General features: G+C 41.9%; 6 protein-coding genes across 6 annotated transcripts; 4 read left to right on the top strand and 2 right to left on the bottom strand.

The window, feature by feature from the left end:
* The first annotated feature begins 10,741 nt into the window (after window positions 1-10,741).
* On the top strand, window positions 10,742-12,448 carry LOC112170754. The gene is made up of 2 exons (XM_024308060.1): window positions 10,742-11,807; window positions 12,033-12,448. The coding sequence occupies exons 1-2, from the start codon at window positions 10,742-10,744 to the stop codon at window positions 12,446-12,448; spliced, it is 1,482 nt and encodes a 493-aa protein (XP_024163828.1).
* A 9-nt stretch (window positions 12,449-12,457) lies between these two features.
* On the top strand, window positions 12,458-13,093 carry LOC112170753. The gene has a single exon (XM_024308059.1). The coding sequence runs from the start codon at window positions 12,458-12,460 to the stop codon at window positions 13,091-13,093; it is 636 nt and encodes a 211-aa protein (XP_024163827.1).
* Window positions 13,094-20,987: 7,894 nt separating this feature from the next.
* LOC112170752 (dnaJ homolog subfamily C member 7-like) lies at window positions 20,988-23,400 on the top strand. The gene is given in 2 exon segments (XM_024308058.2): window positions 20,988-22,250; window positions 22,252-23,400. Coding segments are annotated over 2 exon segments (2,412 nt in total).
* A 4,308-nt stretch (window positions 23,401-27,708) lies between these two features.
* On the bottom strand, window positions 27,709-33,236 carry LOC112173815 (zinc finger protein-like 1). The gene is made up of 9 exons (XM_024311496.2): window positions 33,007-33,236; window positions 32,672-32,752; window positions 32,015-32,135; window positions 31,795-31,889; window positions 31,093-31,164; window positions 29,741-29,977; window positions 29,466-29,574; window positions 28,304-28,490; window positions 27,709-28,161 (listed from the first exon to the last, which is right to left on the bottom strand). Exons 1-9 carry the CDS (start codon window positions 33,028-33,030, stop codon window positions 28,074-28,076), a joined length of 1,014 nt encoding a protein of 337 aa, XP_024167264.1. The 5' UTR covers window positions 33,031-33,236; the 3' UTR covers window positions 27,709-28,073.
* A 27,191-nt stretch (window positions 33,237-60,427) lies between these two features.
* Window positions 60,428-63,953, top strand: LOC112172200 (mitotic checkpoint protein BUB3.2). Its single transcript, XM_024309447.2, has 9 exons — window positions 60,428-60,750; window positions 60,834-60,964; window positions 61,054-61,136; window positions 61,425-61,691; window positions 61,917-61,992; window positions 62,561-62,641; window positions 63,205-63,283; window positions 63,380-63,480; window positions 63,576-63,953. Exons 1-9 carry the CDS (start codon window positions 60,631-60,633, stop codon window positions 63,661-63,663), a joined length of 1,026 nt encoding a protein of 341 aa, XP_024165215.1. The 5' UTR covers window positions 60,428-60,630; the 3' UTR covers window positions 63,664-63,953.
* Window positions 63,954-64,110: 157 nt separating this feature from the next.
* On the bottom strand, window positions 64,111-67,060 carry LOC112172199 (ATP-dependent Clp protease proteolytic subunit-related protein 1, chloroplastic). Its single transcript, XM_024309446.2, has 9 exons — window positions 66,671-67,060; window positions 66,267-66,382; window positions 65,918-66,121; window positions 65,693-65,797; window positions 65,496-65,558; window positions 65,079-65,190; window positions 64,830-64,891; window positions 64,570-64,752; window positions 64,111-64,484 (listed from the first exon to the last, which is right to left on the bottom strand). The coding sequence occupies exons 1-9, from the start codon at window positions 66,831-66,833 to the stop codon at window positions 64,401-64,403; spliced, it is 1,092 nt and encodes a 363-aa protein (XP_024165214.1). The 5' UTR covers window positions 66,834-67,060; the 3' UTR covers window positions 64,111-64,400.
* Window positions 67,061-70,903: the final 3,843 nt, after the last annotated feature.

Here is a 70,903-nt window from a genome sequence, read left to right as displayed (position 1 = left end):
TAGTGGGTGGTCCTTTCTTAGCACCCTTTCCAGGTTTTCTTCCAAATTTTCTTTCAGCTCCATGACCTTCAAGATGAATGGAATTTTGTACTTGTTGCTTAAGCCTCCTTCCTCTTGAACAAGCATACTGGAAAATTCATTGACATTCCACTTATCTTTAATAGTGTTATAGTTAATCTGAAATGCTTCATACTGAGGAGGCAAGGAGTTCAAAATAAATTGAACAAGAAAGAACTCATCCACATTCATTCCCAAGGCCTTTAACTTTGCTACCAAATTAGTCATTTCAAGAACATGCTCATGCATGCTTCTCCTACCATCAAATTTCTTGGTGGTAAGTTCAGCCATTAATGTCCTTGCAAGAGACTTGTCAGCACTCTTGAAACGATCCTCAATGTTCTTCAAGAATTCCTTAGCAATTTCAGCTTTCGAAAGTGTAGTCTTTATGTTGTTTGCTATAGTCATTCGCACCAGCATAATGCTCAGTCTATTCGACTTTTCCCAGGCCTTATGGAAAGCCTTTTCTTCATCTATACTTTCATTAGTTCGAGTAGTAGGTTTCTCAGTTTGGAGTGCCAAATCCAGATCCAGAACACCTAAGTGAAACTGAACTTGTTCACACCATTCCGAGAAATTCAATCCATTGAGCACTCGAATAGACGAAGCATGCGAATGAAGCGAAACATGAGCTGCAACACAATAATACAAGGGCTCACAACATTAATTCTTTGAGTCACTAAACACATATAAACAGTAAGTATATCAACACAATACTCCTTTGGGTAGTTATCATGTAGATAATTAACTAAAAATGATGCATTTATCGTCATTTGAGCAATGAGTATATTCCCAATCAGACAAGCTTGTAATCTATGGATCTCCAAAACTAATCTAACAGGATATATATCAAAAAAACTCCATTCTATTCATTAATCATATGAATGGTTAATCTACCTTTGGGCGATTCTTAAATTCTTATGAATAATGAAAATCAATATGCTTATGAGTAAACCTTAAAACTTTACAAGGCAATTTTTCATTCATATGCATCAATATCATAAGCAATTGATAATCATCTAATTTGATATTCATGAGACCTTACTAGTTTGACCACTTTGGTGACTAACAAACTGCCATACTATGAATTCAAAAGTTAGATGAAATAAACAATCAAAATTGACATTCATAAAACTAGCAAAACCAAACTACTAGCGTTATGCCATTATTTCATTTGTGCTTACAGTACCATATTTATTCTTTTATTCCATTATGATCATATATCATAATACATAAGATGCAAGTCTTATAAAAAAAAAAACAAAAAAACAAACAGCTACAGATGAACAACATATGACCAAACCAAATTAATCATATAACTAGCGAAACGTTCATATAAATATATTTTGTTGTAAATAAAATTCATATGCATATATAAATGCGGCACGAAATATACAACAAAAAAATTTATATTCCATTAACGGAGAATCATGAAAGCTCTATTACTGAGCTCTGATACCACATGTAAGAGTTTAAATACATAAAACCAAGATCTAGAACTTACATGATCTCATAACATTAACCGTAAGGCAGAAAACGTAAACTACGTACATACCTTGTTCCATTGGAGCAATATGTAGTATACCAAGACATAGCGGTTCGACAAAGTCGTCAATCCAAATGAAATGGTTTCTCTCTCAGCCCTTGCACCTCAAACTCTCATACGTGTTTTGAGTACTTTATGTGTGTACATAAGATGGAATTGTGCACTGGTTATATAGGGTGAGAGAGGACCAATTTCCATCAATGACTTAAGTGATTTCCACCCATCATGGAAATAGATATAGGAAATTCCCTCTGATTGAGCAATTAGGATCCATCAATTAGTCTATCAAATCATATATGGAATATACACCATAAACACCAATTACTTCACATGATCCACAATTAAAGGAGTAAATTCTTACAATTGGAAGACCAATCATCCGGGCACACCCTATGCAAAGCCAAAGAAGCTGCATAGTCTGCAGCAACATTAGCTTTACTACTGGTCCAAAGCCAGTTTACACAGTTGAAGAGAGAACCTCAAGCTCGAATCCTTAACCCAAGGTGCGAAGCAGTCTAATCAACCACCAAAGAGGATTTTAAAAAGTAGAAATCAAAGCCAAATAGTCTGATTCCAGCTGAAAAGAAGAAAGAGACATGGAAGAGGCTAGGCTGAGAACAAGCTCAAGAGCTGAGGGTTCAACAACTTGAGAAGAGGAAGCATAATCACTTTTTGACAGAACTCCAATGAAGGAACCATTTGAGTCATGAGAATGGCTGCTACACCACATCGAAGATAAGACGAGTCCCAAGCCGCATCGGTATTTATCTTGAAAGATCAAGGAGGAGGAGCTTTCTAGTGGGTTACTTGAGAAGAAGTTGAATGATGTTACAGATTGCGATGAGGAGACAAATTGGGAGGAATCATTAGGTACTCCGTAGATGCAGCAAAGGCTCGAGAAGCAACAGAAATAGGGTCCAGAGGGACGTGTTTAAAAACACAATTGCATCTAGCCTTCCATATGTACCAGAATAAGAAGGCAACATGAGAGCTAAGGTGAGCATCTGCATTGACAGTCTAATAATCAAGAATTGTCAGCAATCAACGATCAAAAGTCGTAAATGTCTGCACACTAACTCGATAAGACAGAGGACGAGCAAACCAAGATTGTAGAACCCAGGGGCACAGAAGCAAAGCATGTTCTGTGCGTTCTGGATGAGAGTTATAGATAGGACACAGATGAGAAGTAGCCAAATGTCTTCGATGACGATTAAAGTTTGTAGCAAGAGTATTGGAAACAGCTCACCAGAGAAAGAATTTAACTCGGGCAGGGGCGGAGCCAGAGATTATAAATCAGGGGGGCCAATATAAGAAGGATAAAAAAACATAAGAAGGATAAAAAAATAAAGGGAAAAAATGCCTAACTTCAATTATTTGTGATACATGTCATTTTTGTTGTTTATGTGCCTTCAAACATTGGCATTTTAAGTTGTTGAATATGGCTTTTTGGGACATATGCCTAACTTCATCACTTTTGTAGCAATGGACATGCCTTCTTGAATGAAATTTTGTGTTGTTGTGGACAAATTTTTAGCTTCTGTGTTGTTTCATTTCTTTGCCATTTTTGGACTATCAGATTATTGAGCAGACTAAAGTTCAGGTACCAAGATTGTATGAATTTTGGTCAGTCAAAGGATGGTTTAGTCGTTCCATCCAAATTTGGAGCGAAAAATCAAAGGGCCCACAAAACAGGTATGAGCAGACTCAGTGGTAGGAACACAAAAACGGATAGAAATACCCCTAAAAAATTGCCACGTGGCTAACGGCGTAACGGCGAAATGGGCTCCAGATACTTATATTGGGTCGGGGAGTGAACCTCAAGTACTAATCTGACATTTTTTTAAGTTCAGGTACCAAAGTTACTAATGAAACGAACGTCAGGTATGGTTCGCATTATTTTTCCTAAATATAAAAAATAAACTCAATGATGAAACATAGTCTATGATATAATAAAAATTTTAAATTGAATTTTACATCAAAATGGGACTCATCGCTCTTTCATATCACGAAAGTCATCAATAATCGAGTCTGTACTAAACTTTTCAACGATTTCCTTTACAATATACATAATAAAAGAGTCAGTAAGAAAATCGTATCAGAGTTCATAGTACCTGTATTGAATTTTGATGCGAATATTCATGGAGGAATCAAACTCTAATCTCTTAATGTAGATGCAGACTCGCAGTTGAATTTTTTTCCCCCTCTCTTGGTCATAAATTCATAACAGGTTGAAACCCTTTTGTATAAGGGCAATGATATAGGGCCTCAATGAGGTCTAAGATTTGTGGTCTCAATCCTAGGTGTCAAGCCATGTCACCTATACACCTCACTAATTTGTCAAATCATGTCATGTCATTCTTGAATAAAAAGACTATCTTATCATTTCAAAATCTAATGGCTCTAAATTATTTTAGCTTTCTTCTAGAAAAGATACATTATTTTTTTTTCTTTTTCTTTTTTTATTATATATATATAATTCGTCTAAAAAAAAATTATATTTATATATTTTTGTGAATATATATATATATATATATATTTATCTATAATTCGTCAAAATATATATATATATATATATGTTGTTGAATATATAACGGTTCTAAATTATTTTGACTTTTTTCTAAAAAAAAATATTGTTTGGTTTTTTTTCCTCTCTTTCTTTTTCATTATTTTGGATTTTTTTTTTCATTATACATATTCAAAAAAAAGTATGGGTGTATATATATATATATTAATATCGTAATTATAATCCATGAAATCTGGTAAATTGAAGTAATATTTAAATCTTTTAATAAATAAATTTAATAAAATTAATGGAAGATTAGTTACCTTACATTAACAAGTTAATTTGAAAAGTCAAAAATTAAATTGGATTCACAAAAATGGAAAGACAATGTATTTAAATCGTAATTTTAACTCATAAAATCTGGTGATTGAAAACCTAGATATTTTTTTTTTTTTTTAGTAGAAGGAGGTCAGCCATTTTATTCAATAGGAAAAAGCAATATTACACAGTGACCCGCCCCTGTGGGGCCGTCAAAAAGAGACACCGCTAAACGCAATACCACTCCACCTATTGAGTGAAGCTTAGGGGGGAGTAAACTAATACAATACTGACAATAAAATTTTTCCACAGTATCTATCAGTAGACTTGCTGACAACCTCAGACTAATAATTCCTGCAGTTCCTCGCGGGTATTGATCCCAATAAAAATAAAAAGTTAGGCATCGAGACGAGAATCGACCCGGATCCCAAATTTTTATAAGAAATCCACCAGGATCCCAAATTCGGATCCAGAACAAAAAAAAGCCCACAAGCTGCAATCTTAGTCAAACCATTAGGGCCCAAGTCCAAGTCAGAAAAATAGGCCAAAGCCCTAGCCCAATTAGGGTTGTCCCTTCCAGCCAAAGCCAAATTGCATGTGATTCTGCCGCCGCCACACCAAACTGCCACCACGCCTCCGGTCTCCCTGCACCGTAGCACCAGATATCTCCTGACCCCCGTACCACCAGAGGACCCACGTAGAGAACGGACGCTGGCATCCATCGTGCCATCAACCTGTGGGCAACGTGGATGTGAATCAATCCATCCATCCAAACCAGCGTCGACGTCTCGAAAGTCGGACCACCTAACCAAGGGACGCCGAGTAGCCAGAAAATGACCTCAATGGGGGTGCTGCCATCCGTGGAGAGAAAACCCAAAAAGAGATTGACCCGACCGGATAGCACAGTCTGATCCCCTCCGCCATGATCGAATCAAAATTGCCTCCGCCTCTAGCAACGCACCTTGATCTTTGAGCCTTGCCCGCCTTGGCCTAAGTGAGCCACCACCATTAAAAGGTAGAAAATCCGGTAGGACACAAGCCACCACGCCTACCAGCCATAATGGCACAGACAGAAGCTGCGACATAGAAGACACGGTGGTAGCCTGTCTTGATTTAGGAGCCCCCAAAGAAGACGTCGTAGATGCACTCCATATAAGACGGAGAGAGGTGCAGATAGGCCAAACCCGAGGGCGGCGCTCTCCCAACCCTAGCAGAGATCTGCTAGGTCGAGACATACTTCTAAATATGTAAACTATGAAAAAAAAACGTAGATATCTAAATTGATTGGGAAGTTGATCTGAAAAGAAATTGCTTAATATGGAATACAATATATTGCACATGAGGAAATTAATTTTTGAAAGTATACTTGTTTTGTTGATCCCAAATTTTTCAATAGACAATAATGATTTTTAAATGTGAATGATAGCTTCTATTTTAGAGCAAATATTTCATTAGAAAAAAGTTCACAGTGAACTCTACTTGTTCATTATTAGCTACTTAGTACTTTTTTGTTCGTATAAGACATGTTAGTACTTAGCTGACTTTCAATTTCAACGTGAATGATATATGGCTTCAATTTTAGTGTGAATATGTTATTAGGAAAAGAGTCCCCGTTGAACTTTACTATTGGCTACTTAGTACTTACTTGTTCGTGCAAGACACACTAACTTATTTTAAGTTTCAATGGATGATGGCTTCTATTTTAGTGTGAATATGTCATTCGGGAAAGGTCTCCAGTAAACTTTACTGGCTCATTATTAGCTACTTAGTACTTATTATTCATGTAAGACATGCTAGCTAACTTTAAATTTCAGTATGGATGATGACTTCTATTTTAGTGTAATTATGTCATTAGGAAAAGGTCCCCAGTGAACTTTACTAGCTCATTATTGGCTACTTAGTACTTATTTGTTACTATAAGACAATTTGGATGATGCCTTCTATTTTAGTGTAATTATGCCATTAGAAAAAGATCCTCAGTAAACTTGACCAGCTCATCGATCATTGGCTACTTAATACTTACTTGTTCGTGCAAAACATGTTAGCTCTTTCAGTTTCAGTAGATGATGGCTTCTATTTAAGTGTGAATATGCCATTAGGTAAAGGTCTCTTGTGAACTCTACTAGCTCATCCTTGGCTACTTAATACTTACTTGTTCGTGCAAGACATGTTAGTTCTTTCAGTTTCAGTAGATGATGGCTTCTATTTAAGTGTGAATATGCCCTTAGGTAAAGGTCTCCAGTGAACTCTACTGGCTCGTCATTGGATACTTAGTACTTATTTGTTACTGTAAGACATGTTAGCTGACTTTAAATTTCAGTGTGGATGATGATTTCTATTTCAGTGTAAATATGTCATTAGGGAAAAGTCCCCAGTAAACTTTACTGGCTCATTATTAGCTACTTATTACTTATTTGTTCGTGTAAGACATGTTAGCTGACTTTAATGTTAATGTGATGATGACTTCTATTTTACACCTTCCTTAATTGCACTTTTTATTTGATTATTGCTGTGTTATACACCTATTGTTCATTGAATTTCTACATCATATTAATAACATTATGATTGTTTTTTCATGTAAAAATAAACGAACAGTTGTATTAATGAAGTCTCACTTGACCTTTAAGGAACACTTCCTAATGTTGAGTTTGGATGCGACAATATTAAATTATCGAGAAATTTTAAAATATGATGGAATCTAGAATATTATCAATTCAATTTATTAATGATATTTTCTTACCTCTTCATTTACCATATTTCATAGATTTTAATTACGATTTCAATACATTTCCTTTCCATTTTTGTAGATCCAATTTAATTTTTGACTTTTCTAATTAACTTGTTAGTGTAAGGTAAACTAATCTTCCATTAATTTTATTAAATTCATTTATTAAAAGAGTTGAATATTACTTCAATTTACCAAATTTGATGGGTTATAATTAAGATATTAATATATTTTCTTTCCATTTTTGTGGAATCAATTTTAAATTTGACTTTTTTTTTAATCAATTTTTTTTAAAAAAAATTGTGAGTTAGAATTATGACATTAATATATATATATATATATATATATATATTTATACCATATTAATTCTATATCGAATATACATATATAAATTTCTGTACGAATTATATATATACATATATAATATAATTATATATATATATATGTTTGTGAATATATATATATATATATTTATACACACAAACACATATTTGTATATAATTTTTTTTTTTGACGAATTATATATATATATATATATTCACAAACATATATATATAACGAAAAAAGGAAAAAGAAAAAAATAATAATAATATATTTTATTTTTAGATGAAAATCAAAATAATTTAGAGCCATTAGATTTTGGAAGGATAAGATAGTCTTTTTACTCAAGAATTACATGGCATGATTTGACAAATAGGTGATGTGTGTAGGTGACATGACATGACACCTAAGATTGAGGCCACAAATCTTAGGCCTCATTGAGGCCACAAATCATTTTCCTTTGTATGATTGTAGTATGACTCAATGACTATAGCCCAACCGTTACTATCTTTGTAATTACTTTATGCAATATTTTATAATTATCTTTATATTCTAACCAATCAAATAAGGTAGGTGGGACCAATTCATATACTAATACATGTTGATTAGTTGATATATAGCAATCACGTGGGAGCGCCAATATATAGTAATCACGTGGGGGTGCCAACATTAGTATACTCACAATTAGAAACTCAATTCATCTAAATCACAAACATCAATTACATATGCAGCCAAAAACTTGGGGTGAACCATGGCCACTTAAGGCCCTTGAGTAGCTCCATCCCTAAACTCGGGGCGGGGCACGAACCTTCCATAACCAGAATCAGATCTTCTTATCAATAGAGTGAGATTGGTGGGGATGAGCTGTGAGCGAGGAAGAAGATTGCAAACTAAGAAAGTGATAGCCCGATTTCACTGTATAGTCACCCGTAGTAGAATCCGACCAGATGAGGTGGTCACTCTATTGAGAAGAACCAAAAGGAGTGGCTTGGATGGCAGTAATATTAGCAGCATGAGGAAGTAGAGGAATGATGGAGGCCAAATTCCAGGTTTGAGAGTCTCTATTTATGAGCGTGGAGACTGTTGTAAATGGGGCAGAAACCGGGCATATGGCGATGAAGGTTAAAGGATAGGTACCTTGGGATCCAGTTGTTGCACCAGAGGTCTAGGGTTTGATTGTTACTCATTCAATATTGTTTTCAATAATAAAGCACAGCAACTTTGGAACAGAGTATACTATATATTTAATGTTTATTGGAGTTCTCTACCTCGCGTCCGTTTACAGAAGATCTATAAATAGTTAGCAAACCAAGGAGATTCTAACTTGCCTAGTTGGGTGTGCTCCCCAACCTAGGTTCGAACCCCGAAGCTGTCAAAGTGGCCAGGCACTGTGCTGCAATGCACAGTTGGAGCATTTCACATGCGCTGAAAGGATTTATCTTGGGCCTAGGAAGCCTTTGGGTTCCCCTTGACAAAGTCAAAAAAAAAAAAAAAAAAAATCACCATACATGGCAACTTTAAGGTTTTGTTATATTTCTAGATTGTCCTTCTATGCTAGCATTGTTATTCCAAGCAATTGCCTTGCTCACTTGTCTCTTCAAAAAGAGCCCACAAGCCTTTGTTTGTGTTTGGGGATTCACTATTTGATGCTGGAAACAACAACTACATCAACACTACCAAGACTGCTCAGGCCATATGGAGAAACTTATTTCGGGTATCCCACCGGGTGATACACCGATGGGCGTCAAATTCTAGACTTCATCGGTAACATATGCCGTAACTAAAATGTGCTGTTTTTCTTAACATAGTCTATTATTGTAAGGTGACAACCAGTTAAATTGATTACTGCAGATGACAAATTAATTTGCCATTAATTGATTCTACCATATCTACAACCCCGTTTAATTACTATGTTTATGGAGTGAACTCTGCACCTGGGGGAGCTGGTGCTCTAAATGAAACACATCAAGGCTTGGTTTGTGATTCTAAACATTTGGTAGGAGTCTTATTATTTAGGGAAAATGATCATTTACCCAATTTCTGAGACATTTTACCCCATTTACCCAAACACTCTAAGAGATTGCCCACTTAATCATCAGTTTTCATTTTTAAACCCCAATTACCCAACTTTTTCAACACGTGGTTGTTTTATTCAATTTTCTGGACGCTTTTGCCCTTCTATAACTAAAACGTTTTGAAATCGTAACAGAAACGTGATTTAGGGAGCGAAGCTCTCCGATTTTAGTGAGAAAGGTTCGGCTGTATCTGTAGAGAGAGTAGCCCCCTGGGTTTTGAGTGTGGAGCTCTATCATTTTAGAGAGAGAGAGAGAGAGAGGAGCTGTGCGATTTACATAGACAGGAGAGAGAAGCTGCCTGGTTCCAGTTTTTGAAGCTCTTCGGCGAGTTCGGTGTGTGAAGCTTTACGGCGAGTTCGCTCTTGCGATTTATATTTAGAGCTTGTGGTAGAAGTTTTGAGATTCATAGAGAGAGAAATTCTGCTGTGATTTTCACATGGATCATGATCCAGATGCTCTTTGTGTTCCTCCACTGCGGTTTGCTTTTGTTTCTTTACCTCTATCTATTCCGTTTGGCTTTTAGCTCTGTTTAATATGTTTGATTTTAGGAATTTTTTTGTACGAATTGTTGTCTTATTTTCGAACTGATTTTTCTGAATCAAAGCTTCCAGGTGTTTGTTTTGGTTATGAATTGTTTTTGTAATTTTGATTTTGAACTTCCAGCTGTTTTTGAGTGCATTGTGTTAGTTTTGAGTTTCTGTATTAATTTCGTGTTTCTTTTGGTGAATTCATGTTTGGATTTTGCGGTTGAGCTGTTTCCGAAGTGTTGCGGTAGTTCTGATTATATTCTTGGTAGGCAGTAATATTTCTAGTGGGGGCCAATAATGTTGTTCAACGATATTTTAGTATCTATAATTGTTGCTTACTGATGCTTTATTTGAATGCATTGCAATTTATTACGTCTTACAAATTTTTTATGGCTGTTTTGACTATATTACTGGGGACCAATAATCAGTATACTGGGGGGCAGTAATGTTTTATGTGTTATTAAGTAGTTGTAATTGTTGTTTTTTCCTATCCTTTTCATCATTTTAAAAGTTGTTTGGTACTGCTTCTACTTCATTTTGGTAGGTTTGATTACATTATGGGGGGGGGGGGGGGGGGGGGGGGGGGCAGTATTCAGTTTATTGGGTAGCAGTAATATGTGTTTTAGGTTTAATAATAGATTCGTTTGCCTGTGTTTTCTTCGTAGGTCTATGGCTTATCCTCTGGTTGCTAGGTGCCTTTACTCTGGCAAAGGTTATATGATTCCTTTGAATCAATGCATGAGCTACTCTGAGTTGTATGAAGACATTTTCCGCACATTCCAGTTTTCCCCAACTGATATTGTTGAGCTTCAGTATTCAGTTCCAGGTTGTGAAGTCTGTTTTCTGCGTAATGATCGTGATTTCCAGATGCTGTTTTGCTCTGCCAGAATACATAGGTTAGAGTGTGTCGATATTTCAGTTTTAAAGACTGGGGGAGGTTGTAGGAGAAACTGTTCGGTGGATAGTTGTTCGGAAGTTATTGATGAAGGTGATTATTTGGGTGATGCATTCAGGACTGAAGTTCACAAGACGTATTTGTCTGATGAGTGGAGTTCTTATATTCATAATGTCGGGGATAAGTTTCATGGCGCTGCTGAGCTCCGTGAAAAGCTCAGGAAGTATGCAATTGCACTTGGTTTCAAGTTTGTATTCCTGAGAAATGATTTGGACCGTATTCATGCAGTCTGTGCAAATGTTGGAACTGAAGGTTGTGATTGGCATCTTCGTGCTTTTTCATCATCTTCCAATGGTTGCCTTTATATCACAGAGTTGAATAATACTCACACTTGCAAGGGTGTAGTTAGGACTCAAAAACACAAGCTTTTGGGATCCAAGGTTGTCAAGACTTGCATTGCTGCAGATGTTAGCTTTAATCTTTCATTGAAGCCACGGGAGATTATGAGCAAGTTCAAATCAACATATGGGTTTGATATTTCATACAAGGTTGCCTTGAAAGCAAAGCATCGGGCCAAGGAAGCGATTTATGGTTCCGATGCAGACACGTTCAGCAAGTTATCTTGGTATAAGGAAGCTGTTTTGCAGAGTAACCCCGGCTCTTCTTTTGTGTTGGAGGTTGAACCATCATCAAATCGTTTTCAGAGGCTTTTCGTAGCTTACGGAGGTTGTGTAGAAGGCTTCCAATTCTGTTTGCCAGTGTTGTATGTTGATGGAACGTTTGGTAAAAGCATTTACAAGGGGCAGATTCTGTCTGCAACTGGAAGGAATGGGAATCAAGGTAACTGTATTGTTTATTGCCCCCCCATAAATTTATTCTTGGCCCCTAGTAATATTGGCTTTTGTTAGTTTCATCTATGTGCTTAATGTTGCTTGTTTTAGTTTCTTTAATTGTGATAGATATCATTTTTACATTGCTGTGCGACGTTGTGATAGTTTCCTGCCGTGCAATAACAACATTATTGGCCCCCAGTAGACTGATTTTACTATGATCTGGTTTATGCAGGTTTCTATCCTCTAGCCATATGTTTTTGTGATTCTGAGACAGATGCAAACTGGACATTCTTTTTCAAGCATTTGAAGAGTCTGCTTGAACCTCAAGGAAGAGTTATCACATTTATTAGTGATCGGGGTGTTGGATTGTTGAGCGCTTTTGATAAGGTATTTGCTGGTAATCCTCATCTGTTTTGTTACAAGCACTTGGTGGCGAACCTTGCCAGTAAATATAGGGGTAAAGGTAATTCAAAATTGATAGAAGATGTAAAGCAGAAGTTTTTTAAGGTTGCATATTCATCTACACAGAAGGAATACCGTTTCAATTTGCGGTTGCTTAGAGCAGTTGGAGGTGCCGATATTATTGACCCTTTTCTTTCTGAATTGCCTGTGGAAAATTGGTGCCATGCATTTTATACTAGCTGCTGATATGGAATTATGGCTAATGGGATTGCTGAATCATTTAACTCTTGGATTGCAATTGAGCGTTTGATGCCAGTCTATTGTATGCTGGACCAGACAAGAATTAAACAAATGGAGATGGCGGGTAAAAGGAGGGAAGAGGCAGAACGTTGGACCACAGAACTAACTCCCAAAATGGAGGAAAGGTTGAAGGTGCAGATGGAGAAATCTCGTTGTTTCAGTGTCCATTATTCAAGTCCTAGAGTTTATGAGGTTCGATCTGACTTTTCATATGTAGTCAACCTTTCCGATCATGCATGTTCATGTGTTAAATGGCAGATCAATTGTTTTCCTTGTCCTCACGGTCTTGCTGCATTACAAGCTGCTTCTGAAAATGTATATGATTATATTGATAAGTACTTTCATGTTGATATGTTCAAAAAGAGCTACAGTTTTCCTATCCATCCGATAACCAATGTTGATATGTCTTCTTCGGATTCTGCTTCTGAATGTATATTACCTCCCCTTGTGAAGAGGCCCCCCGGGAGGCCTAGGGTGAAGCGGTTCAAGTCGGTTGGAGAGGTTGAAAAGAAGCGTATTCGTTGTGGCCGTTGTGGCAAAATGGGCACTCATAACAAGTTGAGCTGCACTGAACCTCTCGTTCAGCAGTAATATATGTTTCTATAGAGAGTTTTTAGGTTTTGACTTTGTCTACTGGGGGCAGTAATTGGTTTATTGGGGGCCAGTAATTGTTTATATTCAGGCTCAAATAAACATTTTTCTTTGCACGTGGCAGATTCTGACTGTTGGGATTATTAAAATTTCAATTACATAGCACAAGTTCAATTTTCCAACAGGTTTAATGCTTACTGGGTGGCAATACTGGGGGGCAGTAATTGGTTTATTGGGGGCCAGTAATTGTTTATATTCAGGCTCAAATAAACATTTTTCTTTGCACGTGGCAGATTCTGACTGTTGGGATTATTAAAATTTCAATTACATAGCACAAGTTCAATTTTCCAACAGGTTTAATGCTTACTGGGTGGCAATACTGGGGGCAGTAATTGGTTTATTGGGGGCCAGTAATTGTTTATATTCAGGCTCAAATAAACATTTTTCTTTGCACGTGGCAGATTCTGACTGTTGGGATGATTAAAATTTCAATTACATAGCACAAGTTCAATTTTCGAACAGGTTTAATGCTTACTGGGTGGCAATACTGGGGGCAGTAATTGGTTTATTGGGGGCCAGTAATTGATTATATTCAGGCTCAAATAAACATTTTTCTTTGCACGTGGCAGATTCTGACTGTTGGGATGATTAAAATTTCAATTACATAGCACAAGTTCAATTTTCCAACAGGTTTAATGCTTACTGGGTGGCAATACTGGGGGGCAGTAATTGGTTTATTGGGGGCCAGTAATTGATTATATTCAGGCTCAAATAAACATTTTTCTTTTCACATGTAATATTCTAACTGTTGGGATGATTAAAATTTCATTTACATAGCACAAGTTCAATTTTCCAACAGGGTTAATGCTTATTGGGTGGCAATACTGGGGGGCAGTAATTGGTTTATTGGGACATATGAGGTAGTAACATGTCTATTTTAGAGCATTTGTGTAAAGCGCCTGCTTCTAATTGAAGTCAGCTTCAGAATACTATATCATCCAATAACGCAGTTCATTTCACCATAGTTTGAAGATTAGGCTATTACGACAACTTTACAATCCCTACTCTTCGGATATGAAAACTACATGTCTAAATATGTTATATCTAATCTCATGCCTCACTTTCTTCCCAATACTAGTTGCATGAACCTCTCAAGCAGTCTTTTCCTCGTGTTGTCCCCGCCTTCCTTGGTTGGTTCTACGCCATTTACAATGCTCTCCATGTAATGTAGCATAAAGGGCCCGCAATCACCACTGTAAAGAAATAAACAAGTATTATGTTTAGGAATGTAGGCAGCAACGACAAATGTTACACAAGTATTATCACAAATATTTTGTTTCAATGTACTTACGATGACGGATTCTGTTGCGGGCAGTCAAAGTCTTCATAGAGTTCATAGTCTGTCTCTGCAACGTTATTCTGTAAGATCCAGTTCCTGGTTTGTTTTTCATCCTTGGTCATTGCTTCCTCAACAATAATCAGGTTTTCCTTATCGTCTTCGCCTTTGCATTTTTCTCGAGTGACATTTGGATCTTGGCTTTCTCCCGGCATTCTCATCTTAGTTAAGTTCACAGCATGTATGAATTTCTGTATGTGCTTTACCTGTTTTTAGCAGATATAGAATTTTAGTTCCACAAAAGCATGCCAACAGTATTGAAAGATGAAACTGAATTTGTGTAATTACTACATACCACTCTTGCTGCATTCAGGTGGTACTTCTCCTCATTGTTGAATTCATCTACTGGCGGCCTCAATGAATTCATATGACTGAAGCTCCTTTTTTCATTGTCAATTACCAGTAAGGTGTAGTGCATGCTTGTGATGTGGTGAATTGGTAATAGCACCTTTTTGAATCGGAAGACTGACCACAGTGGTTCATAAATCATTGTCTCGACCCCACACTCAAAAGGTCAAGTGTCCTCGTCTTGTTCTTTCGTCTGTTCATACTTTATAGCATAGTACTGTGAAAAGAACGTAACCAAGTTAATTCAAGTTAACAATAAAAGTTATCATTGATTCTGGTTCAAGTTTTGCTTGTTCAGTGGAGGTAGTAGACACATTACTGGGGGGCAATAATATGCCTACTGGCCCCCAATAGGCCGACATAGAACAGTTTATTTTTCATTCAAAATGAAATAAACAAACAGAACATCTGCAAAACACAAAATTATATATATTCATTGCCAGAAATTGGGCCATAAACTAACTACTGCCCCCCAGTAGATTGATTGTTGCACCCCAGTAAACACATAGAGTACTCCATATTTCAGCATGTTACTCAATGTTGCTTTCCAATAAACACATAACTCAATACATTTGGTTTAGGCTACTTACCGATGCGTCTACTGCGAGGAATCCCACTTGCGCATTTTGCTTTTCAGCATCAGACTTCAGCAAGTCAATATAAACGGTGATCACCTGCAACATTGGGTACGTGGAAATTCCATCAAAACTGTATAAGTAATAAGCGAAAGGAAAATTGCAGTAATTGATTAGATTACTGGGGGGCAGTAATCATTATACTGGGGAGCAGTAGATCATTGAATGGAGCCACTCATTGAAAGACTAACGTCAGTTTCAATGTCCCCCTCTTGGATTATTACTCTTAGGTCGTGCTTGGTGATCCGGTGTAGAAGATCACTGCTGATCCAAAACTCGGCCCTATTGAAACAGAAACATTTGATTCCAACACAGATTTTATCAGTATGTAAAACGGAAATTAAATTGTTACACCAATTTTAAACCACGATGTGTACTTACGTGTCCTTCTGAACAACGTTGAAGAAGTCTCGATAGTATCTTGCCACTGCTGGGTCCAGTGTCTTCCATGTTTGCTTATCACATTTGACTCCCTTAAGCTTTATCTTGTTGTGAAATTTTCCATGGGCTTGTGGCATGATTCCTGCTTTCTTAGGTGCAGCTCGCTTTGAAATTTTTGCCTCTCCCGGAGTGTCGTACTCCCACTCCTCCTCTCTAGCCTTCTTGGCAGCCCAGCGGTATGTTTTCACGTTTTTCACTATAGAATGTATCTGCGGAGTTTTCTTCTGTTGTTCCTTATCTGCATGGGTCCCTTCCATCTTTTTTTCCTTCACAATTAATTCCATCACTTCTTTCTCAGCAATATTCCTTATAATGTTGTCAAGTTGTACATCTTCCTCTTCATTCCCATGTTCTTGTTGCCCCAGAAGAAAGCGGCTTACATTTTCCTCTTCACGCACTTCCTGTGCAATAGGAAACGCTGACGTCACCGTGTCCGTCGACTTTCCCGCACTGGCTGCATAATGAGTTTCCTCTCCGATACTTGGTCCAAAGTTTGGATTTTCATCCTCAACTTCATCTTGGGGGACCACACTCGTCTTGAAAGGAACTATCTCAAGTTGGGTTACAGGTGGGGGGACCTCTCCTTTCTCCCTTTCAAGCAGTATGTACAACGCCCTGATGAGGTTATTTTTGGCCCGCTTTTCAATTTCCAACTCCCTAATTCTCTCGTCAGCAACCTTCAGCTTTCCCCATAAATCCTTGTTCTGTGCAGTCAGGTCCTCATTTGCTTTGGCAAGCCTTGCTAACTTTACCTCCATTTCTTTTGTTGGCTTTGTCTCACCAATTGCTTCCTTCATCTCCCTAATTAGTTCCTTGATATTCCCCGTCAGCCTTTCTATTTGTTGCTCTTCCGCTTGGCTTGCCAGGGGTACCTGCCAACAAAATATAACCAAAACCATCAAGGTATTGGTCCCCAATAATGTGTTCACTGGGGGCCAGTAATACTATTATTGCCCCCCAGTAGACTACAATAAAAGTACATATCTACATGTAAACAAGTCAATGATTTAAAATTCAACCAACAAACACCAGTTATTCACTTCATAGGCTTTGTTTAAGTTATCTATTACTGGCCTATTACTGGGTTAACACATTACTGGATCCCAGTAATGTATCTATTACCCCACAATTAGTAGCAGCAGACAAGCTCAGTTGTGCCACTCACCCAGTTGTCAAAGCTTGGTGTGTCCTGCACCTCATCACCCAGCTCGAGGTCTTCCAGTCTAATTTTTGCAGGCCATGGTCCAGCTTTTATCAGATCCTGTTACATTTAACAAGTAAGTAATGTGTGGTAAACATTGAAAATAAGGTATATATATATATTGTTTTTGTAATTTGCTTACCACGACTAAGTTCTCGTTCATGTACATCTGCTCCAAGATAAAAATTTCCTTTATTGACCATCGGATGAATCGTGGTGTCTCATTCTGCTTTCCAGGAATCCAGGTCTTTGCCTTGGTCTTCTCAAGGAACCAGTAATAGATGAGAAGAAGGCATCCATTCAAAACAGATGGACTGTTCCTCCTATACTTTTGTAACCCTTCCATCAAGAAGTTCAGAATTAATCTTGGCCAGTTGTACATGTTTATGGTCTCAATCCGTTCACAAATCGTGACCATATCCCATGTGATCTGAGCACCGGTTCGGGTGAAGAAGAATGTGCTGAATAGATATGTCATCATTAGCACGGCTATCTTCCTGGCATCTTTCTCTTCTGCTGGCTTTGTCAACTCATCTATCAGTGTCGACTCCACCCTTGTTCTGAGGACAGCTTGCGTCTTTAAAGGGCTGCCAAATATTAGAGAGTCTTCCATCTCTTCCCTTACCACCCTCCTGTTCACATTGAACACTTCTCCTTCAGCCGGGAGGTGAAATAAAGCCGTGACATCCTCCTCCGTTATTTCCATAACAATATCCCCAAACTTCCACTTGTTTTCGGTGCGGTCGAAGTGCCTTAGGAGTATCTCCAGGTCCGCTTCATGTTTGTGCAGCTGGATCTCGGTTATCTTGTCCTGCCAGAAAGGTTGCATCATTTCACCAAAGTCGGTACCCATCAAAATCTCTTTCGTTTGGTCTGGTATTCTACCTTTGTGTGCGTTGACCATCCTCCAGAATGCACTGAGCGTGCACTTCTGTTGCTTCCACTCAATCTTTGCCTTCTGTGTCTCTTTTTTCTCCTCTTTTTTCACTGCCCCTTTCGTTTGCTTCTTGGCTTTCTTCTTTGGTTTTTCTTCTTCTGTATCTACTTCCTCTTGAAGTTTTTTTCTTTTTGGTTGCTGTCTTGTTTTGATTACAAACCTTTTCGTTGTCTGTTCACCTTCTGATTCTGATTCATCTTCAGACGATCGTCCTGAATCTTCATTTACTTCTTCTTCAGCAGATTCTTCGTCAGAAATCTGTGCTGCCTGTTGTCGTTTCCTCTTTATGATTTCGTGAAACTTTTTTTGCAGTGGTTGGTTAAACGTGGTCTCAGTACAGTTATCGGAACTCTGTGAACTCCGGTCATCTTCTTCTGAGTCACTCATCAATGTGAATTTTGGTCTACCCATTCTGCACCGAAAACAAAACCACAATGATCAATCCAAAATAGCTATTAGACGGGTTCTGACTCCATATGAAGACATTATTGAGGGGCAGTAATGTGTCTACTGCCCGCCACTAAGCCATCCCAACTAGGACCAGTTTTTTGGATTCACAGTGTATTGCACTATATCACAAAGAAAACTAAAAATGATCATTTCATAATCAACAAGAGATGATGACTGTCTCTTAAGACAAACATTATTGGGTGGCACTAATTTGTCTACTGCCCCCCAGTAGACCATCAATATATACACCGCTTGCTATGTTTCACGGACTATACAAGTTATTCACACTCTAAATGACAGATAATGACTAAAATTAAACACAGAATGAGGGTCAATAATATGTCTACTGCCCCCCACTAGACTGCCACAACCCTCACAATTTGCATCAAACATTACACCGCATCCTATGTTTCAAAGTTTATAGCAGTTATTCACACTCAAAACAACACTTAATGTCCTAAATCACGCATTATGATTGATCAATAAACTGTCCATTGCCCCCCACTAGACTGACACAAACCTCACAATTTGCTTCAAACATTACACCGCATCCTATGTTTCACGGTTTATAGCAGTTATTCACACTCAAAACAACACTTAATGTCCTAAATCACGCATTATGATTGTCAATAAACTGTCTACTGCCCCCCACTAGACTGACACAAACAACATAACTTGATTCAATAATCGACTACTGCAATTTCACACTAAATTTACTTTGGAATAGCATATTTAATTCCGCCAATGAATGAATCAGTGATCATTGGCCCCCCAGTACGAAGTCTACTGGGGGGCACTAATGTTACAACTTTAATGTCAACTCCACAATAGGCTTTTGATCAAACCTCATTTTATCTAAAATAAATGTTTAGAATCGACAAACAACTTTCGTATCAGATTTTCTCAATTATGAACCAGAAACCCTATATTTCACCAATTTCACAGATATGCAAAGTCGTTCAAGAAATTTCACAGATATGTCACCAAAATGTAACTTCAAACTACTTTAAACGAAAGATTTTGTAATAGGTTCCTCAGAAAACATGAAAAAAAATGGAAAACGGAGTCGGAATTGAGTTTTTACCTGTTTCGATATCTTCCAACCCGGAAAAACTAGAAACAGAACTGCCGGACCTTGAAGCGTCGTCGCCGTAGAACGATGAGAATACAGGTGAGAGAGAGAGAGAGAGAGAGAGAGAGAGAGGGAGTGAGGCAGAGAGAGAGAGAATCGGGTATGGAGGGAGGAACAGATTTGAAACGGTTTGACGTTTGATGGAGATGGGTAACTGACGAGTCGTGCGGTGTTAGTGTAGTGGCACTACAGTAATAATGTTTTTTTCCGGAGCCTATATGAGTCCTGACAATGTCGAATTGGGTAAGTGGGCACAAATAGATGAAGGTGGAGTGGTTGGGCAAATATTGGGCTAAAAATGTGTAACTGGTCACAACCCCTATTATTTAACCTAAGGTATTTGTATGGTTGCTTCATCTAAGTTGCATTACTCTTATGGCATACTTGTACTTATGTACCTTTTTTTTTTTTTATCCCATACCTTAACTATACTTATTGTACGAAGTCATGGGTTCGAGTCACCATAGGGGTAAGAGTGAAACCCTTTGATCCACTTTTTAAAAATTAAAAAAAAAAAAAAAAAAAAAGAGTCATATTAATTTTTCTTTCATTTTCATCCTAGATGATAGACCTTCAAACTCAGCTTAGTTATTTCAAACATGTAGAAAAGCAATTGAGGCACAAACTAGGCTATGCACAAGCCAAGACATTGCTTTCTAGTGCTGTCTACCTTTTCAGTATCGGAAGCAATGATTACTTCGCCCCTCTGCAATTTAACATCAGCAAGGAATTCTCATACTCGGAAGAAGAATTCATAGGGATGGTGATTGGCAACATAACACATGTGGTCAAAGTAATTTTCCATAACCCCCAATTCTCTGTTCTTTAAATATATTTGTTCTCTCTCTCTCTCTTTTTTTTTTTATTATTTCCAAGGTGGTTACGTTATCATTTTATGTATTTTAAATTGGCAGGAAATATACAAGAAGGAAGGAAATTTGGGTTACTAAGCTTGGGACCAATTGGTTGTCATCCAGCTTTGTTAGTATTTCAGCCAGGAAAAACACAGAAATGGCACAAATACACATACACAATGAGGCAATTTTGAAAGTCCTCCATGCGCTAGAGATCACTGAAAGGATTCAGATATTCGTACTTTGACGTCTATACTTCCATGAGTGAAAGATTGAGTAACCCAACAAAATAAGGTATTCAGATATTTGTTTTTCGAGTGGGATCGAAAGATAATGGAAGAATTTTTCTCATTTTCCTTTTCCTAGTCGGTTTAGTGCTCCTTCATTGTATAAATATCTCCACGATACCCCAAGCGAAATTCTAAATAGAACCAAATTAAAACCCTAGCAATTCCAAAACTCCCTACGCCACACCTCAAAACTCTAACCCTTGGCCGGAGATGTCTTCCCCTTCCGCCTTCAATTTTAAGGTTGGGGCCGGCGCAAACAATCCCTCACGATCACGGAGTAAGCAGAACGCGAGTTCGACAGAGGCCAAGCCGTTTTGCTCGGTAAGTGATGGTATTAGCAATATGGAAATTGATAATGATATGTGCTTTGTGTTTGGTTCTAGTCGTTTTAATTCCAATTCAAATTTCAATTCAGGAGGGCATAATTACTTAAGTGGAAATATGGACAAAGCCAAAGTGATTTCTGAAGTTTGCATGAAGGTGAAAGTAGAGAGCGAAACGGAATCTGAGCAAGTGGAAACCAATGCTTGCAACGTAGCTAATTCAAAGTGTCAGGGTGAAAATGTAAGCTCTGTTTTTAGTAGTAATAGAATTGCAACTGAGAGACCTTGTGGAGATAATTGTGAAAGTAGTGAACGTGTTGTTTTTGGAAGCGAGAATAAAAACTTGTGTACATCAGGTTTTGAAGATATGAAGGGGAAAACTTTTCGATTTTCTGTGGAAGGTAGTTCAGTAAGGAAAAAGCCTCAACGACAACGTAGAGAGAAAAGTAGAACCAAAAATAGGATGAAAGTTGGTCATGATGTATTTGTTATAACTCAGAGTTGCTCTACTCCGTCAGTTAAGGAAGTGGATGTCCCTTCTACTTATGCTAGTCATGAAACCTGTGAAGCCTGTGCGGAGTTCCGAATAAGGGGAAACGAAGCTCATTGCAATGATGATTTTTTAAAAGAGTATTACACACTGGGAATAGTATCTATACGTGCAAGTGAAAGATCAGAATGCTGCCATAAGCGTCTTTCGCTATGCTATAGAGATCGTGCAGCAGCAAGGGTGTCTCTGGGAAGGATAAGGGAAGCTTTAGCGGACGCTTTGATGGCTATTCAACTGTACCCTAGGTTTCCTGAAGATCAAGTTAGGGCTGCAAATTGCCATCTTCTTCTCGGGGAAGTTGAACATGCACTGAAGTACTTCAATGAGTGCTTGGAATCAAAAAATGATGTGTGTTTGGACCGGAGAGTTGTAATAGATTGTGTTGATGGCATAAAAAAGGCTCAGAAAGTGGCTGGGTGTACAAATCGTTCTGCCACGCTTCTGGAACGGAGAACTACCGATGCTGCTCTTAGTGCCTTGGGAATAATTTCTGAGGCTTTGTCGGTTAGTATATACTCGGAAAAGTTACTTGAAATGAAAGCAGACACACTGTATTTGTTAAGGAGGTATGAAGAGGCAATTCAAGTGTGTGAACAAATTAAGTTTCCATTCCGCGGAAATTAATTGTTTTCGTGTAGAAAGTATGGACGGTTCTGGATGTAATTACCCATTTGCTAGGTTGTGGAGGTGGGTTTTCATTTCCAAATCTTACTTTCAGCTGGGAAGGTTTGGGGCAGCTCTTAGTTTCGTGGAGCAAGTGAGATTTATACAAGACAGGTATGGAAGTAGGAATATGGAATCATCAATTTCAGCAGCTGTCACCATACGTGAACTGTTAAGCCACAAGACCACAGGTAATGAAGCATTTAAAGCAGGAAGATATACAGAAGCCGCAGAGCAATATACTATTGCTTTATCAAGAAATATTGGATCTCGCCCATTTGCTGCAATTTGTTTGTGCAACCGTGCTGCAGCTCACCAAGCTTTGGGTCAAATTATGGATGCCATTGCAGATTGCAGTCTTGCAATAGCTCTTGATGAAAATTATGGTAAGGCAGTTTCTAGAAGAGCTGCCTTACATGTGATGATACGGGACTATGTACAGGCAGCTAGCGATATCCAAAGACTTGTATCTATACTGGAAAAGCAAGCTGATGAAAAGGCCAAAGAGTCTACCTCAGAAGGCTCTTCCAATGCCTGTGCAAAAAAATTACAGCAGGCTCGTCGACGTTTGCCATCAATGAAAGAAAAAGCTAAGAAAGGAATCCCCATGGATTTTAACCTCATTTTGGGGATTAAACCATCTGACACAAGTTCTAATATCAAGAAGGCATACCGCATGGCAGCTCTCAAACATCATCCTGACAAGGCTGGCCAGTTCTTGGGAAGAAATGGGAGTCAAGATGAAGGGCGACTGTGGAAGGAAATCTCTGCCGAGGTTCAGAAAGATGCTGATAGGCTGTTTAAAATGATTGGAGAGGCATATGAAGTACTATCAGACCCAAGCAAGCGCTCAAAATATGATCTCGAGGAGGTTATGAGAAAAGCAGCAAATGAAAGAAAGGAACAAAGCAGTCGAAGAAAACCTTCAGATTTCCAGAGTCCTAATAAAACCAGCAGTTGTAGAGAACCTTCATACTTTAATGAGTGTCCAAGCAGACCCAGCAGTTATAGAAGATCTGGTTTTTATAGGTCCCCCTTTGAGAGAACATGTCCGGATGAAAGGGAAAGTTGGAAGTCATATGGCTGAATGGCTCTTCATCTACTCGATGCATGGCCATGGTAATTTACAAGAAACAAATGAGAATGTTTCTTTCTTTGCTCCATCTCAGCAACACATGTCCATAACATGTTTTTTCTTTTTCTTTTGGTGATCAATATCATAGCAATGTTCGAATATGTAATACTACCTTGATTCACCTCTGATCTTCGGCAAATGCTTATTTGTATTCATGTACTAAGAGGTGCCTTTTGCCTTGTTTTTTCTTTGGTCGAATGTGTCTTCTATTTGTCATGTCTAGAAAGCTGAGTCCGTTCCTTCTGATTACCCATGAGGGCATGAGGCACTGCAGCAACATTTCAAAGCTGATACTCTGATAGACCAACCATGCATCCTTATTGACATCGTATGCGTTATCATAACAATCCCATCCCTTGTTTGTGTTTCATATGAGCTAGAGTCTAGCTCATATGAAACAATTATGACGTATACACTCAAAAGTTAGCTCATCAGCTCATGTATGAATGGGTTTGAATTTCTACTTTGGTGGAAATTTAGGTAAGATTTACTGAAAATTTAGGTATGGATTGAAATATCGATAAATAATCATCGACAAACATTATGTCATGTCCTTAAGATCATAATATTGCTTGGTAAAGTCTAGAAGCTTTTAAAATACAGCTGAAATATGATAAAATCAAATTACGAAGATTTCGACTCTGAAGAATTTATACCTTTATAACTTTAACAAACCACACATTGGTATTAATTCGTAATTACGCAGGAAATCTCAAAAATTAGATGTACTTCATTCTCCTTGGGTCTAGGCTTTGTGTCCTTATTTGTATAAATCTGATACAAGATGCCCTTCTGTTTTTTTTTTTAAATTTGGTCTGTTATTTGTATGTAATTTTCTATTATAACTTTACTACTCTCAAAATTTGCTTTAAAAAAAAAAAAAACAAAAACAAAAAAAAAAACAAACTATTTGCAATACACGAAACTGCTCCAACTTTGAGGGTTGAAAAGATCGATAGTACTAAACCCTGAAGTCTTTAATCTTTTTCTTTTCTTTTTTTTGACAAGAAAACCCTAAAGTCTAAATTCCTTGTTTGATTATGTTACTAGCCGGCTTGGGTTTCCTAGATTATTCTATGTATATATGTCCCACATGTAGAACAATAAAAGGCACCCTAGAGATTATTTTCTGTAATACAGTTAACAATTTCGTTTTGGCTTAGAGTTGCTTTCGAATTCCTCCAAATTGCGACTTGGAGATCTAATACGTTAAATTGAGTTTAGAGAATCTTAAAACCTAGCTATAAACAAGACGACCCTGGAGGAAAGGAGATCTGATGATGATCCCGAGGGTCCTCAAGAGATCGAGGCCTTACAGCAGCAGCAACACAAAGCTTCTGGACCTCCCCAGAGACATCCTTGTCGATATAGTTCTGAGACTGCCCCTGAAATCAGTTTCTTCCATCCGATGTGCCTCTAAGAGGTTGAACAACATAGTCGACAAAATTTTTGTTGCACAGTACACTCGGCGTCTACACAATGCTCTTCCTACTGGTGAAGTACCTCAACTTATGCTTCTTGCTAGATCACACGAGGGAATCAAAACAGTAACGAAGACCTTCCACCCACTTCAATACCACGGTGGCAACGCCTTGAATATGAAAGAACATGGAAATGGCTCGGAGATCATAGTAAGCCAGGAGTGTACCTACGAGGTACATTGTGTTTTCGGCAACTTGATTTGCTTTAAAGATGTCAGTTATGGAGGTCCGAGCTTCTTGTTGAATCCTCTAATGGGAGAAGTCCTAAGGCTCCCGGCTAGTAAGGTGCCAATCCCAGCCTCTATTAGATGTCGCCGCGAGCTTTTTGACTGGCTTGTTATGGGATTTGCTGATACTACCGGCACGCACAAGATTCTACGTGTTTGCGGTAATTCACAGTACAAGAACCTTGTGGCTCAAGTACTTGTATTGGGCACAGATTCATGGCGAGAGATACGTGCAGTTCCTCCTTGTAATTTGAGCCACAAAAATGCGTCTGCATGTGGAGACATGCATTGGATGGTTGACAAACAATCGAGAACTAGAGGAAGGGAAGAAAGTAATATAATTTCCTTCGACTTCAAGAAAGAGGAGTTTTATTGGACTTCTCATCCCAAATTAAGAAGTGAGTACTTTTCCGACTTGAATTTGGTTAATCTGAAAGGATGCTTAGCGATTGTGGATGCTTGGTTACATAGCCATAGCGTGTTCATGGAGATATGGGTGTTGAAAAATTATGAAGTGAAAGAGTGGGTGCGAGAGTACTGCACAGAAATCAAGTTTGAGTTTCCTTATTTTATGGGTAGTTATGGTGAATGGGAACATGGTATATTTTTCAAAGATGCAATTAGCAGGGGGTTTCAGAACAGAGCTAGTGCAATGTTTTTGGATCTAAGAGGTAGTAGTGTTCAAGTGGAACTGGTGAAGTGTCCTATAACATTAATGCAGAACTGGACTATCATCAGTTATACTGGGAGCCTAGTTTCCCTAAAACATTACGGCAATTTGATTGAAGCAGAAGCATGTGATGAGTACCGGAAGCAGCTTGGTTTCTCAGAAAAATTATGGCTAATTGATTAGAGCAGAAGTGGAACTGTGGAAGAAACTGCCCTAATAGCTAGTTATCTTTTTGGGGTACGTTCATTTGCGACTGTACGTAGTGATCCATCCAGGTAATTAACACATTTTATACCTACTATGTATTGATTTTAAGAACTGTAGTGATCCATCCAGTACCCTACATACAACGGATGTTGTAGTGAAGAATTTCTCGTGAATACAAGTATAGCTAGTGAGGTGTTAAGAACATATATAAGAATTGTTTCTGATGTGGACAAACAAATGATTTTAACTTGTTGATTAATTACGGTCTGCATCCCTCTTATAATTCTAGTACAAAATTGACTATAGTCTATGTTGTATCCAAGTTCCCAGTCCAGTAGTGTTTAACGTTTTCGAATAGCCAGAACTAGCTGTCAAGCAACTGCGGATTTCTGTATCTCTAAATATGGAAGTAGCCAGGGAGGAGGGAGGAGGAAACATCTTGGTAGCCAGGGAGGAGGAAGCATTTTGACATGACCTCCCAGCACGGATCAGTCTCTGTGCTTTTGAGAATACCATGTGATATTGATCCCAAAAAAAATATGCAAGTAGTAGTTAAACTATTATTCAGATTTCAATTCTTTTCCCATCATATTTTTATGGTTTGTACATGCGCTGTTTATATTCCTCTCCAATATTGTATATGCAAGATGTCTCGCAAGGTCAGCGTACTGTATACTAGGATTAACTTAATTTAATACGGAAAGACGTCTTTTGGATATGTTAGGAAGTTTTCTGATTTTCCTTTTTCTTTTTTATCAGAGGTGCTAGTTCAGAAGTTTCCTTCAATATTTCTTTGAAAGAAAAAGCTCAATCTTACCAGTAAAGATTCCCTAATCTCGCTTAAGTTCAATGTTTTGTCACTTGTGCTTCACCGTCTGTTCTGTATATTCAAAAATGTAGGCCGGAATTCCAAATGAATGATCTTTCCCAACGCATGTTACATCTGTGAAGGAAAGTTTTTGATTATTGAGAATTAGTCGCTGATGAAGGTTCATTTGTAGAAATAGCCGATTAATTCTCCTTGCCAAAATCCCTTACCAATGAAAGCTAAGAGGATGAAGGTAAGACATTCTCATGTGAGTGTGTGACAAAGCTGATCCGGTTACTTCAGAAGAATTGAACAGAACCTACACTTATATGATTTTTTTTTCCTTTTCTTTTCAATGTAAGATCACTAACATAGGCATAACTAGGGTTTACATCCATTGCAGCTAAAAGGTATCAAAAAGTGGGTTTCATGGATGTATGGAGTTTATACGACTATCATTGCTACATTCACTGATAATGTATAAGATAGGTCATAGGTAGACATACTGTACATGATTCCACAACTTGACATTGATGCACTAGATAGACATATCCAAATTGTCAGTAAATCAGTTTCATTATTGTGTTTGTAAATTCGGTTATGGTATCCAAAAAGGCGATTCACCTCACAAATAAGCATATCCCCAAATTGTCAGTAAATCAGTTTCATTATTGTGTTTGTAAATTCGGTTATGGTATCCAAAAAGGCGATTCACCTCACAAATAAGCATATCCAAATTGTTGGTGAATCAGTCTCATTTTTGTGCATGTAAGTTCAGTTATGTACGAATCCACGAAGCAATTCCATATAACACCCTCAGTTGCACATGATATAGACATTCAAACAAAAGAAAGTCACTGCATTCCAGGCAGCTTCTTCTAGCAGGTTTACTTGATCAAATAGAATGAATAGATTACAAAATAACCCCAGTTCAAACAACTCAACCTGATTCTCCAATTCAACTTCATATAGATGCAGAGAACTATGGAAAAGGAGAGAAAGGGGTCAATGAAGATATCTTTATAACATTCCACTGTGATCAACACTGAAATGTAAATTTCTACTCTGCTGTCCATTTGTATGTTTCACTAACAACATGAAGCAGGTCCAGACAAAAAAGAAAAAGAAAAAGGAACATTTACCAGCAGAAGCACAAGAACAAGGGCAAGAAGGTCTAAATTAAGAGGGTGATACACCATCGCCTGAATTCCACCATACATCATATACGATGATTACTGCTGCTCGCCATCAGGAGTCTCCTCGCCAAGACCCCGTTGCACTAATCTATAATACAAAATACCCATAGTTGCCATGCATGCCCTGCAAAAAATTGTAATACATTGCATTAGCAAATATCAATTTATTGTAGATGCTGTAATTCAGACAACGCCTAGGTTAAGAATGAAGCATAATGCAGACAAAGATATCAACTAGATAGGAACAGAGGATTCATTGACATTACATGATTGCTATAACAAGAAGTATTTTTCTTGGATCCATTCTCGATGATTTTTGATGTCTGGTACGACCTTCCGGTGCATCTGTTGCAATTGATCCATCTTTCCGCTGGGGTGCGGTCACTGGTAGAATTGGCAATGAACTTCCCCAGAATGGAAGCAATGCTCTAAGAAACTTGTGTCGGAATGGGCCTACAATTAAATTCCCATGAGTTTTATTCGTGAATGAAAACTTAACACAAGCTCTAAGAGATGAAACCAGAGCAGGCACCGACTACAACCAGATAAAAGGGCAGCAAAACAGGGGTCAAACAAAAATCTCTCTCTTATTTTTTCTCTTTATAACGGGAGACGGCTATATTCTTTAGCTAAAGAAAGAAAAGGAGGGGAAAAGGTATTTTTCAATACCATCATTTCATCAAGGCTAAGTAACCCATACTTCCCTCAAATTTGACTCAAGTTGCAGAAGAATAGGAGGTAAGATAACACCAAGTATCATTCTTCACTAGGCTAAGTTAGTGATAAGTTTTTATTATTCTACAGTTACCATTAAGTCATTTCAATATCTTTCAATTATAAAAAAAAAAATATATATATATATATATATATATATATATATATGTGTGTGGTTCATTCATCTGCCAATAACACAAGCACTCCTACATTCGACTGAGCTCATAGAAGCAATTTTAATACCGTTTGGCGTACATGACCAATAAGATAAATTTGATACGTGTTTATATTGCCACAAAACCACATTGCATATGCTTTATGACTTCCATCTGATATCATATATGCCGATAATGTGCCACATGACTAAAACATGCCAAATCAACAAATTTGAGAAAAAAAAAATGTAAATACAGTTGACGAAAGGACCTAATTGCTTCAGACAACAAAATTCAAAGGAATATTGAATTTAACGAGTTGGAAAACAAGAAGAAGAAAAAAAGATTGATTACTGTCAACTTGAATGAACGAAAGTGTATTTCTTTCCCACTTAGACATAACTTTAACAGCTCTAATCAATTCAAAACAGGGATAGATTTTCTCATTAAACCACTGCCTAACAGAAATTTAATCAACGGAATCATAATAAAGATGACTTAGCAATTGACAAGGATTTATCAAATAACAAAAACACAAAGAGAAGAGCTTTCTACTTACCCCTCCGTGAATACTTTTTACGATTCCCATCTTCATCATCTGCATAATATGAGATTTCAGAATTTTGCCGCTCAACCTGGAATGCACCCTTTCGTGTTGTAGCACCAGGCTAGAGTCATTGCAACAGAAAAGAAAAAAAAATGAAATAATGAGACCATAAAAAAACACCAAAAGGAAATATTTCAAGGCATACAAGGCAGTCTAACTGGGCATATATATATGAGTTCTCATTAAATATATAATCAATTCAATAGATAACAGAAAACTCTTCTTACACCAACTGGACTTGTGCTTTTTATAAAATTGCCTGCTGAAGTAGGACCTTCTATCTCCACTATGTCTGTCACTTGAAGTATAGCAGACCCTGCTCCAGTTTCATCTTTTGCTAATGAAGATGAGGTTGCAATATTCCCCTGCCCTGCATCTGAGGAAAATGCAGGTGGCGGACTACGGGACTCTGTCGATGACAATGAAACTGGATGATTTCCAAACAAGTTCTTTTCCAAGCCAGTCTGCATGACAGTAGGCTACATCTATTCAAATCCAACTGTAATTAAAGAGAGAGAAGCAAAAGGAGACAATCCATACTGATGTAAGGAATCCCTCCAACTTATCAAAATGAACAAATGTACATATAACTTAATAATCAGCTTCTAATGAAGTGCAAGGAAGCAGATTTACATAGATAGGAAACAGAAGAGCACAAAATAAGAATCGGTATTGCAGTCATGAATATTATATTTTGCTAGGCTCTTCTATGGAATAAACAAAACCATAAATGCGGTTGCATTCACAAACAGGCAAACCGCTTCCTAGCCATGAAACTAGTGATATAATATTCATTGGGTATTAAAATACCTAATGATTTACAAGCCTGCGGTTCGGGTAACCCTCCAGCCCCATTTTCGAAGTGTTCTTGCAGAACCTCTGGGTACTTATCCTTTAAGAAAGGCTCGAGAGACCTACTTGCCACGTGGCAAGAGAAGAGGCCAGAATTTTTGGTTTTAAAAGAAACTCTAATGATTTGGAGCTGCTTGTTATAGGATCCAATAAAAATTCAACAAATCACTAAAACATGGGGATAAACTAAAATCATGCAACCCAAGTCTCACAGATAAAAGGAAATTGAAAAACTAGTAAAGGCAAAGTCGTGCCAAAATTCAAATTCCCCAGCATATGGAATGCAAAACAGCAAGTTTCAGTCAACAGCAGATTGAATTATCCATTCAATCCAACACAAAAAAGTACAAAGGATAATCATTTGTTCCCCAAAATTTCAAGAGATCAAAATTGGCTACTACTAAGAAAGAGCATTAAAATATTAAATGTAAAGTCCAGTGACTCTGTAGCTTCAAACAATATGAGACTTCAACGAATGCCAACTTGCTTGACCTTTTTGCTTTCACAATAGTTCTTCAATATGGTCAAAATGATAATTGTTTGCAATTACTTGTGTTAGATTTCAGAGAGAGAAATAGCTACCATTAACACCGAGATAAAATTACACTGACATGGAAGTTCTACAATGCAACATACACCAACCAAGTGAAGCAACATTAAGCAATTGTAATCAAATTGACGTTAAATTACTTCCTATGATTATCGAAGAGTCAAGACTGAGCCTTGCCTGCATGATAGCTTCCTTCAACTTTGAATGAAAGCGGGATGCTGAATCTTTCACATTCTTGGGAGGCCATATCTGCACTACAAAGAACCATGTGAAAACAAACTACACCTTTGAAGGTTCAAACCAGCACATAATTATAGATACACATACAAAAATATTCTAACTTTAGTAGATCAACACCCCAAGAAGATGGCTGATTATAAAACTAATTATAGTAACCACAGATAGAGATGTAAGTTAAGCCACACCAAACTCAACTTACAAATATACCGTAGTAATATTATGCCATATTTGAAGTCTACAATCTGGTCAAGAGAGATAAAAGGGGTTTGAAGCTAAATACATTTTGGTAAGAACAGCCCCAAAATAATTTCACCTCTAACTTCTAAGATGCAATTCCATCTTGATGCATGGTTTCTGTGACTCATAATTATTTCTATCAGTTTCTATAACTTTAAGTTACTTCTACAATGCAATTCTATCTTTCCATGTCCATAATCAGGTCTTTGTATACATTTTGGTAGTCTACACTCCAGAGAACCCTAACAGCAATCAAGAGAAAATGAAGAACAGTAGATATTGTAGAAAGACTAGTTCTTCCCAACGTAAAAAGTTAAAATAAAATTACAAAAACAAAAATATAATTTCACAATCCAACAATACAAGTAAGCATAAATTCATGGATTTCCAAGAAAATCGTACCGAAGTCGAACATCCAGGACAAACATATCCAGCTGGGGCAGTATGCGAAGGCAAACTCTTGATATGTGACACCAGGCAACTTGTATGTATAACATCTACATTGAACAAAATAAAGTTCAACAAGTTACGAACCTTTCGAATGGGAAAAAAAAAATAGGGGAAAAAAAACACTTAAAATAAAAAATGCAAGTGGTGGCATCTACATATGCAAAGCACGTACGTAAGCAACCAAGCCGTGTCGTTTGAGAGCCAGTCCCCTCATCGAGCACAACGTGACATTGACAGCATTTAGGAGGCCAATCGTACTCTCCGTCTATCACCCATTCTGAGTATGTACGAATCTACAAGAAATGAGAGATAAACAGTGGTCATGCCTTGAAAGAGCCAAAGATCAATCTGAATGCATCTATACTTGTGACAACCCCCATCCCGGTAGCACTTCAGCCAAGGCCAGGGGGTCCTTTATTTCATATCTAGTTCTACTTTCCCAGGCCTAAAACGATATCAAAGAACCTTTAACTGGATAAACAAAGTCCAATGATTTCATATTCTCTACATATGTATGAACCTATACATTTCAAATCTTCATGTTAACTCTTGCTTTGCATATACATTTATGTTCAACTCTTTCTCTCTTCTAAGCACAAACCCCTGTATCTGATCAAACGTAAACCCTGAGCACATGCACATGATTATAACTAAACTTATGATCAACATTCTGATTCGGCCAAGACTATGTTCATAAAAAACGTCGAGAACACCCTCACTGTGAATATAATTGAATCTAGAACCCAAACTGAACATCTACAAAACCAGGCAGCAAAAATTGACATCACAATGTGACCACATATATCAACATCCAATAAAAAAAACTCACCACACATATTTGATGCTCTGGAGCACAAATGCATTCTCCACAAACCGGAACCTTGTGCACGAAACAATACAGCTTGGTAGCCTGAAACATCAAAAATTCCCAATTGAATTCAAATCACAAGCTTTTCATATTGAATCGGAGCTTTAATCTTCAACAATTATCTAAACCACAAGTCAAAATGCCGATACCGGCACCAATTCACAAACTTTTCCGAGATCCAATCGCATCAATCCGATCCGATCTAAATCTTAAGCTACGAAATGACGCAAATTGAATGAAGAAACTGAAATTGATGGTGAGGGAGGAGAGAAGAGAAGAGAGAGAGCTTAGCTTACCTTCTTGCATTTGCAGACCACCATTGCATGAACGGAGTCGGTAGTGGCCGGAGTTTACCGTATCGGAAAAGCTTTCAGTGATTACTTCCGACTCTGTTTTTGTTGTTGCCAGCTCTAACAAAACCCCCGCATCAGATTTGCAAAATTTGGCTCAACTCATAAGAGATCCGTTTTTTATTTTTCCTTTTTTCTTTCTGTTTTTCCTTTCCCCTATTGTAACTTTCTTTTTTTCGTTTTTTATAGGTTTTTATGGTATTTGTATTGCCTTAGCCATATGATATTATGGCATAACTCTCCCAATAGCAACTCGCCAAATGTACGACTCTAAGAAAGTAAGAGTGTAAATAATTTTTTTTTTTTTAAAGTTAAAGTGGAAATGACTTGAAAATTTAACATAGTTTAATCGTAACTCAACTCTGAACCCCTCTTATCATTTGAGTTAACTCCGATGGCAGTGTTTCGATATTTTCATGTTTAAAATATGAGATATTTGTAATATTGGATATCACTTATTTACGTGCCAAATTTTTAATAGCTGGTCTACTGGCCAGACTATCCTACTTAAAACCTTGCCTCTTAAAAAGACAATCTACATCTATTCAAATTTTCACTAAGAATTAGTGATCAACTCATATGACAACTATTACATATTTGACAATTAGTTCAATCATAGCTACTGAGACGTATAAAGAAAATGAGCAAAATTCTAATGTTTGAGTTAATTATTGTGTATTCTAAGATTATCACGTGTCCGTCAAATATAGTGTCGATACATGCATGTAGTGGTCAAAACAAAAGAAAGAAAAATGAATCAATTATTATCTTATTAAAATCACATGAACCAATTAGATTGTCCCAAACCGTCTGTTTGAACCCAAAATGAGCAATTTGGCCTGACAAGGTGTGTCTTGGAGAAATTGAGCCAATGTCAGTGGCTCAAGCTATATATTGTCGACAAGTTCGAAATATATTATTTAGAGGCTAAATAAAGCCTACCTGCAGAATTATGGAAGATTATGCAAGCTGCAAGAAAAGGCACGCCCATGCGAATATTCATACTCCATTCAATTAAGGAATATGGCATGCACGTGGAGAAGCATTCAACTACATTTCATGGTGACCAACAAGGAAAACCTATCATGATTCCATTAGTGCTTAATTGAAAAACCTATCATGATTCCATAAGTGCTTAACCCACCATGATTCCATTAGTGCTTAATTAGAAAACCTATCATGATTCCATTAGTGCTTAAGTGCTTAACCCATCATGATTCGTTTAAGGCCAACCACTATGGCCTGACAGCCTATATAAAGAGGCTACGACGAAGTAATAACACAGACACAATTCATCAATTCATCTTTATGATCATCCAAGCCTTTCCAGAGCAACCCCTCTCCTTCTCTTACCGGTGACCACACTCTAGTCCCAGAATCCTCAGGAGCCGACTGTCAGTGCCACCAAACCCTCTGTCAATGTGCTTCGGTCCTAGTCTCCTCTAGAGCAGACTGTAGTACCGCGACCACAACGATTACGGAACCAGCCAAGCAAGGGTAACGCCCTCGCAAACCAGCCAAGCCAAAGTCACGCTTTAGCAAGTTCTCCCCACTTCCCAGTGATTTTCGCTCTGCTCGATCTACAACGTCGAGTATCGATTGTGTGATTTTGAAGAAGCTTAGCAAAAGTCCTCACCACGAGGCATAAAAAATTCCGCAACGAAATTGGTGTTCTCCTCGTTCACAATCGCTCAAAAGAAGTCAGGTCAAGGGACACCCCCAACGACAGCACCCGAACAGTGCTGGCACGCCCGCGCAGAAAATAGACTGTTGAACAGCTGCAACAAAACTGGAGCCAAACATTTTGGCACACCCGGTGGGACCTACTGCATAGCGTTTCTTCGAAATCGCAGCCATTGGGAAGTCAAGCGCAAACCCTTATCAAAAGGTTTACGTTAACTGCCCGAAACACAAGATCTCCAGTTACAGACTGCACTCGCGTGCAGATTGTAGTGGTCTTTCTGAAGAACTGGTAATCCAGAGATTTTTCCTCAATCCTCCATCGACCGAGATGACAACCGAGCAAGGAGGAAATCGACAGCCTACTACTAAAGGCGAGAAAGTTCTCGCCGCCCAGCCTAATGAGGCTAGCGATGCGTCTAGCATCACCCAGGTAGCCGCGAGCGCGGTTACAACTATTGACTTTGTGCCTATTCCCGTTCCAGAGAATGCGACCATAGAAGAGCGGCTTAATATCCTTCAACAGAATTCTGCCGCATACCATGAGAAGATGGAGAAAGCCCTTGCGAAGGACCGCCAACGGCTTGATGAGTTCACGATCTCGGTCAAGAGGCTTGAGCTAAGGGCACAACAAACACAAGGACAATTGGATGGCATGAACCAAAAAATGCAGAAGAACCACGAAGAGTTGTTGGCCGCAAGCAAACACATCGCCACAGACGTCGCGGCTATCAAAAATGAGGGATCCAATCTCGCGACCCAGGTTGCCATGTAGAGAGTTGACTTAGACCAGGCTAAAGAGGTTCTGACTAAAGCTCTGGGAGATCCTAATGCCATGCTTGGTTCGCTTGGCCAACCCACAGGGTCAGGCAAGTACATACCGCCGAATGGTAGAGAAAAAGCTAGCGGCGGCAGTACGGCCACATCTGCTCTAACTACAACTGCTGCATCAGTCAGAGGTAAAGAGACTACTCTGGTAACGGGTGGAAAGAACAACCCCGCGTTATCAGTCATGTAAGGAACCAGGACTTTGAAAATCAATGAGGGGGCCCTTGTTGACCATAGCCCGTCTCCCCAATACGACAGTAACGGAGTTGAATACGTGCACCAGGACCAGCCTTCAGCGAGCCAATAGGTTGGAAGTCCAGCAATGATCACCGCGGCCTAAAAGGGTCAGCCAACAGCGGGTTTTACGTCGCAGACGTCGACCCAACACAAAATGATCCATGGAGGCGGCGTATCTTTGGTTAATCAGGCTTCACAGGCGCCACCGCTGATCCGGCCAGTTGATGATATAGTGGTTCACCCACCTCCTCCTAATCCAAGATATGTAAGAAGAGAGGAGATAAAAGCAATGATCAGGGCCGCAAACTAGAGGCCTAACCTGGAGGAGGCCTACCAGGGGCCCTTCCCACCGCATATTACACAGACACCTTATCTTAGGGGATATAAGAACATTACGTTCTCTACTTTCTCGGGAGAGGAAGTCGAAAGTGTCGCGCCCATTTGGTCAGGTTTTGAGTACAGTGTGGCCAGTACCAGGACGATGACAATCTGAAGTGTAACATCTTCGCTACTTCTTTGTTGGGGTCTGCCTTCACCTAGTTCACTAAGCTGCAACCGGGATCAGTTGCGAGTTGGCCCGCGATGGAGAAGTTGTTGAAGGAAACCTTCGGGACTATCGAGCCGGAAGTAGATCTGGCTTCACTCACTTAGATGGCTCAGCAACCAACTGAATCCATTGTCACATACCTTCAGCGCTTTCAGATCAAGAAAGGAAAGTTGAACGTGATTCTGCCGGAGAAAGAACTGGTGAAGTTGGCAATCAAAGGCTTAGAGCCCCGCCAACGCAAAAAACAGCATGGAAGCATGTTCAATTCTATGGGGGAACTGATCACAAAAGTAGGAAGTTTTGAGCACTTGCTCAGGGAGATGGACGCTATGAAAAACGCCTCGAAGGGGACATACATCCCAGGGAAACGCCGAATAGTGGCTGCGCTCAGCCATCAATCCAGTTCTTTTGATCCTTACTACAAGAGTGAGGAATCTAGCACAGCAGAGGCTGACGAGTCTGAAGAAGACGAGATAGCTACGATGGAACTCACCGGGAAAAAGGCTTCAACGCTAAAGCAACTGAAGTTGTGCAAAGAGCCTGTGAAGCTCAAGTCGGTGGTACGTTTTCACCAAACCAGAGTTCGCGAACGCGAACAAAGCACATGAAATCTTGGATGAAATGATCGCCGCGAAGATGGTGAAAACCGACTTTGGCCCATTTCCCAAACCAGACCAGCTAAGGGGGAAGAAATACTGTAAACTCCATAATATATGGAATCATAATACAGCCGATTGTGTTAAGCTGAAGGATCAGATCCAAATCTGGTTAAATAACGGTAGTTTGCAAGTAGAGGCGCCGACAACAGCAGCAGCGTTGGTGGACCTAGATCCCTTCCCAAATACCAGCATCAACATGGTGGACGTAGCATGGGGTGCAAAAGATCGGCAGAATCAAAGTCTAGACCACGCGGCTAAGGATTTGAAAAGGGCTGGAGATAAAGTCGCGAAGCGGGAATCCAAGACTCGTTTACCCATCGTCCTATGCTCGCGGTGCAAGGAAGAATGTGACACTCAAGCGCTGCCTGAGGAAACAACCCAGACTGTCCGCTTTGGATCTCTGCCGCCAATAAGGTTAGTATCATCTTCTAGAAACTTCCAACCATGCAGCCCAAGAGTGCATAGTGGTTCAGAAACTCCTTCTCCAAGGGACTCAAACTTATTCAAAAAGTTGAAAGTCGCAAGGGAAGAAGGGCAGGCGGATAAGCGGCAAGGGATTTTAACCAGACCTTACATTCCGCCGGTGTCGACATCATCCATCAGAGAAGGGAGATGGTATACACAGAAGAAGGGCAAGGCGGTGGAGATGAGCTCTTCAAGGAAGAGAAAACTCCAACGGAGATTTGGAGAAACAAAGCGAACCTTGGAAGCGCTAGATCAAGGACTGATCAAACCATCGCAATTACTAAAATCTCCATAAGAGTATCAGAGATAACTGGAGGCACTGGTCTCCAAGAGATTCGTTTCCCCGTGAGTTCAGAAACAGCAGCCTAAAGTATCGCTCGAAGAGCGAAAGCCATGTGCCCCTAAGAGCAACGTTCAGGAGAAGTCCCTAGTTCCCGCTAGGCGAGAACCGCTGCCAGCTCGTAAAGTCAATGTTTGGGGAAGAATATCTCGTGAAGGAAGAAATAGCGAGCCTTCAATCTTTGACAGGCTGGGGGGCAAAGACAATCAATCTGCAGCAATGGCATGAGACACTTTATGAGACTCTTTGGGCCTACCGCACATCTAAGCGGAATCCCACCGTGACAACACCTTATGCTTTGATGTTTGGCCACGATGCAGTCCTGCCTTTGGAAGTCAACGTCCAATCATTACGAGTTCAAGAGCAACATCATCTCATTGGAGAAGACTACGTTCAGGCTATGTGGCAGGAACATGAAGGCTTTAGCGAAAAGCGCTTGGAGGCTTTAGATAGTTTGGTCATGGAAAAGCAACGAGTCGCTCGCGCTTATGACAAGCGAACGCGGGGAAAGAGTTACAGCCAAGGAGAGTTGGTTTGGAAAGCAGTTCTCCAGCTTCGAGAAAAGTTAGATGGTCGTGGAAAATGGACTCCAAGATGGGAAGGCCCGTACATCATCTATAAAATCTTAGCGAAGGCGCTTTTCATCTCAAGGACCTGGATGGAGATATCCATCATAACCCTATCAATGGCAGATACTTGAAGAAATACTTTCCCAATACCTGGAACTCGAAGGAGTCGTAGACAGTTTCTTCGCATAAGACATGGGGGCAATTCTAGTGTTCCTACACTCGCGAAGCCCATTCATGAAGGCCTGTTTTCAGGCCCATAATCGTTTCTTCGCTACGCCTAGCAACACTACACTATACTAAGCCGAGTCAGCGGCTTCGGAAATTTTTTTGAGCTTTGTCTCTTCTCTCGCAGAGAAAACACCTTCGCGGAAAATAGGGTCGAGGTGTGGATTTTCTCAAAACCTTCGCCGCGAGACTCTTTTTGACGCGAAGCATATTTTAAAGTTCATATTATTTTCAAAGCTCCTGAATATACAACTATGGGGACCTATATTTGGGGCCTTGCGAGACACAATTATTGGCTCCTCACGGATATTTGAATATCAGGATAAGAAAATACTATTGTATTCATAAAGTGATTTTGCGGCCAAAAGCAGTACATTCATTACAAAGCCAAAAGTGGCTAAAATACAAAACAGGAATCTTCGGATATCTTCTTAATCTTTCTTCAAATGGAAGCAGTTGAGGAACTAAACATCGGTTTGAGCCACGCCATTATCCCAAGGAGGGGCAGACTTCAGGGAAGGAAAAAGACGAGGAACGGAGCCCCCGCGCCCCTTTCAAAAAGAAGCGGCAGAGGAACCCAACATAGGCTTGGCCAACGCCATTATCCATGAGAAGGGGAGACTCCAGTGAAAGAAAATGGAGCCTCCAAGCCCCCTCAATTGGAAGCAACTATGGAATCCAATGTCGGGTTGAGCCGCGCCATTATCTCCGAGAGGGGCAGAGAGTAAAGGAACCGAATATCTGCTTGAGTCTCTGCACCCCATTTAGCCTTGGTAACCACCATTAGTTGGAAGTGAAGTATGGGAACAAGCCATTATGTAGCTTGAACCCATTCCTTTAAAGAGTCCATCCCTCCTCATCCCTCCAAGATTCTATGAGAAAGAGAGAGGGGGAGAAGGAGGTGATAACCAAAGCCCCTTCCATCTGGAGGGCACAACATGGGCCGGGTCCAGAAGGAAGGAAACAGAGGAGGAAAGACGAACCACAGAGTGGCCTTCCTCCCTTCCCTGTTTCGCTCCGCGTGTGGGATTCTAACAAAGATGATCTTGCATGACCAGAGATCCCACACTAATGGAGCTCCCCGTGCTTCTTAACCCCTGAAAGCCTATACATTCCATCCAGGCTGTTAAAGGTAAAAAAACATGGGGTTGCCTGAGATTACACCATAAGGCCTAACCCAGGCTTGAGATTACACCATAAAGCCTAAAATTTAGAGGCTAAGGGCCATTTCATGAGGGGAAGATTTGTGAAGAAGGAGAAAGAGAAGCAAAGATTGAAAAGCCATTGTTGAGGATCTAAAACTCAGAGGAAGGTTTTTGGCCTGAACGTTCTCATTCCCAGAATGCACCTATTTATAGGAATAGGGCATGCAAATCTCCACCCTTGGATGGACAGTCGAAGAGTCAAACTAAGTGTCAGTAAATCTTGATTAAATTGTCCTAAATCTCGAAAAAGAAGGGATTATTGGAGCATAGGGGAACCGAATGGTTTTCGAGGAGGTAACTGTTCTATTTTCAATATTATCTTCTCACGGTGGAGTTTTCAACAGTTATTTAATGCGAAGTTAAAGACTCATTAAGAAGATAAAACTAAGAGTTTGAGTTAGGACCAGCAAATGGATCCAAAAGTTAAATATTAGTTAAGAAATGGACTAAATATTGTTTAGTCCTTGAGCTTTTGATCAAAAAACACTTCAGTCCCTGGCCTTTTAACTTCACACGTTTAGTCCTTGTACTTCTCAATTTTGGACCAATAGGTCCTTTCCGTCACTCTCCGTCCAAAACCTCTGTTAAGTAGCTGACGTGACAACGTTTTCTCTCTAAAATGTCTATTCTACCCTCACTTCCTTTTTTTATAATTATTATGTATATATATATTTTTTCTTTTTCTTTTTCCTTCTTCCTCCTCTCTCCTCCTTCACCTACTCAATCTTCCTCACTTCCTCCTCCGAGACTCCTCAATGTCGTGCCCTTTTCTTCCTCTTCTCTCTTCTCTCTTCTTCTTGTCCTCTATACCCACATCGAAGGGACTGATTCATATACAACATATATGTTAGCATAATTGAGAACGATAAGGACATCATATTAATGCAATCTCATCAATAACAACACCATTACAAAACCCCCAAAAGCAATTGAAATTGAAAACAACATAAACAAAATACAGTTCAGAGCCTAATTTAATCACAAATTTGAACAAGAATACCATTTACCATCATAAAACCCAAATCAGCGACAAGGTTAGATTATCATAAATAAATTTTTGGGTGGATGAGTGCTCTACGATGGAGTAGCTGTTTGGAGCTCGATTTGAACTGGAAATTGAGGCCGAGAGAGAAGATGATCCATCTGGGGTGAAGATGATCCGATCTGGAGCTTTTTTTTTTTTTTTTCAATCTGTTTATCTCTTCTTCCTTCTTCCAACTCCACCCCCCACGCCGTCCTCTGCTCCACCCCCTACGACCTCATCTGCAGCATTTCCAACACCGTCCTCGTCTTAGATGAGAACACCATATATCCAAATCACAGAGTCTTGGATGAGGACCCATATACCCAAAGAGGCAAGCCATATACCCAAATCACAGAGTTTCAGAAAACAGAGAATCAAAGGCAAGCCATATACCCAAAACATAAACACCATTACCCCACTCTCAAATTGAGACCCAATCCAAAAGAACCCGAGTTAAAACCCTAAATCCCTAAATCAACCACAAAAGAATCAAACCTCGAGGGCGTCATTCTAGTCTTTGATGAGGACACTAGAGCGGTGCAGGTCCTCAGATGCATCATCGCGCGTGCGCTGCGGAGTTGGCTTCACTATCTAGTAGAGTGTGGAGGAAAACGAGCTAATCGAGGAGCGGGTAGTTGAGAAGGGACTACGGTTTGAGGTTCAGGTGAGAAGGATTCGGTTGATTAGGGTTTTGGGTAAGCGAGATGGCTAGCATTTTGAAGGAGAAGGGGAAGGTTGCAGCTCTGTCTCGTGTTGCTCGTGTTGAGGGTTCTGGAGAAGAGATAGCTGGAAGAGGGAAGAAGAAGAAGAAGAAGAGATGAAGCGATTGGCAAAAACCAAAAACCAAAAAACCAAAAAAGAAGAAAAGAAACATAAAAGAGATAAACATAAGGAAAAAAGAAAAGAAAAAGATAAGTGAGGGTAGAATAGACATTTTAGAGGGAAAACATTGCCACGTCAGCTACTTAACGGAGGTTTTAGACGGAAAGTGACGGAAATGACCTATTGGTCCAAAATTGAGAAGTACAAGGACTAAACGTGTGAAATTAAAAGGCCAGGGACTGAAGTGTTTTTTGGTCAAAAGCTCAAGGACTAAACGGTATTTAGTCCTTAAGAAATAAAGACATTGTCGGTACTACAAGAAGAATATATATATATATATATATATATATATATATATATATTGTACTACAATTGGGCCTAAGGAAATCACTACTATAAGTCATAAGAGGCCTAAAGTGGCCGGCCCGCAAAATCAAGCTTCACACAAAGCACCTCAACCTGGAGGCCTGCAGCAAGGGCCCCGTTTTCAATCAATAAGGCTCGTTCTTCAGCTTGGGCCAAGCGGTGAGTCAATTCTTCGGAGGCAGCCAAGGGAGCGTCCAGTTGGGCTTCCTCCGCACTGAGCTTGTTGTTCACATGGCCAAACGAGCTTGGAAATGCTGGATCTGGGCTTCTAAGTCCAACTTCTGGAGCCTTATCTCCCTTATGCGAGTGGCCCGATCATTCAAGGTGCCGCGAAGAGTCTCCATCTGACTAGCGAGGTTATTCCGTACCACGAGGGCCACACGAGCTCGAGCCTCCACGGCAGATTGGCGAGCACGGGCCACGTCAAGGTCTTTCAACAGCTTCTCTATAGTGTCGAGCTGAGTTGGATTGACCGCATGCTCTCGGCGAAAGAACACAATGGCTTCCCAGATCCTGGGGAGTTCTTCAGGCCCCAGCTGTCGCTGTCCCAAAAGGTTTCGAAGCTCTGTCCTCGCTAGTTCAGTGGCGGTAGGAGGAGTTTCCTTAAGGATTCGAGCTAGCTTTTCAAGCCTAGTGGGAGGAGGAGGCGGAGGATTCACAGCACGATCATAAGTCACCAATGCTAGAGGGTCGATTGGTTCCGCAATTCTTTCATCTTCAGCATAATTTCCCTTAACAACCCCCTGAGCTTGGTCCGACATCTCAGCCGCGGGAGACTCTGGAAATTCAATGCGAGGTTCATCAGTAGAGTGTTGGAGATGAGCAGCTCCGAGAGCAGAACCTTCGGCCTCAACACTCGCCTCGTCTATTTCCGAAATTAAGAGACCACCACCACTCGCCTCATTCCCCAAACCTGGGATATACGTCCCGCTGGCCAGATCTTTGACTTCAAGGACCACCTCCTCGGTACAAACAGAATCCTGGTCAGGTTCAGAGATGTCAGAGAGCGGGTTTGGATCTAAAAGGAAATGGAAAGCATTGGCCAAATAGTGGCTTACCTTTCGAGCTTTCGGGTCGATATCTGGTACATGGTCACCAAGAGGAAGAGGCCCCACTTCATTCTCCTCTTGGACCTCTAGTGCCGCGGGAATCTCTATCGTCATTAGTTCCTCATAAGCGGCAGAAGCCTCAGAGTGACTTTCCATGCTTTCATGCTCTAGAGAGTCGTTATCGGAGATCGTTATTGGAATGGTAGGACCTTGCGGATGCTCTGTAGATGTGGGAGAGGAAAGAGGCGCCACGGGGCTAGTTGATGCTTGAACTAGCAAGAGAGTTGGCTTTTCTGCAGTGGCTAAGGATCCAGCCTCGCTCAGGCGAGAGGGATCAGTGGTCCTCTGACGGACCTGTCAAAAGATACATAGTGAAGATCCTACCCAGATTCTAAAATTTAAATAGGATAAGACGGGGCCGGATTTTACCAATCGCATTCCCAGAAGTTCATCATCTTCAAAACCCTCTTCGACAAATTACGCTCGATCGCGTTTGCAAGCAAAGACAGCAGTGGCCTGTACGAGAAAAGAATCACAACTCAAAAAGGGGGGAAGCACCAAATATACAAGTTTGGGATCATTCTTAACCAAATTACCTCAGCGGGATCTTCATCATGAGAAGACTCTCCCTCAGGAGTCTCCTCTGCTATTGTCTTTTGTTTCCCGGCCTGAATAGAGGTTGTCCTGCTCCGGGTAATTCGCTACAAAACACACTCAGGAATAAGAGTGGAAAATCAAGACAATGAAAAAGAAATAGTCAGAAAATGTTCGCGAAGAAAATTTGTTCACAATGAACACTTCTCCACTACACCTTGATTTGTGGCTCAAATATTTTTGGAGATTAATTTATTAGCTGGGCCAGTGAGTGGCTCTAGTTGATAATTAATTGTTAATGTCTAAAAGTTTACCGGTAGCTGGACCTTAGTTAACGCTGATCCGGCGGGCGGATCGATACCTTTGTTGTGAGTGGTTCCCGTTACCTGTCAAATAAAATACAATGGGCGTCAGAGGGAGACCGCGCCGGGCGGTCTTCAACTCTCCGATGCCTAAGTTAGTCAATGTATTTATGTTGACAAAGTAATAGTAGGTAAGTATTGAATGCGTCATTAATGAGGAGAGAGGAGAGAACCTTTTATAGGTGAGGAAGAGGATGATCTTCTCTTTGTTTTCGATGTGGGACTGATGGTGCTTCAGTTCCCAGTTTCAGTAGCTTCTGATGCCATCTTGACACGGCGCGTGGCGGCGCGTCGGCGGTGCTTTGGGGTTGATCCGGGGCTCAGGCGGTAACCCGGCTAACTGTCTTTACGCTAGTCACTCATATGGTGGGCGTTGGTACCCCTGGTGGTACCATGAGCGTGGCTCATTGTAGCTAATTATGCTTGCAAATGGACATGCATGTACAAGTCCCCCAAATCCCCAGTCAAGGAGGGCAATCTTGGTTGGGGAGTTGATCGGCGGTTTGAAGCGTTTCTCCCGCTAGACTTTGCAGAAGCATAATTAGCGTCAGTGCGTTGTCAACCATGGATTTACTGAGCAAACGCTTTGTGCCCTTTCGGGTGGGCCCCTGCTAGGCCCCCCAGGGAGTCCCCCACTCCCCGGCTAAGATGGACCTCCGGATGGTCGTTGTTATTGTTTGTTGAGGGGGAGCTGCACGGAGCAGCGCTGCACGGAGCAGAGGGTGTTGGGTTGCGAGCCCAATCTTAGCACCCAGGTGACGGGGGTCAACGTACCTGATCAGGGCTGTCGTAGACTGTTGACTAGTCCCCGTGTCCCGTAGGGACATTCTGACCGTAACCCCGCGTGGCGGCGTTGTCAGAGAGGCGTGGCCTCGGGATCCGCCGCTGGCGGAAGTCCCCCGCTAGATGTAGCAGGAAGCAGCGTCAAGTAGACGTGCTTGGTATTTTATTGAGCGGTGTTGCGCTGAATAAAGTACGCAGCTTGTCAGATGAGAAATGGGGTCAGCCAGCGGTGCGCTGTGTAGCGGAGGACGCCCCGTTTACCAAATGAGGAGAGAAGCTCCGCCGGCGGGGTTTCGCTCAGCGGAGACTCCGTCACTTGGAAGATGACAAGTGAGGATCCGCTGGCGGGGTTTCGCTCAGCGGAGACTCCGTCACTTGGGAGATGCAAGTGAGGATCCGCTGGCGGGGTTTCGCTCAGCGGAGACTCCGTCACTTGGGAGATGCCAGTGAGGATCCGCTGGCGGGGTTTCGCTCAGCGGAGACTCCGTCACTTGGGAGATGCAAGTGAGGATCCGCTGGCGGGGTTTCGCTCAACGGAGACTCCGTCACTTGGGAGATGCAAGTGAGGATCCGCTGGCGGGGTTTCGCTCAGCGGAGACTCCGTCACTTGGGAGATGCAAGTGAGGATCCGCTGGCGGGGTTTCGCTCAGCGGAGACTCCGTCACTTGGGAGATGCAAGTGAGGATCCGCTGGCGGGGTTTCGCTCAGCGGAGACTCCGTCACTTGGGAGATGCAAGTGAGGATCCGCTGGCGGGGTTTACTTGTCAGGTGGTGACTTCCCTTGGAAGCCAAAGAATGATGACGGTTGACACGTGGCTAACTCTGAGAGGGTTAGCGTCTGGAGGCTTGCCTCCTAAGCCTAGCCGTCTTCTCGTCATTAATGCGAGTAATGATGGATTTCGTAACCGAGGCGACGCCTCGGCTAATCCAGGGAGTTAATGAAGACGTGGGACACGTGTACGGTTGGTACGTGATGTAGTTTTGTAGCGGACAGCTCAGGATTATTTGATGTTGACATAAAAAGGGGGGAACTGAGCGAGTTTCGACATTTCTGGAAAATCTTCAAATCTGAGTTGCCTGCTTCGAGCCTTGTTCGCCTGCGAATTGCGAAGGAGATCCCCGGGTTTGCGTGGAGTAGTCGGACTGGAGAGGACGAAATCTGTTAGTGAAGACGAGCTGCACTCCAAAGTCTTCGACGTGAGGTTGGTATTTCGGATCCTCTTCCTGTTTCATTGAATCTGCAATGGTGGTTTCTGGGTTTTGGTATTTCTGTTAATGGTATGATATTGCTTCTGTGCTGTTCTCGGAGGGTGTAGGGAGAGATTTGAGGGAGGTTATGGTGTTTGACAGAAAGTTGGGGTTTTGGGTTTTGCTAGACGGTCTAATCTGGGTTGAGCGTGCGGTTGTTTTTGTTTTGGTATTTTTGTGGGTAGTTGTTCTTGGCATCTTTGGCTATATCTGATGTGAGAGTAGGTTAGATCTGTATTTGTGCTAACTGATGTGGGTTTTAGGGTTTGGGATGGCCAACGTCATAGATATTTCGAGCAGTGAGGATTCCGGGTCTGACGTGTCGTTCAGCGTGGCGGATATGACCTTTATTGACTCGTTGCGTCCGTCTGCCCATGCAGGAACCTCACTGCCAGAACCGCTTGAAGTTGAGCCACTTCGGACCATCCCCTGGGAAATAGCTATGGATCGTGGTTCGCGTCCAGAGAGCTCTAGGGCGGGTGAGTTGGCTAGGCGCGACGAGCACTTGGCGAGCAATAGTGCTGCTAGCGGCTCCGCTGGCGAAGGGGAAGCGCCGGGCCAAAACGTCGAGTCGGCGTGGTACCTCTCAGATGGCACCGCCGTCGACGAGGCAGGTGGGCGGATGGATGCCGCCGCTGTTAACCGGATGAAGCGGACGTTCCGGTTGCCGGGCTCGGTGAAGCTGCGCCCCCCGACAGCGGATGAGAAGGCCTCGATGCTCCCAGCGGGATGTGCTGCCGTGCACGAGGCCATATTCTGCCAAGGAGTGACATTCCCGCTAGTGCCCAATCTCCAAATTCTTGTGTGCGAGTTTGGCCTTGCCTTTGGGCAGATCTATCCCAACATGTGGCGGTTGATGTTGGCGATGAACTCCTTGTGGCGCTTGTCGGGGTGCGAGGGGCCTACCGTGGCGGAAGTGCTTCACTTCTACGAGCTAGTGTATGTGAAGCGCCGAGGTTGCAGAGGGTGCGTGAACCTGAGCCGCCGCCAGGGAGCGCCCAAGTTGATTGAGAATCTAAGGGACTCAATGTCCTACTGGCGGGGACCTTCTGCGTCGCCACAGATGGCTGGGAGTACCATACTAGGTCGAATGTGGAGGGGCCGACGTTTAAGACTAAGTCGGAATTCCAGCCCATCCGAGGTTGGCAACTGGTTTCCGCTAAAACTAACTGGCGGTTTCAAACTTTTGCAAACCTGCGGTTTTTGCTAATGATTATTGTGTTTGTGCAGCGGGACTAAGGTACATTCTGACGCGCGAAGAGGAGTGTCGCGTGGCGAGGATCCGCGGCTGCTGGCGGAACCACAATTTGCTTGACTTCCGTCTTCTGACCGGTTGGGAATTGCTGGTCGACCTGGGGCTAACTCGCTCTATTGGTGAGAGCCATTCCGCCACACCTCATTTTTTTTTTTTTTTTTTTTTTTTTTTTAGTGATCCGGACTGACGGGTGTTTGTGTTTTTCTTTTCAGAAACCCCGCCCGGTAACAAATCTAGTCGCGACGCTTTCGAAAAAGCAATGGATCGTGCCGAGATAGAAAATTTTCTGGAGGCTATGTATGCCGAGGGGCTGGCGGCCCAGCAGACGGTGGTGAACCCGGAGACGCTGGTGCTGAGCCAGTCTGAGGTTGCGGTGGAGCTGCCGATGCCGCACCACTCCCATCTGGGTGAGGATGGCCTGCCGGTAGTGCAGGCGGACACCCAAGTGGGCGGCGGGGAGAGGGGGAATGTTGGTACAAGGCCGCGGGAGCGGATGCCTACCACCCGGCGCGGTCCTCAAAAGAAGACGGTGCAGCCGACGGGGACTGCCACCGAGTCCCAGGGTGAGCCGCCGGTGCGGGTGACGAGGACCGCTGCTGGGACACAACGGGCGTTGGAGAAAAAACGCCGGCAGCCTGACTCCCCCGACGAGGAAGAGGAAGAAGAGGTGGTGATCGGAGTCCGCCAACAAAAGAAGGCTCGACAAGCTGCGTCGAAGGGTGCAGTGGCGGAGGGAGAGGCAGCAGCCGTCAGTGATCTGGACTCCTTTGCCGAGTATGCGCCATTCATGACAGAAGGGGAGCGGGCATTCCTTTTCCATCTGTGCGAGCGGCTGGGGTTCGGGGGTCTGGCGGGCATATCGCGCCCGACGGCAATTGACCAATCGCCCTTCAGCTCGGCGTTTGGTCAAATATCTGCGGGGTTACATGATATGTTCGAGGCGGCGTCTAAGCAGCCCCGGATTGAGGAAGAGCTCAGGGGGGAGATCGGAGGTCTCCAGAGGGAGCTGGCGGAGGCCAAGGAGAGATTGGCGGAGGCCGAACGGGGGCTGGCCAAGGCGGAGTGTGACTATGCGGACGCCCGCGGCAAGCTTAATGCGGCCATAAGGCGGGACCTGGAGAGGAATGAACGCGTCTCCCAGTTGGAGCAGGAGATCGCATTGCTGCAGGAGCGGATAGCCGCTAAAGATAAGAAGCTCATTATTGTGCAGCGGGAGTCTGCCGCCAGACTGGGTGAGATGCAGCGGCTGGACGGGGAGGTCAACCGCCTGAAAAATGAACAGAGTTCTTCTGCAGCCGCCGCCGTTGAAGCGTTCAAGATGTCGGCGGAGTATAAAAAGACATTGACCGAAGCGGCGAAGTCTGGGGCCCGGGCCAATATAGACATGTTGACGCGGAAGGGCGCCATTGACTTTGTAAAGGCGTCACAGCCCGACGTGCCGGTGGTCGAGGGTGTCCCGCCGGAGACAGAAGTCGTGCCTCCCACTGCGGCAGGTACTCATTCGGGCAGCGGGGAAAGTGGCTCCCATCCGCCGGAAAGGTCCCAGCAGACTCCCCAGCAGACCCCGTCGGAGGTGTCACGTGCCGGATTTCTGGAGGCACACACCCGGGCGGATGGTACAATGGAGACTCCCAGTCCGACAGCTCGAGGGTCCGATCAGGCGAGCCGATCGGTCGTGCCGCCGCCAGTTGAAGCCGGAGAAGCCGAAGACAACCGCTGAAGCTAGCTGAGACTTCCATAGGTTTTTTTTTTTACACTGTAATAATGAACTATTTTGGGTGGGGAGTCCCAGCCCTGAAATGAAATTTCAGAGTTTGACGTTTGTCATGATGTGTTTGTACCGCTAGAGTTTTGACGTAGAGATATTTCTTTTGCCAAGCAATGAAACATTAAAGGAATTAAAATTGGTCCAAGTGCACCACGTAGCGGACGTGGTCCGCTGACGATTCCTGGCGTTGCCAGTTGCCCTCAGTGCTAGACTTGGTAACAATGGTTTGAATAATTCCTCGTTTCATTGATAGCTGACTGATCAGCGTTTACAAAAGAGGGGTAGTACCCGTTGGGTAGCTTCCCTTAGCTAAATATTGAACAAAAATTTAGCTAAGTCAAGATGCTCTTGGGTAGCGGCATGACTATTTGTAATAATACCGAAGGTGTTCGGTATTCCAAGGGTGGGTCGTTGTGACGCCGTCCTTGTCCATTAAGTAGAAGGTGCCTGGGCTAACGACTTCCACAATTTTGTATGGACCTTCCCAAGTTGGGCGAAGCTTTGTTGGCGGTGGAATGACTTCCTTCATTACCCAGTCCCCCAGTTGGAGGTTCCGGGCCTTGACTCTGGCGTTGTAGAAACGCGATACCCGCTGCTTGTTTTGCAGGTTGCATAGGTGGGCCCTGTGTCGCTTTTCCTCCAGGAGGTCCTTGTCCAGGTTGATGCCGTCAGTGTTGGTCTCTGGGCGGTAGCCCTCGACTCTGGCGGTAGGTTGAGAGACCTCAATGGGCAGGACAGCCTCCGTTCCGAACATCATGCAGAAGGGAGTTTCACCTGTTGCGGAAGTTGGGGTTGTTCTGATGGCCCATAGAACTTCCGGGAGTTTCTCCGCCCATAGACCCTTTGCTTTGTCGAGTTTTTTCTTCAGCAGCCTTTTGATTATCTTGTTTGCTGCTTCGACCTGACCATTGGTCTGGGGGTGGGCGACAGATGCAAAACTCATCTTAGTACCCAAGTTGGCGGTGAAAGAGATGAGCTCCTTGTTGTTGAATTGTGTGCCATTGTCGGTGATTATCGTGTGTGGGACACCGTAACGGCAGTAGATGTTCTTCCAGAGGAAGTGAATTACCTTGGCGGTAGTTATTGCTGTTAGTGGTTCCGCCTCTATCCACTTGCTGTCGTAGTCGATAGCCACTATGATGTACTTGAACTGGCCCTTGGCGGTTTGAAATTTTCCCATCAGATCCAGGCCCCAAGTTGAGTGGATCCATGGGGCGACGATGACCGATAGTGGTTCCGCCGGTGCATGCGGGATGTCAGCAAATTGTTGGCACTTGTGGCATGATCTTGCTACCTGGCGGGCATCGTCGCCGAGAGTAGGCCAAAAATAGCCTTGTCGCATTGTGCGATTGGCTAAGGATCTGGCGCCTGAATGGTTTCCGCATTCTCCGCTATGAATTGCTGCCAGAACGACCTTTCCCTCCTCTGGGGTTAGGCAGCGGAGGTTGGGATGGGTGAATCCCTGGCGGTACAGCTTGCCGTTCTGGATGTTGTAGCGGGTTGCCCTCCGCTGGAGTTGTCGCGCCTTAACTTTGTCGTCCGGCAATGTGCCGTTGCGCTTGTACTGAATGACTTCGTCCATCCAGCTGGTATTGACCTCAATGTTGAAGATCTCCGCCAGGGTTTTTGTGATACTTGGCTTGTCAAGACATTCCACTCTTGTGTCCGCTGGACTCTGATGTGGCTGGGCGGTTGCTAGCCTTGCCAGTGAATCAGCCTTGGCGTTCTTTTCCCTGGGGATTTGTGTGATGTTATGAAATTTGAATTTCTTGAGGAGTGTCTTAACGTACCCCAAGTATGCCGCTAACTGTTGGTCCTTGGCCTGGAAGCTGTCATTGACCTGGTTAACGACCAACTGGGAATCACTGAAGATGTTGACGCTGTCAGCCCCTGAATCGATGGCGAGGAGTAGGCCGGCAATGAGTGCTTCGTATTCCGCCATGTTGTTGGAGGCTTTGAAGTTGAATTTTAGTGCGTATTCCACATTCAGCCCCCCAGGGCCTGTGAGGATGACTCCTGCGCCGCTGGCCTTGGCGCTGGCGGAGCCGTCCACATGCAGGTTCCAATCTGATTGTAGGGGAGTTGGCTCCTTAGCGGTGACCATTTCCGTCCCGGGTTCATTTTCCGTGCTGGGACTGGGCTGACGCTCAGTGAGCTCGGCGATGAAGTCCGCTACCGCCTGACCCTTCATGGCGGTTCTTGGCTTGTAGTCTATGTCAAATTCACTGAGCTCGATGGCCCACTTGCTGAGGCGCCCTGAATGTTCAGGGTTCTGCATCACCTGTCTCAGTGGTTGATTGGTCAGCACGTGGATTGTGTGCGCTTGAAAATACTGGCGGAGGCGCCTGGCGGCAACGATGAGTGCAAGAGCTAGCTGCTCTAAGGGTGGATACCTTGTTTCTGCCCCGTTCATGCCCCTGCCGGCGTAGAAAACTGGGAGCTCGTCCTGTCCCTCCCGCCGGACAATGGCGCAACTCACCGCTGATACCGATACCGCTAGGTATATGAACAGTGTCTCTCCTTGCACAGGGATAGAGAGTAGTGGGACTGCCGCCAGGTAATCCTTCAAGCCCTGAAACGCCGCCTGACATTCTGGGTTCCAGTTGATGACTTTCTTGTGAGTTGTTTTGAGGAGTTTGAAAAATGGGGCACACCTGTCAGTGAGCCTGGAGATGAATCGAGAGAGGGCGGTTAACTTGCCTTGGAGGCATTGGACGTGTACCTTATACTCAGGGTCTGCCAGGTCGAGTATGGCCTGCACCTTGTCCGGGTTAGCCTCGATGCCTCGTTCACTGACAATATAACCCAGAAATTTGCTGGCGGTGACGCCAAAGAAGCATTTTTCTGGGTTGAGGCGCATGCCATAGGCCAGGAGGATGGTAACTATGATCTTGAGGTTTGCCACGTGTCCGCTGGCCTTTATACTCTTGACCAACATGTCGTCCACGTAGACCTCGATTATCTTGCCCAAATGTTCAGCGAACATAGCATTCATCAGCCGCTGATAAGTTGCTCCGGCGTTCTTCAGACCGAAAGGCATAACATTGTAGCAATAGAGGCCCTTGTCGGTGGTGAAGGTGGTACACTCCTGATCGCTGGGATGCATCTTGATCTGATTGTAGCCGGAGAAAGCGTCCATCATGCTGAGGAGTTCATGCCCGGCGGTTGCGTCAACCAGCTGATCAATGCGTGGGAGAGGGAAACTGTCCTTTGGGCACGCCTTGTTGAGATTTTTGAAGTCGACACACATCCGCCACTTGCCGCTAGGCTTCTTGACCATGACCAGGTTGGAGATCCATTGGGGATAGATTACCTGGCGGATGAATCCAATGCCCTGGAGTTTGGCGACCTCTTCTCCTATGGCGCGGTATTTCTCCTCGTCGAAGGCCCTTCGCCTCTGCTTGATGGGATGGAAGGATGGCTTAATGGTTAGTTTGTGTGTGATGATTTCGGGAGAGATACCTGGCATGTCCGCATATGACCATGCGAAAACGGCGGCGTTGTCCCACAGGAATTGAGTGAGTTCTGCGGCTACTTCTGGGTCTAGCTGAGCTCCTATGCGGACTGTCCGCTCTGGGTGCTCGTCAGAGATGCTGATGACCTTCAACGATGTTTCAGGATTGACCGGTTCCTTCCTTACGTATTTCTCCTCCTCATCCCTAGGATCCTCGAAGATATCTGGTGGCGGTGCCTGATTTCCTACCGTTAGGATTTCGTGGCGGCGGGTTGACCGCGCAATGGTGGTAGAGTAGCATTCTCGTGCCAGTTGCTGACTTCCCCTGACACAGCCCGTGCCGTTGGGTGTGGGGAACTTCATGAGAAGCATGTATCCGGCGATGATGCATTTGAGCTTGTTGAGTGCCGGCCGTCCTATGATGGCGTTATACGAACTGAAACAGTCCACAATTATAAATTCGGTATGTACCTCCGCCATACATGGACTGGAGCCGATGGTTAACCGCATGTAGTCAGAACCCAGCGGCTGAGTGATATCGCCGGAGAAGCTAAGCAATGGCTCATGGTCTTGTAGTAGTTTCTTGTTCCGCTTAAGGTTGTTGTAACAACCGCTGAATATGACATTGACAGCAGATCCGCTATCCACCAAGATTCTTCCTACTGACCATCTGTCGAGAATGGCATCGATCAGGAATGGGTCGTCATGGGGTAGATGTACTCCGCGCTCCTCCTCCTCTGAGAAGGTGATGGGCTCCCAACCAGACTTTGGGAGTTTGGTGGATCTCTCGTAGCGGATGTTACAGACTTCCTTTGGGTGATTGGCGCGTGCGTAACGCTTTCTTGCCCTGTGAGACATGTTGGTGATTGGAGCCCCGCCGTCGATGGTGTTGATGCGGCCCAGTGGCTCAATGTTGGCAATCACAGGTGGCGGTTGGCGCACCTTGAATTGATCCATCTTGCCGTCACGGTATAGGGTCTCAATGGTTGTTTTGAGAGCGTTGCAACTGTTGGTATTGTGACCGCTGTCCTCGTGGTACTTGCACCACATGCCGGTGTTTCTTGGCTTACCCTTTTTGGGGAATCTCGGTGAGGGTGGCGGTGGTATCTGATCCTTGCACTGATTGTAAATCTCCTCGTACGAGGCTGTGAGGACGGTGAACACTGCATACCGCTGAGAGGATTCCGTCTGCTTGTTGCGATTGTCCCCATGGGATTGGCGGTTGCCCTTGTAGTGGTTGTCTTTCTGCCTCTTGCTTTGGTAACCGCCCTGCTGCCACTCCCTCTTCTTGTCAGCTGGCGGTGCAGTGGGGGCTTTGCTGGCAGTCTCTTGATGGCTGGAGGAGGGTTGAGATGACTTTGTTGGTGTTGCTGGTGGCGGTGGGGTTTCTCCATATGTGATAAACTCTGCCTGGGCATGAATGACCGCCTCACTCATAAGGTGATCATACGCCGCATTTGGATGATTGTAGTTGAGGTGATAGAGGAATGGTCCCTTGAGGAGTCCCTGCTTGAAAGCTGCCGAAGCCATTGTTTTGTCGAGATCGCGGCACTGAGATGCTGCCGCTCGCCATCTTGTGACGGATGCCTTCAATGATTCGTCCCCTCCCTGTCTGACGCCAAACAACTGGCTCGTGTTGTGATGACCGGCGGACAACAAGATGAATCGAGAGAGGAAAGCATGAGATAATGCGTGGAATGAGTCGATGGACCCTGGCGGACACTCGAAAAACCAACTCATTGCCTCACTATCCAGCGTTTCGCTGAACAAGTGGCACAGGGTGGCGTCATCAAATCCCTTGTTGTTGGTGACCTTCTTGAACGTGTCCATGTGGACGAAGGGATCGGTCTTACCGCTATAATGTGACATTTTTGGGGTCTTTGCAAACGCTGGTCTGACGGCTTGCAAAATTGTGGCGGTGAATGGGCCTGGCCTGGACGCGAAGAGTGGGTTTGGGGCTGGCGCCGGGGTGCCTGCCTCCGCCAGGATTAATCTCCGTTCTAACTGCTGCATCCTCTCCAAAATTTGGGTGGTTGCGTCGCCAGCGGGGCCCGCTCGGGCGTTCCGCGGAGCGAACCCCCGCCCGGGAATGGGTAGATTACCCTCAGTCCTTGTTCTAATCCTCGAGTGGTGGGTGCGCAGTGATGACTCCGCCTCCTGCTCCGGCAGTTGTGGGATAGGGGGTGGTCCCATTCCTGCCAGCTCAGGTGGGCTTAGCGGTACCTGCATTTGCACGATGGGTCCTATACCAGCGGTAGGCCGGCTGTGTCTGGTGCTGTGTGACTGCTCACTTCGTGCAGGGTTGGCGTTTGCGTCCAGCGTTCGCCTTAGCTCGTCGAAACTTGTCATCAGCGTGGCCACTTGGTTTTGGGCCTCCGCCTTCTCCTTGCGTTCCTGCTCGCGCTCTCTGTTTGCTTTGTGGAGGTCCGCCAGCGCCAGTTCATACAAGGCGGTGAGGTCCTAACCTGGGGGACGGCTGCTGCTTGGATTTGTTTCACCGCCTGGGTTGACCGGGGTGTTGAATAGTGCGCGGTTGATGCTTACCGCTGGGCGGGCGGGTTGGGGAACGGCGGACTGGTCTGCCTGCTCCCCGATATTTCCCCCGCTACCGTTAGTCATGGTAACTGTGATGGGATGGCCTTCTGTTCAAGGATTCCCACAGACGGCGCCAATGTTAATGTCTAAAAGTCTAGCGGTAGCTGGACCTTAGTTAACGCTGATCCGGCGGGCGGATCGATACCTTTGTTGTGAGTGGTTCCCGTTACCTGTCAAATAAAATACAATGGGCGTCAGAGGGAGACCGCGCCGGGCAGTCTTCAACTCTCCGATGCCTAAGTTAGTCAATGTATTTATGTTGACAAAGTAATAGTAGGTAAGTATTGAATGCGTCATTAATGAGGAGAGAGGAGAGAACCTTTTATAGGTGAGGAAGAGGATGATCTTCTCTTTGTTTTCGATGTGGGACTGATGGTGCTTCAGTTCCCAGTTTCAGTAGCTTCTGATGCCATCTTGACACGGCGCGTGGTGGCGCGTCGGCGGTGCTTTGGGGTTGATCCGGGGCTCAGGCGGTAACCCGGCTAACTGTCTTTACGCCAGTCACTCATATGGTGGGCGTTGGTACCCCTGGTGGTACCATGAGCGTGGCTCATTGTAGCTAATTATGCTTGCAAATGGACATGCATGTACATTAATTAATCATTATTCCATCTTGAGAATTGCATCTGAGGCGGCGGTGAAGAGATGATATTGCATCTTTCCCTACAAATGCAGGGCCAGCGTAGTGGCCTGATATTTTTAATTAAACATGATTAAAACCCATGCGGTTTTAGATGCTAAAGTTGCAGCAAGTATGGTGGGTTCACTTGGTCACATGTCATGATGTCGATAGCCATGATTTAATCATCCTCTTCAGCATAAGATTCGCGAAGGATTAAATGGCAGCAAACAGTTTGCTATTCAGCATCTTATTTCGCCAAGTACTATAGGCCTTGATCAAACTTGATCTAGCCAGCGAAGCGGCTCCAACACCTACATTTGAGAAAATCAACAGAGAGCCAGTGAACAAGGCAGATACTTGCTGCTATACACATGGCGAAGCTACCACCAAGGAAGAGAAGGATCCTCATTCACAATCAAAAGCAGTCTCCTTCGCATGGGGGGCACGCTAAAGTTCTGATCTCCTACAACCTGCCCAAGTTTCGCTAATTCACTGCATACCAGACATCAGATACATGGGGGGCAATAAAGTTGGCAAAGAAAGAGTCAGTTCATGACAAAGGCAATTCAGATTGTGGCATTCAAGCTTTATGACCTATTTAGAGGCCTATATGGAATCAGTCAAGTAATTTCAGTGAAGCCAATACAAGTGGCTTTGGAGCAACGACATTATAAGAGCAGTGTTGATTCAAGACCTCTTCAGTCAAGATGAAGACCTTTGACTTCGAGGTCTGGGGGGCAATGTTTGAACCCAAAATGAGCAATTTGGCCTGACAAGGCGTGTCTTGGAGAAATTGAGTCAATGTCAATGGCTCAAGCTATATATTGTCGACAAGTTCGAAATATATTATTAGAGGCTAAATAAAGCCTACCTGCAGAATTATGGAAGATTATGCAAGCTGCAAGAAAAGGCACGCCCATGCGAATATTCATACTCCATTCAATTAAGGAATATGGCATGCACGTGGGGAAGCATTAAACTACATTTCATGGTGACCAACAAGGAAAACCTATCTTGATTTCATTAGTGCTTAATTGGAAAACCTATCATGATTCCATAAGTGCTTAACCCACCATGATTCCATTAGTGCTTAATTAGAAAACCTATCATGATTCCATTAGTGCTTAAGTGCTTAACCCATCATGATTTGTTTAAGGCCAACCACTATGGCTTGATAGCCTATATATAGAGGCTACGACGAAGTAACAACACAGACACAATTCATCAATTCATCTCTATGATCATCCAAGCCTTTCCGGAGCAACCCCTCTCCTTCTCTTACCGGTGACCACACTCCAATCCCAGAATCCTCAGGAGCCGACTGTCAGTGCCACCAACCCCTCTGTCAACGTGATTCGGTCCTAGTCTCCTCGGGAGCCGACTGTAGTATCGCGACCACAACGGTTGCGGAACTAGCCAAGCAAGGGTAACGCCCTCGCAAACCAGCCAAGCTAAAGTCACACTTTAGTTCTCCCCACTTCCCAGTGATTTTCTCTCTACTCGATCTATGACGTCGAATATCGATTGTGTGATTTGAAGAAACTTAGCAAAAGTCCTCACCACAAGGCATAAAGAATCCCGCGATGAGGTTGGTGCTCTCCTCGTCCACAATCGCTCAAAAGAAGTCAGGTCATAGGACACCCCCGATGACCACACCCGAACAGTGCTGGCACACCTACGCAGAAAAGAGACTGTTGACCAGCTGCAACAAAACTGGAGCCAAACACTGTCGACACATAGTAGTCAGGACCACTCAATAATTTTTTCCAATGTTCAACGTTCAAGGATGAATTATTATTTCTATGGGCTAGTATATATAATTTGGGCTGATTGTGGACAAAACAAGGCAACCCAACCGAGAAAGGATGTCAAGGGTGAACTGGTTCAAGATTTTGAATTTGAAATGATTGGGATCATCATTCCAAAACCTTCATCACGTCTTTTCAAACCACCTGCTTCCTCCTCTCTTTCTCTCTCATCCTAATTTGCACAAACGATAACCCCATCACTTCTTCAAATTTCAAAAACCCTAACCAATCACTGCCTTAGCCAATCCTGTGAAGACTGTTCATCCACTGTCCTCCAACCTCCACTTCTCCAACCATAGTGACCACATGCTCGTCTTCCCATGAGACAAGGTACACCGTTGCCTCGTCATCTCTATCCACTGGAACATTATCATTCGTTGGACGATTGACTCTAGCATTCCTTTTTTCCAAAACCATATTCAAACCTCTGTTTCAACACTGACCCATCTCCAGTCTCAATACTTAAGAACCAAGTATGTGATGCAAGGATCTCATATAAGTCGTATTCCTGGATCATATACTACTCAATCCCAAAAACCCACATTCTATAATCATTGTAAGAACTTTCACAAATTAAATTGTTGATTCTAGTTTTCTAATCTGATCATTCCATGAGTCTCAATGACACTAGCACAATATTACTTCTAAAATAAAACTGATAACAGCATGTACCTCATTCAAGATTTCATGCTTGTATTACATCTGAAGCCTTTGGTATCAACCATGCAGCTTTCAGTATTTCTGTATTTAGTTGAAACAAAGCATTCCATATATAGAATCTCAAACCTCCTCCCTTAGATAGACATAATATAATGAGGAAAGAACAAGTTGAAATAGAAAGCAACCATGTGTAACTCTAATATCTATGACTACACAAAGCATCCACTAAACTTTTTTGTACTAGGATTAATTCAATTATAGACTAAACTTTCATATATGCTTGATGATTTAAATATGTTGTTGATTAACTAGCTTTTTAGACTATAATTACATATTTGAAATAATTTGATTCGGTGCGTTCACTTAGAATTAAGTATGTAAAGAAAAGTCAAATAGGAACTTTGCTTGCTTTTAATTTTGTACTTTGGTTGTTGATATCTTCTCACGATATAGTAATCATACCAGATTTGGTTACCTAAGGGACTGTGAGGGACAAATGCATCTCAACCACATGTATTAAATATAAAAGCAAAAATTATAACAACTTAAAACTGTGCATTTATTTTCAGCCGTCAGCGGTGTATAAGTCATATATGTATCAATGTTTTAAAACGCTAGGGCACAACCCTAGGCGTTATCGGGAAAGTCTCAATAAGACGTAAACCTTACGGTATAAACGATTATACTTGTGTAATTATAATTCTTAATAGTAAACAAAAAACACTGTTAATTTTCATTCATTCATAATAAGTAAAGTACTAGAATCATTGATTCAACAAAATTATCAAAGATTTAAAGTTGAAATTTCAAATGACGTCGTTTTGAGTTTTGAAAAAAAAAAAAATTTGCTAGGCATGCTTCTTAGGCAGCTCTTTGTGTGCTTTTTATACCTTGTTTTGCGTTTTTTGTGTTTCATCACTTTAGTATCAAAACTGATGTAAAGGTAAATTTTATGCCTTGCGTTTTGTTAAAACACTGATATGTATAAAGAAAATCCACATAGTCTAATGTTTGAGTAATTATCGTGTGTTTAAGATTGTTACATATATGTAGTCCCGTCAAATATAGCGGCGACACATGCATACAGTGGGCAAAGTAAAAAAAAAAGGTAAAATGGATCAACCACTATGTTGTTATTACCACATTAGACCAATTACATGTATCCATGATTCCATGAGGAGAGTTTCTATTGGGACCTCCAAATCTGCTCACTTGACCTCACTCTATTTTGAATTATTAAATGACATATATAACCTACTATAAAATGACTATTAAGGACAATAATTATACCAAAAAAATATTACATTTATTTTATGTAGACTTTCAGATTCAATAATATTAGATTGTATTCCTTATTATTTTCCTTATCTATTTTCATTTTCCAATTTCACTACATACTCATTAAAGCATTCATATATAGTTAATAAGAATTAAATATTTATTCATATATATTTAATAAGAATTAAATATATAAAAATGTATTAAGATCATGTGAAATAAAAATGTATGATATATATGTTGAACGCATATTGGTGAGGGAAAACAAAATAATTCCTCTTATGATTTATGACCTAAATATAAGTCAATCTATTATATTTGCAAAAAATAAAAAAATAAAAAAAATATTTAAATAATTAATCATGTGGTACAAAAAATACAGAAAAAAAAATAAACATTAAAAAAACGAATGATTTTTTTTTTTGAGAATAAAAACAAATGATTTCTTCATTTTTTTTATTTTGCACAGCTAAAATAGAAATTTTTTAAATAAAAAAACATAATAGTTCATGGCATTTTCTTATTGATTAGACATTAATTTTTGAAACTCAACTTTAACTAAGAAATGTATATATAGTTAAGATTTATAGAGTGATTAAATCATTGAAATGACTAAATTTTTTATTTTAAAGATAATAATTTGTTTGCAAATTATATGAGTGAGGTTATTTGAGAAAATTTAGTGAGATTTAGTGAGCAAATTTAGTATTTAAAAATTTGATAAGAGGTGTAAAAAGCATAGAGATCAAATGAGTAAATTTGGAGGTTCAAATAGAAAAACTCTTCCATGAGGACTACACTATCATGTTTCCTACCGTTCAACGTTCGAGGATGAATTAGTGAATTACTATTTCAATTTGGGCTGGTGAGTTGGGCAAAACAAAGCAGCCCAGCCCACAAAAGGATGTGACGGAAGAGCAACGAAGTCTGAGAGATTATTTTGAATTTGAAACAAATTGGGGGATATCACCATTCCAAAACCTTCATCCCCGTCTTTTCAAACCACCTTCCCTCTCTCTTTCTCTCTCCTCCCGATTTCCACACACAAAACAATAACCCCGTCACTCTCTCACTTCTTCAAATTTCAAAAACCCTAACCGTCACTGCCTCCCTCCGCCAATCCCGCGATGACAGCTGTCCCTCCGGCGTCCTCCGGCCGAGAGCTCTCCAACCCCCCCGCCGACGGCGTCTCCAACCTCCGCTTCTCCAACCACAGCGATCACCTGCTCGTCTCCTCTTGGGATAAGGTACGCCCTCGCCTCTCCTCTTCTCCCTCCACCTCTCCTCTCTCTCTCTCTCTCTCTAATCCTTCTCTCTCTCTTCATCTCAGACCGTTCGATTGTACGACGCCACCGCCAATGTGCTCCGCGGAGAGTTCACGCACGGCAGCCCCGTCCTCGATTGCTGCTTCCACGACGACTCCTCCGGCTTCAGCGCCAGCGCCGACAACACCGTCCGCCGGTACACCTCAAAATCCCTAATTTTCTGTTTTCCTCAACCTATTTCTTAAATCTTAAAGCTTTTGTGTATAATCCATATCAATGTTGCAGATTCGTTTTCAACTCCAATAAGGAAGATATTATAGGAAAGCACGACGCACCGGTTCGTTGCGTTGAGTACTCGTATGCAGCAGGTCTGTGAATTTAGTTTCATTTTCAGCTTCCATTGTGTTTTACTGCAAATTTTGGTGGCGATTTGTTGGTTGAAATTTGTTTCTGAGATGCTCCGATTTCGTAATGTTAGTTATTGCGTTGGTTGATTTAGTAATGTGGATGGAATTTGAAATTTATTGCAATGTTGATGCTATAATTGGTAGTTTACAGTAATCGCATTTATGTAAGTTCAACAGCTGATGATTTGTTTTGTTTTACTGGAAGTTTCCGAATTTGTAACATACTTTCATGTGTGTTAATATTATCAGGGCAACTGATCACCGGTAGTTGGGATAAGACACTCAAGTGTTGGGATCCTAGAGGGGCAAATGGACAAGAGCGTACTCTTGTTGGGACTTATCAACAGCCAGAGCGTGTTTATTCTCTTTCTCTGGTCGGAAATCGTTTAGTGGTTGCAACTGCTGGAAGACATGTGAATGTCTATGATCTGAGAAATATGTCACAGCCTGAGCAACGAAGGGAATCTTCATTGAAGTATCAAACTCGATGCGTGCGCTGTTATCCTAATGGAACAGGTACATTTCCTTTTTAACAAGCTTTGGAAGTACATTTTTTTTTCCTACACCTGGTAAAGTTTGTCAAATGTCTTTGAAACGATATTACCATATGGCTTTGTGCCTGTTATATTAAATTCAGTTTTGAAATACGACATTTGTAGGCTTTGGTTTTGTGAGTGCCATGCAGGTTTCGTATTCACTGTTGGGGTGTTTGAGGTCTAATTCTGTGATTACTTTTTGTAGGTTATGCTCTTAGTTCTGTTGAAGGACGGGTTGCAATGGAATTCTTTGATCTCTCAGAGGCTAGTCAAACCAAAAAGTATGCATTCAGCTCTTAGACAATATAAAATAGTTCAGAACAATGCTTTAGATTTGTTCAATTATCCAGTTGCATGGCATTTATATTTCTTTTTTTAATAAGCTGAGAACACCTTAGATGCTATTGGCACCAAATACTAGAAGGGAAGAGTAGTTCTTGATAGCTGTACCAGAGAACCTATCTGTGATCACTAGTGAATTTCTCTATATAAATTAGTCTGCTATCAGCATAAAGTGTGATTGGTGAAAATAGACTTTATATTCTTGGGCTGCTGTCTGTGCTTCCTTAGCTTTTAGTCTTTTCTGGTCAAATAACTATATCATTACTGTCATTCTGATGCTGTGCACTGGTTTTTGGGTGGTGAACTGGTTTGAGCATAGGGGCTTGTCATGTGACTTTTATTTTGAAATACAGCCATGCTGAAATGTGATATGGTGCCAAGTATGTTTCATCCTTATGTTAGTTTGAAGATATGTTGGACATTAATTTTGAAATATAGTCATGCTGAAATGTGATATGCTCCCAATTGTGTCTTTCATCCTATATTAATGGTACAACCTTGGTGCAGATATGCATTCAAGTGTCATAGAAAATCAGAGGCTGGAAGGGACATTGTATATCCAGTAAATGCAATTGCATTTCATCCAATGTAAGTTACATTTCACCTTAAAATACTGTGTTGTTGAACTTTTGATTCTTTTTTATTTATGAAATCCATAATGAGATTATGGACCAATTCTGTGTTTCCTGTTGCAATAGTTACCTTGTGGATGTCACAGTAGTCAATTTAGTTCAGAGCTTCCTCTTTAGTGGAATGGTTTAAGTATGGATCCTATACATAAGGGTTAGAATTGTTCCGGAATATGAGAGTCGAGTTAAAAATCAGTATCAGTTAGCAATCAGCTTCATTTAGCTGGTAGTCAGGTTGATGCTTTAATTAAAACTTAAGAGTGAAAGATATTCTTGTGCTTTAAAATTTGACACGTAGAAACGTATTGTGACGAGTTCAAATATTCTGGCATATTCTTTGACATTATAGTATTATTTCGCAGTCTTTACTTGGACATTACACTTTTGAGTTGGATTGAAATTATTGTTCTTGAACTCGGTATGAATATTATGCTAATAATTTGAGCTTTAAAGTAGTGGTGGTAGCACTTTCTTCTACTCCATGTGCATGTTTATCAGTTATTTTCTGAAATTCAACTGCAGATACGGTACGTTTGCTACTGGAGGTTGTGATGGCTATGTGAATGTATGGGATGGGAACAACAAAAAGCGGCTATATCAGGTAACTACTTGCCTTAAATAACACTGATATCTTGACTCACCCCTTGAGAAATTAGAAAATGATAAACTGTCAATATGCTCCTTTTTTTTCTTCCAGTACTCCAAGTATCCAACGAGCATTGCAGCTCTTTCTTTTAGCAGAGACGGCCGCCTATTGGCTGTGGCTTCAAGTTACACATTTGAGGAGGGAGAAAAACCGTATGGACCTGTCTCTATTTCTCCATCTAAGTATCAGTATATCAATTTTATGAGTTCATTTATCAAGCTAAATGCGTCATTTGTTCCTCTTGCAGTCATGAGCCAGATGCGATCTTTGTTCGCAGTGTCAATGAGATAGAGGTCAAGCCAAAGCCAAAAGTCTACCCTAATCCGCCAGCATAACTGATGTTGTTGAAGCATTTGAAAGAAGCAAAAATTGTGGAATTGTGCTTTTCCTTTTAGTTACTGTGAACATATGAGGTTGGTTTGGTGCTGTAATGTTCTTATCATGTAATGCTGAAGTGCAGATGGTATATTGAGACTTGGGCCATCCGCATACAGAGACTTCTTACACTGTTAGAACTTAGAAACGATGATACCTATGTATCGTGATTTATATGTTTTCATTTACATAGCAAATGGCTTGGAATCTCTTCCAAGCAGTTCTTTGCTATGTGTCATCCATCTCTAAATCTTATTCATCATTTTCTCATTAAAGCTCTTGGTGGGTGAGTCCCTAGAACCCTTACAAAGGTAGCCCTGTAAGTTTAAAATCGAACGTAGAGACAACAAATCTTTAGGATAGTCAAAAACAGAGGAAACAGGATCTTCAAGAGCCAAAAAGAAAAGTTGAAGAAATTTCTGAAGGCCTTTGGGTTCTATAAGTTCTTGTTTTTTGTGCTTTTTTTCCGACAATAATTCACAAGTCATTTAACATAACACTTATCCGAACTACCAACATATACAGCTTCGGAAATACAAAACAACTGCTGCCTGGTCATAAAGTGGGACGTTATATCATTGTCTTCGGGTAAAACCCCAAATGCAGCCAGCTTCTGAAAGGTAGTAGATATGGAAGGGAAGAGAAGACCAGCTCAGACATTCTTTTCCTATATCTTTGCAATGCTATCCTTGTCCAATCACCTAAATCCAGATGGAGCTGCTTGAGGCCCTGCGCCAGCTCTCCTCATAGCTCTTGATTGAGTAAGCATCTCATCGTAATTCTGATCAATGAAAACCTCTTTTAAGAACAAGCAGTGTTTACGCAACAAAAAGAATGATGAAACTATGGTAAAGAAAAAGGGTTACCCGTTTCTCAAATGCAGAATCACGTGAATCAATTATCTTGTCAACAAGCCCGTATTCTATAGCTTCTTGTCCTTGAAAATATTTGGGGCGCCGGATGTCTTTAGCAATTTCTTCCTTGGATTTCCCTGTTCCTTTCGCAAGCAGCTCAATGTAATACTCGGTGTTTGCATCCAGTTCCTTGGCCTAATAAAGTTTGCACACAACGTATGAGGGAGAGGGAGAGGGAGAGAAAGGGTTGACAGGGTGACATGAGAAAGTACCTTAATCCACATGTCAATGACTGATCCACTTGACCTGCTGACCTTAGGCAGATATAACTTTGCTGCAATTGAATATCATGACCGTTATCAGAAAGTACAGAACTATGCTTAGCTCTAGAGTACAGTGTAACAAGTAGCTGCATTTGAATTAATAAGGCACAAGGAATCCAGAAGATAACACTCTTTACAGCTTTTTTCGATGCATGATAAATTGTCAAAAGTAGGTTAAATATCAAGAGGGGATCATACTGGAGGAATTCGGCTGCACAGCACGATAACCCTTTGCTCCAAGTGACAGAAGCAGTGCTGCTTGACCATAGGCCATGCCACAATTCACTGTATACACGTCTGCTTTGACATACTACATGCAGACATACACAGGTAAAACCAGAGAAGGTCAGATGACTGGCTTATGGTGGTAAACTAATAGGGTGATGCATTTGAAATAATGTATAATATTCAGTACATTTCAATGGATGTTATTCTTAATCATGCAATACAGACTAAATAGAGATGTACTGAATATTGTACATTATTCAAATATGCCCCATATAGTGGCAGTATATGATATACAAAGAAAATTACCATTTTGATTTGCTTCCTCATCTACTTGCATAAAGTATAAATACATGCAATAGGATACCTTATAGAACTAATAATACTTACTTTCATCATGTCAGCAATGGCATATGCCTCAGTTTCAGATCCAACGCTCTCCATCTTCTCATTCTGAATTGCAACAACCAAATTAATACAGATAGGTAGTGCTTCAAATAATGAATATGATACAGGCAACCTTCAAATTGTATCTGACTCTTCCTTAAGTAAAATGAATTAGAATTACTAGTACTTCCAAAACTAACCTGTGTTCCAGATGAATTTATGTACAGATATATAGGCTTCGAGGGGTTATCATAATCCAACCACATAAACTGAGCAACCAGAAGCTCAGTTACTGCTGGCACAATCTACAGAAACCAGATAAAAGGAAAGAGCCCAAGTCAGTACATAATAACTGGGTAGAACATCGAGACATGTTAAAATGTTTAGTCATTCTGCAAGGAATCTAAGTAAATCAAAAGTCTTACCGGCATTCCCAAGTAGCAAATCCGAGCATCCAATAGTAAAGAAGGCAAATCCGGAGGAGCAGTTCGGGGTCTTCCGTATCCTCTTGCACCACCACGATACATGCTCACACTCATACTATATTTGGCAGGGCCCTTTTCATCCATGCCTGACATACTCCACATCCCTCCATTGTTCAAATAGTTGTTGGCGGATGAAATGCTATTCTGTGAAACCATTCTCACATCGAGAGACATGTATGCTTAGTTACAATTTCAACATTAAATTCACACTCAATCGAAATCAAATTACTACTCAGTATCATCATTGAGCTACTTAGAAATGCATGGAGTCTGAACACAGTGAGCTAACCTCTGTAACACTTTCCGACTGGCGTCTTGCAGGGTTATCTTCAGTCATAAACATGTCCATTTGGGAAGGAGAAAGCCCATACAGATATTGCGGCACATTCTTATAATTATCCATCACTACAATGGTGAAGAGAATTGAGTAAAGTTAAGTACTTTACACAGAAACATCATACTAAAGGTTCAAGTTTTCAAATTTCTTCTCATCTCAAGCCATTTCCACAGCAACCAAACCCAACCCAATTGAAAACCCCACAACCCAAAAAGCACAAACGAATTCTAAACAAAACCCACATAGCATATCTGATTCAATCAATGAAAAAAAATGACAAACACCCACTTAGAACAAAAATACGAAATTGGTATCTCCGGAAATGAAAGAGAGAATCATAAAAAGCGAAGACTCACATCCATCCTTGAGGTTCTCTTCCCTGAACTGCTTGGGAACGTGGTCCGAAGCCATGGAAGCTACGGATTTGAGGCTTCTCGGAGGCGAGACCCTTCTTGGGGGAGCAGAGAAGATCTTGGTGCCATGAAGGAAGGTGTTTGGACAAAGTAGAGAAGTGGCCATGGAGAACCAAAGAGAGAGGTTTCTGGGTTCAGGCTATTGATACCGCCGGAGCTCAGAGAGAGTGGTTTTTTGGGTAACTAGGAATTTGAAGTTTTGAAGGCAAAGGGGGGTCCAAGAAGAGAGGTAGAGAGAAGGTTGAGGTTTCGGGGCGTACGTGTTAGATAGGTGATGCTCCACCGAGCCCGAGCCCCAAATCCATGGGTAAACCAATACGGGTCTGCCCAAAATTGAGAATTTGGGGCTTTCCGGGCGTATACCTGTTTGATCATTTTATGGGTTTTTTTTTTCACTTTTTGGATACAGACACAAAATTGAGGAAATCCAAAGCATCCATATAGTTTCGTTAAGATTTGTTGCCCATGAGGGTTTGAAATCCTTTGCCACAATAGCCTTAACAACAAGGCAAGGTGGCCGTTTTGAAGTAGGGTTGTTACTCGACTCGATACAGTTTAAATTAAGCTTGTTCAGTTCGTATTCGTATAATTAAAATATCAAAATTTGCTAAAATTAACTCACATACACTAGTAACAGATTTATATTCCTATTTAACTAGTTTAAAGTAAAAAAACAACTTTGCCCTCGTCCTAATTAATGAATTACATCCATTCAATTCGGGTTTGTTTCAATAAGTCTCAAAAGACGGGAATTTTTTTATTTTTGTACCATTTGAACATGTGGGATTGTGGTGGCACTGTTTGATTCGAATTGTTTGGAGCAAATTTGAGGGCTTTTGGTGGATTGGGGTTTTTCAATTTGCTGCTTTCATACTTGCATTTATAAAGCTTTGAAATTGTGTGATTTATTACTCCAACTGTATAACATTTTTCAAAGAAGTCAGGTGACCGGCAATTGGTGACGGGACTCTGGCAACTGCGACCGGAATTCGGGAAGTCTTCTATGGCTTCTCTCTCTTCCATTTTTCTCTCTCTCTATATATGCGACAAAAGGGTGAAGACAAAATAGTCTCAAAAATAAATAAAAAACAAGAAGAAAAACTTAATTGAGTATTAGAGAACTGTTTAAGTAAATCCTAATTTGTGTTTGGCCCAAACTCTAGGTTACTTGACCTAGTGGTAATAGGGTTAAATTAGAAGGATCTAAATTCCTAGTCAATGTAAGATTACTTTCCTTGTATGATTGAGATTCTATGCATTGTAATCCTCTATATAAAGAGACCCCTATTATCAATGAGAATACACAGCGAATTTCTCTCAATTTCAGTTTCTCTACAACACGTTATCGGCACGAGCCCTAACCCTAGCCCTAAAAACTAAAACTCTTCTCACCAAAACTACCGCAAGCTCCTAGCCCTTGCTAGTCATGCCGTACGCTGCCCCTGCAGCCCTTGCGTACCCTTGTGCCGCCTACTGCCCCTGCAGCATTACCGCACGCCTGCTGCCCCTGCAGCACAGCAACACGCTCGTTCCTGTGCAGATCAGGCTGCTTGCACGCCCCGAAACATCTTGTTCGGGACCTCTGATCAAAATCCTTTCTTCATCAAAGTTGTTCATCTATGTCTCTTCTATCTGACCTCCAAATTTCAGCCATATTTGAGTCTTTTTTAGACCTGTACACCATTCGAGGTGGGAGCTGTTCAGCATGCTCGTTCCTGTGCATATCAGTCAGTTTGCAAGCCCCGAAACGTCTAGTTCAGGACTTCAGATAAAAATTCTTCCTTCATCAAAGTTGTTCACCTCTGTCTCTTCTATCTGACCTCCAAATAAGCCCAATTGGAGTAGTTTTGAGACCTGTACACCAATCGGAGTGGGAGCTGTTCAGAAGCGAATCTGCTCCGAATTTCAACAAGTTTGATTCGCCTAAGACTGAAGCTCGTCTGCAATCCTACAACGAGGATCGAATACGCTCTGCAATCCTACAACGAGGATTGAATACGCTTTGCAATCCTAAGAGGTATGGTTTACTAAAAGTTCCCGTTTTTGAAGTTTTTTTATTCGTTTTCGCTTCTTTTTCTCGGGGACTTGCAACCTCCCTTCTTCTACCCCCCTTTCTTCATCATAGGGGAGACCTAATTAAGCCGAACTGTGGGGGTTCATGCTCACTCCAAGCTTGGGGCTTGTAGAGTCCTCCAAACTTAGAGTTTGTTGAGAAGAAACGATCGACCACAAACATCATTGTTTCGATCTAATCCAACCCCTCTTGGAATCGAATTTCTTGGAAGCGACTACGCTTGGAAATTCCTAATTTCTTAGAAGCGACTACGCTTAGAAATTTTATTTGTTTTTGTGGTAGCTTTTTTCGCTCCGAAACTAACCCTAATTTCTTGTTCTCTTTCATGATGAGTAACCTGAACAAATTGGACTTTGCTCCATTGGGAACAACTAGCTCTGAATATCACAGGTGGGTTCGTGATGTCTGCCAGCATCTCAAGGCCGATGGAATCCTGGATACGATTCTCGAGCCTAGCCAGGACGTGCTAACTGTTGAGCAAGTTCAAGCTTTGGAAGCAAATATAGCAGCCTTATAGGCAAATAAGGCGAAAGCCATCACCCTAATGACTCGTCATATGGATGATTTGCTCCAGTATGAGTATATAAATGAAGAAGACCCCAGAAGGCTGTGGGTCTCACTTGAAGAAAGATTTGGCAATGTCCGTGACTCCCTGCTTCCTGACCTACAAGTGAGATGGCATAGCCTCCGCTTTTGTGATTTCAAGTCAGTTCTTGACTACAACTCGGAAGCACTTCGCATTAAATCCTTAATGGAATTCTGTGGTAAAGTGATCACAGATGCGATGTTGATTGAGAAGACTCTCTCTACCTTCCCCTTCTCTGCATTAATGGTTGCTAAGAACTATCGAATCAATGTTATTGCAGAACGAATCACAAGGTTTCATGAGCTCATTGGAGCTATGAATGTCGTTGAAAAGCATGACAACACCCTTGTGAAGAACTATAATTCGAGATCCGTGGAAACAGAGTATATTCCGGAATCCAATTATAGCCGCGCCCTTAAGAGAGGGTGCCAAGAGCGAAAACCTAATCTTAGGGATACTTCTGGACGTTCTGGTCCATATAATCGCTCTACTTGGGAAGGTAACTGCCAAAATAGGCGAACACGGAACCGAAGAGGTCAACGTGGAAAGAGAGAGGGAGGCAATGCCTCTGGCCATGTTGGTGGCGCCACCAACACTAAGAGCCATCTAAATGACGCTTTCAAAGCACCTCAATCAATGGAGTCTGAGCAAAGAGATGTATGTTCTCGATGTGGAGTATCCAATCATTGGGCACACATTTGTAGAGCTCGTGAAGAAATTGTCACCGCCTACAAAGCATATTGTGAAGCAAGAGAAGCTCACTATGTGGAACAAGAAGATCAAGAAGATGATCTAGAGTGAAGGGTTGAAGACTACAAATCTGGCTGGGATCAATAGATCGCCAATTCTGTTTAAATCTTTATTTTTTCCAAGAGATGTAATAGGCAATTGTTATATACTTTGTAGTAAGTGCCAATGGTTTAGTCTTTCTTCAAAGTAGGCTCACCCAAAGTAAGTGTGATGTCTAGGAAGGTTCTGAGATTAGTGGTACTTAAGCGAGTCTTGCTCCACCGACATCTCTCTACTCACCTGGTCACATGTATTTTGGAATTACCGAAAGAAGTTAGACAACTACCATTGTTTTGCATTAGCTAGCATTTGGGTTAGATTCTCCTAATGGTTAAGAGACAATGATGTACTCCGTTGGCTTATGAATAAAATTTCGAGTTCTTTTCATTATGACTCAATTTTGATTCTAAGCATATTACTTTATGACTACGATGGCTGGGCCATCAGTATTAATTCAAGGACATGGAATAGCCCAAGTTCCCCTTGCCAAAGGGCACCTTGATTACTGTCGGAAAAAAAAAACTCTCTACGCTCTTAGGGCAAATCGCACCTATGAGTAGCCAACGGATTCCATGCGAAAACGCATGTAGAGAACGGAAATGAGTTCCTTTGCAATACCTCTAATGATTGCGAACAAAGGCGCATCTTAGAGAAGTTTATGTGTCTCTCTAGTGGACTTTATGTCACTATTCGAGCTATTAAATCCAATAAAGTTATGAGAGAAGAT

The sequence above is a fragment of the Rosa chinensis genome, chromosome 6 (assembly GCF_002994745.2).
Source record: "Rosa chinensis cultivar Old Blush chromosome 6, RchiOBHm-V2, whole genome shotgun sequence".
NCBI lineage: Eukaryota > Viridiplantae > Streptophyta > Magnoliopsida > Rosales > Rosaceae > Rosa > Rosa chinensis.
Note: the sequence above shows the minus strand (reverse complement) of the source record. Positions and strands in the feature narration are given on the sequence as shown.

What these genes read in the sequence shown, in the direction of transcription:
- LOC112172199 (XM_024309446.2), bottom strand. Translation starts at nt 66,833, where the DNA reads ATGGCCACTTCTCTACTTTGTCCAAACACCTTCCTTCATGGCACCAAG. An exon ending in TTTGCTACTTGGGAATGCCG is followed by an intron (nt 65,798 to 65,917) that starts GTAAGACTTTTG and finishes TGGTTTCTGTAG; the next exon opens with ATTGTGCCAGCAGTAACTGA. An exon ending in TAAATTCATCTGGAACACAG is followed by an intron (nt 65,559 to 65,692) that starts GTTAGTTTTGGA and finishes GTTGCAATTCAG; the next exon opens with AATGAGAAGATGGAGAGCGT.
- LOC112172200 (XM_024309447.2), top strand. Translation starts at nt 60,631, where the DNA reads ATGACAGCTGTCCCTCCGGCGTCCTCCGGCCGAGAGCTCTCCAACCCC. An exon ending in TCGTCTCCTCTTGGGATAAG is followed by an intron (nt 60,751 to 60,833) that starts GTACGCCCTCGC and finishes TCTTCATCTCAG; the next exon opens with ACCGTTCGATTGTACGACGC. An exon ending in ACAAAAAGCGGCTATATCAG is followed by an intron (nt 63,284 to 63,379) that starts GTAACTACTTGC and finishes TTTTTCTTCCAG; the next exon opens with TACTCCAAGTATCCAACGAG.
- LOC112170753 (XM_024308059.1), top strand. Translation starts at nt 12,458, where the DNA reads ATGGCTAATGGGATTGCTGAATCATTTAACTCTTGGATTGCAATTGAG.
- LOC112173815 (XM_024311496.2), bottom strand. Translation starts at nt 33,030, where the DNA reads ATGGTGGTCTGCAAATGCAAGAAG. An exon ending in TGGTCTGCAAATGCAAGAAG is followed by an intron (nt 32,753 to 33,006) that starts GTAAGCTAAGCT and finishes TTGATGTTTCAG; the next exon opens with GCTACCAAGCTGTATTGTTT. An exon ending in GTCCTGGATGTTCGACTTCG is followed by an intron (nt 31,165 to 31,794) that starts GTACGATTTTCT and finishes TTTGTAGTGCAG; the next exon opens with ATATGGCCTCCCAAGAATGT.
- LOC112170754 (XM_024308060.1), top strand. Translation starts at nt 10,742, where the DNA reads ATGGCTTATCCTCTGGTTGCTAGGTGCCTTTACTCTGGCAAAGGTTAT. An exon ending in TGGAAGGAATGGGAATCAAG is followed by an intron (nt 11,808 to 12,032) that starts GTAACTGTATTG and finishes TGGTTTATGCAG; the next exon opens with GTTTCTATCCTCTAGCCATA.